A 72,089-nucleotide genomic window follows, 5' to 3' on the forward strand; every position below is an offset into this window, starting at 1 on the left:
AGATCTCCCCCGACTAGCCCTTAAACCGATAGTGTCAGAGTGGCCTAGCCAGGTTGTCGCCTTCTCACATTAGCTCACCGCTAAACGGATGTTTAGCGGCTACCCAGAAGATACTTGGCCGCAAGCGACCGGCAGTAGTGAGCTGCTTGAACCGCATGCAAAAGAATCGCTCCGGCCATTCCCAGGTGAATGGCGGTCAGAAGCTTTCCCCACTTTCGTGGACTTCTACACACGGCTCCACTCTCCCCAGGACACCAGACACACGAGCAATATTGAAGTACCAAGGAAGTGTATAGGATCCTCGTGAGATAAGGATCGTTAAACTCTTTGGCCCAACGTTTAACAAAACCAAGTTTACCCGTTGCTTTATTTACAATGGATGAAATATATATTAAAATATAGTTTTAGGTCGAAAAGTACACCTAAAACATTAATGGCAGATAATCGCTCCAGAGGTGTAGAATTTAGAGTATAGTGTCAAAAATGGCTTTACTCGGTGAAAAGTCATAAGCTTGCATTTTTAGCAGTTTAAAAGGAGTAGGCTCGCTGTGCACCAGCTCTGAAATGAATCCAAATCAACTTGAAGGAGGTTCCGACTAAACAAGTCCGAGGACAAGTATGTATGGCAAAGTTTTACATCATCCGCATATATAAGAGCCTGGGAATGTTTAATTATTAGTGGTAAGTGATTTATGAAAAGGGTAAAAAGCAATGGGCCCAGATGGCTACCCTGAGGTACATTACATGAATTACGCAGCGCCACAGAAAAAATGGTGGGATGTTCAACGGAGCAGACAGGTCAATTCTTATGGATTTTTGGTCGCTGAACACGAAGTCATTTCGTTTCGTTTATTAACGTTAAGAACGTCAAATTAACGAAATGATTTTGTTTCGTTTTCTGCCCTATCAAAACGAAATCAAATCGTTTATGTTGATTATTAATTTCAAACTATGCTGGCAAAGCTGATTGATGGCGGAGTCATTAAGGGTGAAAGCATTAGCCAAGCTGATTGCAACTTTTCTCATGAATTTTGACAGTACGAACATTTCTGAGAGTATTTTTGACATTACCACCAACGAATTACACAAACAAATTACATGGAGTTTGTGTGTGTATGTCCGCTCGCTGTTACCACCTTACGGCTTCACCATGGCTATAGCATTGCCAGCACAATTCAAACATAAAGTATCACGTTTTTTTTTAACGTTTTTAACGTTAACGAAAGCTTTTCGTTTCGGTTAAAAACGAGATGCAATTTATCTTGATAATTTCTTTATCGATAATATTTCGAAGTGTTTCAACAGAAACGGTGGACATTTTTTGATAAACGATTAGCTTAACGTTAAGGTGCATCCCTGCCTTGGATATTGATCACTCAACACTCAACATATATCAAAACGTTATTTGTGACTCAATCTAACTGACCCTAACCTAAAAACGGTCAAATTCGATCAAAAATACCGTAGAATTTTGTTCTTAAATGGTGCAGGCTTAAAACTTTGACAAAAAACAAGAGCTAACTTTTGAATTCTGACAACGGATTCGTGTTCAGCGACCAAAAATCCATAAGAATTGACCTGTCTCCTCCGTTGAACATCCCACGTTTTTTTCTGTGGGTCTGTGTTATCTTAGATGCAATATTTTTATACAAAACATTTTAAGTCTTGTTTGTAAGGTAGCTTGCGAGCCATAATAATAATCGCTTCGGAAAACCTACTAGGTCACGGTTGTGAATCAGTAGCTTATGTTTGACAGAGTCGAAAGCTTTACTAAAATCGGTGTATATCATATCCGTTTGTTGTTTATACAGGAAGCCGTCCCTTACTATGGAAGTAAACTCCAGTAAGCTGGTGGTTGACCTTCCGCTCACAAAACCATGTTGGCAGGAAGAGAATAAAGATTTGCACGTATGTTGAAGATGGCATGTAACTATTAATACTTTTCAAAATATGCTGGAAATGTTTAAGGCATTACAAAGACGTGTCGATCAGATGTTGGTGGACTTTCTACGCATAGAACACGCATTAAGTATGTCACGGTCCAATACCACGCTACAGCATTATCTTCCACCAAGGATCCAGGTAAAGAAGTTCATGGTAGAGTATGTAGTAGAAGTTTAAGCTCGAGGTGGATATGCATATTGTAGCACAGTCAGTCAGCTTTGCAGACCTTGTAGTCTTACACGCCTACATCGAAGTTAATTGCTGTCTGTCTTACAATCTTTCCGATATGAAGGGATTGAACAGGTAGATCATTTTGGCAATAAATAAATGAATAAAATCAGCCTTTAACAGCCCTGAACCTCTTGTGCGTTCAGTAAAATATACATGAGACCATGAGCTTAACACTTTATATATTGTAACGAATTTTGGCGAATCCTGGTTATTTATGCACTTTTGCTAAGGTTCGAATCTCTAAACTGTTGAATAAATCACTCCAATATTCAGTATTGCCAACTGGTTCATATTTAGATTACTTTGGGAGTAGTACTTCACAATTATACTTGACAACCAATAACGTGCTTAAATCAAAACTGATTCGTTATTACTCAGCTTGCGCTGCTTTTATACTCTCGATTTATATAATATATATATCTGGTCAAACTGTTAAATTGCTTGTCTACCTGGTTATTAATCCAGCTCCATTTAAACAATTTCATTTAAGAAAACATAAAATTATCGAACCAAATAATCATTAGCATAAATTAACCTGAGCAAATAAAATGAGCCCCACTTCAAGTGACTTGAGCACAAAATTTAATGTATATACTCAAGCGAAGTGAAGCCTACAACAAATATTAACTTGTTTATACAAAAATCAGCTGAGTATCGAATTGCTGAGCCATTGAGCATACAAATGATCGCAATAAATTTCATTCATAATGAAGAACAAACAGAAACCTCGTGAGTATGTATGTACATGTGTATATGGATATATGTGGTTGGGACAACTACCCAAATAAAAGGTATCAAAACACTTGTATCAAGAAAGAGAGTTTACTCATACAGAATTGCTGACATAAAAAGTTTTGTTTACGGGATAGGGTGCAATAGAAGTGAAAAGGTGCATTTGAACTGGTCACGAACTAATGCTAAACGGATGCAAACAAAGTGATAAAATAAAACAAATAAAGCTGAATGCGTTTGTAACCATTTCAACTATCGTAGAAGTGCGGGTCAACTCCCACTCCCGGGAGAAAAGGCTTTGAAGAGATTTACAAGGTATAATCGAAACAGCTGTCGCCTTGTCCGTCCTGATGTCACGTTGTTTAAATTTTTCCCAAATTATTAAATAAATTATAAAAATTAAAAATCAAAAAAATAAATGTTTTCATACATTTAAAAAAGCAATACGGGCAATCCCCGATTAAATCATAAAACAAATAAATTTGAATTAGAATAAAATAAATAAAAACAAAATATATAAATCAAACTAAAAAAATAGAATAAAATAAAATGGAACGAATTGAAATGAAATGAAATAAATAATAAATATAAAAAAATACAAACAAAAAAACTAAAATAAAAATGGTATACAACAAAAAAAGGGGAAAAATAATTGAAAAAAAAAATAATTTAGATAAAATAAAATAAATAAAAAAAAAATAAAAAAAAAAATAAAATAAATAAATAAATAACGGAAAAATTAAATAAATGAAAAAAAAAATAATTAAAATAAAATAATATAAAAGAAATCAGAACAAAATGAAACAAAATCATGAAATAGAATAAAATAAAATAAGGTAAAATATCAAAAAATAAAACCAAATCAGATAATATAAAATAAAAGCATACATTGAGATTGAAGTCGAAATATTGACCAAATAAAAAATAAATGAATATTAACAGAAAACAAAAGTTTTATTATTCTTGCGAAGCCTTCCAGCTCAACAAATCTAGAAAAACAAAATTAAATGAAATAAAATTAAACAAAGTAAATAAAAAATAAAGTAAAATGTAATATAATAAAATAAAATACAATAAATAAATAAAAAATGAAAAAACAATATACGAAAAAAAAAATTTTTAATTAAATAAATTTGCATAGAATAAACAAAAATAATATAAAATAAGGTGAAATATCTAAAAGTTAAATAAAATAAAATCAAAAAATACAATCAAATTAAATAAATAAAAATAATATAAAATAAAATAAAGTAAAGTGATAAAATAAGGTGAAATATCTAAAAGTTAAATAAAATAAAATCAAAAAATACAATCAAATTAAATAAATAAAAATAATATAAAATAAAATAAAGTAAAGTGATAAGATAAAACAAAATAAAAAAAATGAAATGAAATAAAAAAAAGTTAAATTAAAGTAAAATAAAATCAAAAAAAATAAAATTAACTTAACTAAATTAAACTAAACTAAAATAACAATAAAAACAAAACAAAATAAAAAGAAATAGAAAAAATAGAATAAAATAAAATAAAAAGAAGTAAATTGAAATAGATAAAAGCAAAAAAATAAAAATAAAACTAAAAAAAATCTAACTAAAATTAATAAAAATTAAATAAAAAATGTGCGCCGTTGAAACAGCTGATCAGACGTCCTGATGCTATTGATTCCTCAGCTTATATCATCAATACTTTGACCGAGAAACAACTAGTCACACCTCAACCAGACATTACTACAAACTAAACAGCTTTGATACACCACATACTTAAATTCCCAACTGTTCTGCAGTACAACAAATTTGTTGCAAGTTATTTTGAAGCTTGGCTTGGAAGTGCATGATTTGTTAACGAGCTATGAAGTAGACATATGATGATTTCTGGTGGCATACGGTGATGGGGTGTAGTGAAGGGATCATAAAAGCAATACAGTAATCGAATTAAGTAAATAAATAATTTTGTATGAAAATGAAATCGAATGCTTGATTGTTAAAGTGATACTTGATGGCGTTTCAAATCTTCGCGTGTAGAGCATATTATGACGGTGCATTAACTGAAGAAGATCTTACTTACTTACCTCACTCACGGTCATGTAAATCCTTGCTTCAAACCGATCTCTTATAGACCTACGCACATTGACGCCTTCAATTGCTTTATTCGAGTGTCTGTTACTGGGTAAGATAGAGTGGCGCTAATGGATAGGGCTACGCTCATGGTGGCTGATTTTGTGTTTGTTTATTTAGTAAATTATTGAATGCATTATGATTTATATTAGGTGAAAGAGTTGACTTGTATATGTAGTAATAACGATGATTGCAAACGCCGTGGTGTGGTGGTATCGTCCTCCGAAGATCTTGGGTTCACGCCCGGGCAAAACAACATCAAAATTTTAGAAATCAGTTTTTTCAATTAGAAGAAAGTTTTTCTAAGCGGGGTCGCCCATCGGCAGTGAGTGTATTTCTGCCTTAAAAACCTTCTTGGGGAAAACTCATTTGCCTTGCAGATGCCGTTCGTAGTCGGCATAAAACCTGAAGGTCCCGTCCCATTATTTTGTAGGAATTAAAGGGATCACGACGCAAATTGGCGGGTAAGATCGGCCTAAAATCTCTTCGGAGCTATCGCGCTTTATATTTATTTTTATTTTACTAAACAACGATGAAAAAATAGATTTGAAGATGCTAGCTGAGCTGCATGTCAAAACGTTAAGTTAAAGCTCCGACGGAAAGATATTGGAAAAGTGCTTTTATGAGTTTGCATCACCTTGTACGAGTAGTACACACCGCATTTTTTTTCAAGCTGATGACATTGGGTGACTGCCGACAATATACATTTCATCACGCATAAATCACTTGGGTGCTTGGCATTTAAGACAAACATAGCATAGCTACACCCGCCAACAACAAATTGTTCTACCATTACAATACAGCCCTTTTATCGTTGGCATGCAAAATATTCAAGTGAAAAACTAAAAATGGAGTAGTAGCTTGATTTGATATTTTTAATGATTTTGTTTTGCTACTAACTGCAATATAATTGGCATACAGCTTGTATGTGTAAAAAATCTTAAGGAAATCCAAGAAACTTAACTCTGCACGTCATCATCATCAGTGTCAAGCGACTCGCAATGAGAGAGTGCGTGCAGCAAAACGAAACTGGTCGAGTGTACGCATGCGCAGCATCCTCACAATGCCTCTGAACGCTTGCAAATAAAACACGAGCAAGCAGATGCAATTACAAACAGTAGCAGCTATGCAAAATTTATATCAATTATGTGTGCTTGCATGTTTTGCCTTATAGCTCTAGAATAGCAAACAGGATTTGATAAACCACTCTCGGGTTCTTTTTAATTTAACTTTCCACAACGACTTTTGAATGAGATTTGATTATAATTATGCGTGTTTTTCATGGCACTAACAAAGGCAAATTAAAAAAAAAAAGGCATACAAATAAATAAAATATATACTGGCAGATGCATTCATGCTTTTTCGTCGTTATAAACATATATATCTTACATTGATAAATATAAATTTGTTTCGACTAATCTTATTTGGCATCAGCTCACTGATGAACGATCCTTGAAAGCTGATGCGACATAAGCATGAGCGAAGTTACGCAGCCGCAAGCTATTTTAAAATTACATACAGCGTCATCATTTATTGAGACTTAACCTCCTAGCCGTTGCCTGGCAACTCACGCCAGTCATCTCTACTTCGCGGAAATTGACGGCAATTGGAAGCACTAAGGGAGATAAAGTTTACCTTCAACTGTTTCCCCCAAATCAATGGAAGTCTGTAATTAATCCATTCGCATAGCATGACCTAGTCAGCGTAGTATTCCGCCTTTAATTTCTTACACTATGGTTATAAGTGCATAAAGCTCTACAGCTCATCTTTTAAGTTCCTGACCATAAATCTTCCGGAGAAATTTTCTCTTGAACACGTCAATGACCAACCCATGTTCTTTCTACAGCGTCCATAACTCCCAGACATATTTAGGCGAATGTTGACATCACTAGGCTGTTAGTAAATAATCACACAACAATAAAAACATGAAGCAGCCACTCGCATATATATGTACACATTAAAGCTATCAACACTTATGTAGAAGGAACGAAAAGATATCTCACACACATAGATATAGTCATCAGCCGAAATAGTTACTCACACATACACACGCATATAGTTATAAACTACAAATATACACGTATATGGCTTGTAACCAGGCATGAGCTGCAAGAGTTCTAGAATGTGAAACGTCTAGACCTTTGGAGAAATATGCGGAAGAATCAACAGAGAGTATAAAAGCAGCGCCAGCTGAGTAATAATAATCAGTTTGATTTAAACCCGCTATCAGTTGCGAAGTGAAGTATAATTGTGATGAATAGTTGTACTACTCCCAAAGAAGTCTAATAAAGACCATTTTGAAATACATAATATTGGACTGATTTATTCAACAGTTTAGCGATTCGAACGTTAGCAGAAGGTTTCAAATAAGCGGAATTTCCCTAAATTCGTTACAATATGTACATCACGGCAAGTTTGATGAAATACTTATATAGCGCGATTTTTGTTCGTTAAGAGAAGACTTTCTTCTTCTTCTTCTTGTAGCAATGCTACGCCCCATCCAGCAGTCATCGATATTCTCTAACGGAAGTCCTAGAAAACATGTAGTTAGAGGCGTTTGTTCCACATTACTGTTGAAAAGATGGTTGGTATCCTTGCATGCAGGACATACATACATATGTATGTATATTGCGTGTGTCAGGGTTGATTCTAGAAAAGTAAAACCTATTACAAAATCCTGATCGAAGTTGTGCTAGAGTGGCATGCGTCTCTTTCGCTGGGCATTTATCAGTATGATGGGATCAAGGGCTTTTTCATGCTATTTTGGTTCAAACGACTGAACTCTTGTATGCTGGGTATCTTCGTAGTGCTTACGGATGCCTCGGAAGGGCATCAATCACTTGTCTGTTCAGATGACCAGGTTTCTGGGAGTTTAACATAAACCGTTGCTTCGAAATTTCGCTTCTCGCTCTATGGGGAGTATGCCCGCCTCATTGTGAATATTGTGACGAATATTAGTGTCACTAAGTGATACTCACAACACTAATCTGATACTAAGTAAATAAAGCCAAAACAACAATAAAGCAAGCTGCCACACTTGTATGTACGTAAACAAATTAATCATTATGTCTACACATATGTCCATACAAGCAGCGGAGAGAAACGCACAAACACATGCATATATCTGAGATACTCCCAAAAGTTGGCAATCATCGGTGGAAGTATCACTCACATATACACGCGCATATGGCTATGCGAGAAGCTATAATCGTGCATCTGTAGTTATAGCTAATGAGTTTATAGCTGGTAAATAAGTAGTAAATTCTAGAAGATAGAAACGCCTAGAAGTATGCGAACGAGGCATCACAGAGTACAAAAGGAGTTAAAGCTGAGTAATCGGTTTCAGTTTGATTTAAGCAAGCTATTGGTTGCGAAGTATCAGTGTTATTGTCAAGTACTTTAATTAAGGCCATTTTACATTATTGAATATTAGAGTTATGTATTCAACAGTTTAGCGATACGAACGTTAGTAGAAGGTGCAAAATAAGCGAAGTTTCACTAAATTCGTTACAATATAATGTTTTATCGTCATAAGACAACGTCCTGTATCGGTTCTGATCGCGGTGTTTTACCCGTCTCTAACTCACGTCAGTTTGCTTCACTTAAGCTCGGCAACCATATGGGAGACGTGTAGCAACCAAGCAGCTGTCCAATTGATTTATAACTTAATATCAGTGCTTTTGTCCCAAGTGCTGCCAGCGGTAGACTTAAGGATACGGCTCTGAACTTACGGAAATCGCACGAAAGGGCCATGTCTAAATTCTTGTTTGCCTTCGATGTGGTTGTTTTATCTGTTTAAACACTCCTCGAGGGCCTATGATATGTTACGAAAAGAGAAATTTCTTTCCTGGATTTAATCCGGTATGCTTTGGTACTATCATCTTCTGGTACTAGCTCGAAGGGCTCGGGAACGAATTTTTCTAACCCCTCGAACCTTTGGGTATCCCAATATTCTAAGTTCCTGAACTTAAATGAAGACATAGCAGCATGAATGCAACTAGGTTTCGCGCTGATACAAATAGCTGTGGAGTCGACAAGTAGATGGTGTGTGTCAAGTCTCTTATCGTGAGTTTCCTTCAGGATTTGGCATATCATGGAAATCTTGTAGGTAATGGATTTACTAGGTTTGAAGTCGCAATAATAAGGTCCAACTAGTAGTATGCTTTTAATGCCTTAACTCTCAGCGTTGTCCTGCTCCCTGCAGTACAGTTTTTATTGGTCGTGATAGGGACGCGCAAGCAATGCACGTGCCGGCATTGCTCTCTTTCGAGTTATCACCACTCAGGAGTGGACAGCCTTATAATTTTTTATTTTATTTTACTGACAATTAGCTTAGAATATGAAAACAATTAACATGGTTCGTTGAGTTGGCCTTAACTCTTTCGTAGTTTGATTCTCCCGTATTTAGCGCAATTGCCTTCGGGTCTGAACAGACCGGCCAGTAATCCGAGCAGAGCATATACATATGACGCCGTAAGTGATTGAGGTAGGCAGTAGCTTGGTGTACATCAACCCATTGGGAGCTGTTATATTATGGAGGATGACTATTACGAGTGGAGGACCAGAGATCCCTTCCTTTTACACACTGCTCGTAGATTTCCTTATATACATCAGCAGCTTTATTCAGGATTTATAGAGAGCGAGCGATGTTCCCTCTCTTTTTTTTAGGATAAGCCTCCGTAACGCTGTGTTGTGTTGCTTTGTCCTCGGTATAACATTTGCTGCATAAAAGCAGTAGAGTGGCTAAGGGATACGTATGTCATTTAGAACTTTATAATATAAGCACTTTGATTTTGACAACTAGGAGCAGTAAAGCTTAGACGGAAATATGTCTATTAGGGTGTGCGTTACTTATTAAACCAAAGTTATTAATCATGACGAATATGACTTTCTATACAAAGTTGAAGATTTTAGAACTTTTTAAGCAAGAAATGTATCTTTAAAAATTTTCATCTCCAAAAACTAGACATTAATATATTTTTGGGGCATTACAAAGCAGGTGTTTAAAAAATTTTAATCCACTCACTCACTCAAAAGTTATTCGAGGTTAAAGCCAAACATTTAATGCAAGCGGATCGATTAGCTAGAAATCCATTTATTATCTTTTTTATGACCAAATATTTCCACGGAGAGTTGATCAACAAAAATTAATATAAATATCCGACACCCTAATGTACATAGGTATATACGAATGTTAACGCAGCAATGAACACAAAAATAACAGATATAATTATTCTATGGGTTATTCCCATCTGAATGATGTTTTTCAGATTATCCTCCATAAAAAGGTCCATAATTTTATTTTTTATCTGGGAGAAAACCTGAAACACCCTTTAAAAAAAATTCCCAGTTTTCAGAGATTTCTAACTCATACTTTGTACGAGACAAATCGATAGGACTACAAAACTTCATTTTTAAAACATTTCTAAAAATTCTAAGTAAATTTTTCAAAATTTTCATAAAGATTTTTAAACAGTTCTCGAATTTACGCAAGTTTTTGAAAACGTCTTTGAAATTAGTTCGCAAACCATTAACGTTTTGTCAATAATTAATATATCCAAAAGAAAGTGATACAATTTGTTAATCATTTTTCTTGCATCTGTTGTGCTCACATACATATGCACATAAGTATATTAGGGTGGACAAAAAATGTTTTCTTTTGGTATAATGAAAATATTGTTCAAGACATACAAAAAGGTTGTCTGTATAACTTCAGCTGTTTAATTTAATGTTTAGAGGTGCTTCATCGTGACCTTACTTTTTTTTCATAAAAATCGTATGTGAAGTACCTATGCAAGTTTTAATAAAAAGTGTGCCAGAGCTCTTACTTTTAGTACCCAAATCACTAGCTATACATATTCTTATAAGAAATTGCAAGGTGTACAAAAAAGACCAAACAAGAGTTTTGGTTGAGCTAACTAGTTTAGTAGTTATTCGAGGTTGAAGTTCAACATTATTTAGTATGTGATTTCCATCTAAACATTAAAATAAAGAGATGACATTTTTACAGGCTATCTTTTTATACCTATGTCCTGTTCAACATTTTTCCCATACCAAAAGGAAAACAAGTAAGGACGGGACTGTCTTCGGCTATGCCGAAGACTTCATACCTTTCATGAATGGGGCTGAACAATAATCTTATCCCGTTCGTAATCTCCAAATAATCGGATGTATAAGATAAGAAATTTATAGATGTACATACCTAAACGATTTTTAAGATAAATATAAAATAAAAAATGGCAAAAAACCCCCTTATCTGAACGATCGGTTGTATGGGATATATTTTATATATAGCTCCGATCGAAATGATTTTTACAGGAAATCTTCTATGATATATTAGAACATATATCACCAAGTTTCACGTTTTTATATTGGAAACTGAGGGAGAAATGGCCAAAAATCTTTATCTGAACGATCGGTTGTATGGGATATATACTATATATGGCTCCGATCAAATAAATATCACAAATTTTAACGTTTTTATATTGGAGAAATAAAAAGGGAGAAATGGGTAAAAATCTTTCTATCTGAACGATCGGTTGTATCGGATATACATATATTATATATAGCTCCGATCGAAATGATTTTTTCATGAAATCTTCTATGATATATTAGAATAAATATCACAAAGTTTAATGTTTTTATATTGGAAACTAAGGGAGAAATTGCCAAAAATCTTTCTATCTGATCGGTTATGGGATATATATTATATATAGCTGCGATCGAAATGTTTTTTACAGGAGATCTTCTATGATATATTAGAATATATGTGACCAAGTTTCACGTTTTTATATTGGAAACTAAGGGAGAAATGGCCAAAAATCTTTCTATCTGAACGATTGGTTGTATGGGATATATACTATATATAGCTCCGATCAAAGTGATTTTTTCAGGATATCTTCTATGATATATTAGAATATATATCACCGAGTTTCACGTTTATACGTTTTAAATTGCGGCAGGAATGACCAAAATAATCTTATTTGAACGATCGGTTGTATGGGAGATATATGTTATAGTGGTCCGATCCTACCGGATCCGACAAATGTCTAATATAATACAAAAATACATCCTTGTGCCAAATTTCGTTAAGATATCTCAAAATTTGAGGGACTAGTTTGCGTTCAAACAGACAGACGGACGGACGGACAGACGGACATGGCTATATCAACTCAGTTCGTCGCCTTGATCAATTCGGTATACTTAATTGTGAGTCTATCTTCTATATTTCTCAACGTTACAAACATCGGACCAAAGTTAATATACCATTTCATGTTCATGAAAGGTATAAACAGTTTTTTTGGCGCTCTCTAATGTATATATTCCTAGTTTGCTCCTTATTAAAGCCGGAGTCATTGGTGCCGTATGTCGTATCGCTGTATCCGTATCCCTAACGTAATCAGCTGTTTATCGTTACGACGGTAAACCAAAAACCAATTGGTTGGCTACGATACGGTTACGACCTTAGCGGCACTAATAATCGATTGCATTGATTCTCATAAGTTTGGTCGAATCAGCTGTTATAAGGTTACCGATACGGTTACCGATAAAGCACCAATGTCTCCAGCTTTAAGTTTAGCCGAGCTTTTCTTGCATCTATGTTGTCCTCTTCTTTCTCTTATCACTTAACCAGCATCTTTGCTCGTTTTTCCATTGTTGTTGTTGTTAGCTCATTATATGCACAGATTGTTGCGGCATTGTAAACTTTGCGCTTATATTTTTATATATTTTATTTAAATTTGTTTGTATTGATATTGCGTGTTCGCTTCCATTTACTGCACTGCGTGTGTAGCTTTAACCGTGTTGTGTTGTTCTTGTTGTTATTGCTGTTGTATGCCACGTTAAACTTGACATATTAATAGCTGAATTCCTTTGAGCGCCTGATGAAATTAAGCTTCTGTGTAAGCAGCAATGTTACACTTGCACTTCTCGTTTTTATTTTTTCCTTTTGTAACAATAATAATTTTTTTTGTTTTTGTTTTTTGTTTTAGCAATTCTGCTATGCCATTCACACTTAAATTTGCATTTGTATGAGTGATTGTTGGTTATAGATACCAAAATAGAGATAGATATATGTGTTTGTGTTTGTGTGTTGTTGTACAACCGCCTTAACTCGATCTGTGCACATCAATCATTCCCACATTACATGCATGAGCTGAAAGACAACATTTAATCGGCTCGTTTACGTCTTTCAAAGTTGCCACTGTAGTTTGCTTTTGGACTTCAACATTGATTTGATTATTTCGAGCTAATTTGTGTTTTGAGTTGTCGTTTTTGTTTAAGTGCAAAGGATAAGATCAATTTCACTCATAAAAGACTTGAAACCAGTTTTTTTATGATCTGATAGGCTTAAGGAAACGTAGATCTTCTAGTTAACTTGCTCATATCTAAACCCACTGAGACCTAAGATGTTGTTTTTGTGGTTGTAGCAATAACGACACTCCCCGAAGACCATACCATGGGGAGTATTATCGATGCTGATGGTCCTTTGCCGGGTGCAGATACGGTACGTTCCGGTAACAAGCACCATTAAGATACTATCCCGACAATCTCGGGAATGATTTGGTATGACCACATGAAATCTTCTAAGTTTTAAAGAACTTGGGATCGCCAGGGTCGCTACTGTTAAAGAAACCGGACTCGCCACGGGTAGGTGATGTTGGAGAAGATGTAGGTGGGTTGGAGAAGCTATATATTGCTGTGGCAAACCCTTGGATCAATTTGGTGTTTTTGTCGCCTCTTCAGACAGGTATACCTACCGCGGGTATATTCTAAGCCACCTAACCCGCTGGGGTGAGACCTAACATCGACATTGTAGTTTGCTACGCATAAATTATTCGCTCTGCATGTTGATTGAAAGCGGTTCTGAAGATTATAAGCTGTCAGAAAGTCTACATAAATTTCATAAACCATATCAGTGTCGTCAGAAGTTTCTCTCTTCTATTTTAGCGATAACTGACGATTATTGGGAGCTCCAATGCTATCTGGTAAGTTTTGCCTCCACAGGTTTCTGCCAAGTAAGTGGGGGTCTCCCCTTCGTAGACGGATCGTCCTCATCTATTCAGCTTTCTCTGTTAGCACGACCGTAGAGACCCTAAATATTCTGGAAAGTTTTCCGTTCAAATATTTCAAGAGGATAGGCACATAGAGTGGAATCTTTGTACGTCGATAGAAGACTTTACTTTTCAACGAATCTTATTTTTGATGGCCTCGTCTTGTACTCGTTCACTTCAACGCCCACCCGCGAATTTGTCATCATAACAATATTATTAGCACAACTCAGCATTCCCTAGTTCCCGTAATAGATTGCCCCTGAACGGTTTAGAGCTCGCACGATAGGGAATGATCTTGTTTGAAGTTCTTATAGGACGTATATTGGAACGTATTTCCGTCATCCCATGTCAAATTTGGTTTCGAGACATAGGAACTTTGATTAATTATATCGAAAAAAAAAATATCATAAGAAACTTTTCAAATGTAGGTATCTTTTATAAGTTTCTGATAATTTTAGAGCTCCAAAAGTCATATAAAGAAAGATCGCAAATCTTTTAAGCTCGATTTGTAGATGCAATAGATGTCATCAGGCCTCCATTGCTGCAACTATAACCGACTTTCCATACATAACGAGCCTTAGTTTGTATTGATAGTTATTTTCATACGGTTATGATGTGTGGAACTCTAGCTACGACTGCCACAGTTATTATTGTATAAGCGGAAAAGAGACACGAAGCTCAACTAATTCTTGATACGTTCAAAAGAGTAGATAGAATCGTTCGGTATCCAACTGGAAGCATAAACATAAAGCAGGTTTCGATACCTAATCTCAGTATACTGGCTTAAAGCGTAAACTTACGCCTCGGCTACGTACCCAGAGGCATCATCAATATTTGGGCTCTTTTCCAGCGATCTATGGATATATCAGACGATTTTGACGGTGCGGTAAATACTATTTAGGTACTCTGGTGGTAATTCATGTGCGAAAAGAAAAATGTGAACTACTCGGCGAATAACTGTCTCCAAGAGTAATAATGAGGATTCTCCACTAGCGGAACAATGATCCGACATGTCGCCAATAGGTCAAGGACTCCAGCCAATCAAGCACGAAAAAAGCATCGATCCGAGATCTTCAAACTCAAATAGAAATTTTCCGTGAATGCGGGGCACTTGATCTATGCCAACAACATCTTCACAATCCTTGTAGAACAAAATCATCTAACGAATTTTAAAATCACCACTGGGACTCTCGATCCACTAATAATATCTAATCCGTTCAATTTCTATTTGAGAAACTCACATGGACTAACGTCATTGAGTTCGGAGAAGCTCTCGTGCAAGAGTTTTCTCAAAATTTTCATTCTACTTTGACACCACGCTGGACATTCGCATCGTCGGTGCTCAACCATTTCATCCGCCCCTGAAATATTTTGGCTGCGATATAAGGCATTGTGTTTCAATCACATTCGTGTCGCATGATCCCCAATTATCTAGTATTCATTGTGTACCAAAATTAATGTGAATATATTCTTTATATTTATCTCAATAGTGGCAGAAAATCGTTTTGGTTGTAAGATGGCCACATGTACTTAGAAACTCGGTTAGCCTAACTAAGCCGGTGCTGAGTGACGCGACCCTTTATGAGTTACAGGGGTGTAAGGGTCTCCTTCGCAATTGCGATGTCAAGAAGCGAACCTTGCCGTGCTAACTAATTGGCCGTCTCGTTTTCCTGCATGTTATGATGCTCCGGAACACAAATCACAAATCTATCGTAGGCGCTGGCTACTGCACTTACCATTCCAGCACTAAACTTCCTCATAGATCCCTGCACGGTTCCGCTGATCACGATACTTCGTAGATAACCATTGTATCTCCATTTCTACTCAGTCGACGGACTATGCCGCTTATAACGCAAAGCCAGAGCAATGGTGACCGGACACCTCCCTGCGGAGTCGCTCTCCACGGATTGACTTTGAATTCAGTAGCCCCCAGATCAGCGCTGAATTTTTTGGATCACGGACCCTACTGTTTACAGCCCATCTTCAGCGGAATGGGAGAAACTCTCTTCCTCTGCTTCCATAGGCGGGTTCCGATAAAATATTTTTCATCCTTCATTCGTATAGCTTAGCCGTTGCGTTTTAATTCGCTGCACTATGTTGATGTGTGCGTAAAGCTCGTACAACTCATCGTTAAATCTTCCTCGGTACTCGCCATCGCCAACGCGTAGAAGTCCATAAATCTTTCGAAGAACTTTTATCTCGAACACTTCCAGAGCCGCTTCATCTGATATTGTCATGTCCAAAATAACATTTATTGGCAAGAGTGATTCTTCGCTGGATTTCAGAGCTGATGTTGTTATTTGTGTTTATGCTGGTTCCCAAATAAACGATGTCTTTTACTAATTTTTAAATTATGGCTGCCTCTTTGCTCGATGACAGCAGGCACTTCGTCTTGTCCTCATTCACCATCAAACTTATCTTTTCCGCTTCGTTTCCAGTTTAGTGTAAGCAATACGGCGCGGGTGTTCAGACCGATAATATCAATGTCATCAGCATACGCCAGTCATTGCACGCTTTTATAGAATATTATTTCAGCTAGTATAATTTTCTCCAGCATTAAATTAAAGAAATCTCGCGATAGGGGGTCACCCTGACGGGGAAACCAAATTCAGACGTAGCGGCATATAGGCAGCTCCTTTTCGTGCTGTCGAAGGCGGCTTTAAAATCGACGAAGAGGTGATGTGTGTCAATTCGCGGGTTTTTTCCAAGACTTGGCGCATTGTGAAAATCTGGTCGATGGTAGGTTTACCAGGTCTGAAGTCTCACTGATAAGGTCCAATCAGCAGATTCACGGTATGCTTCAATCTTAGCACAATCCACTTGACAGGATCTTATATGCGATATTAAAAAGGCTGATATCGCAATAGTTGGCGCAGTTTGCATGATCCTCTTTCTTGTGGACGCGCAAAGAACTCTCAGATTCCCCCAACCCCAACAGGTTAGGGGGCTTAGAATATACCCGCGGTAGGTATATGCCTGTCGTAAGAGACGACTAAAATACCAAATTGATTCAAGGGGTTGTGTAGCGCAACCCTCTAAAGGGGTTGCCAGCGCAATATATAGCTTCTCCAACCCAATTGTCGACCTCACCTTCCCGTGGCGAATACTGTTTCATAAACAGCCGAGGCTCTGGGGACCCAGGCATCCTGATGGATCTAGGAAGTGGGAGGGCAGGATGGCGAAGAAGGTTTCCTGTGGTCATACCAAATCGTTCGCGAGATGGTCGGGCTAGTTTATCTTTATGGTACTTGTTACCGGAACGTACCGGATCTGCATACGGCAAAGGACCATCAACATCGATAACACTTCCCAAAGCCTTCGGGGAGTGTACTTATCGCTATAACAACAACAACAACAACATTCCAGTCGTCGTGCATTCACTCGTCCGACCATATCGTCATAATCGGGTGAGGGGACATTAATTGCATCATCATCTGCGGTATCGGGTTCATCATCCTTGTGCGGTAGATCGCTGCCTCCATTAAGGAGAGCAGATAAGTGCTCCCTCCATAATATAAGTACTCTCGGGCGTTATTCCTGGTGGCCCAAGCTCATCGCACACATGACTTTCTGCCTATGCTTCTTTCGTCCCTTTTCAACTCGCGATACCGTTCACACACTCTCTTGTTGCGCTCGCTTTTAACGTAGCCCTGTAGGCAGCGTCTCTTCTTTCGGTTGCAGCGCGGCATTCTTCATCGCAGCAGTTGTTTTTCAGTGGTTGCCGGTAAGCAATTTTTTCTTCGACGCGGTATGAAGTGCTTTAGAGATATGCTCCTTAGAATATAACCCTCTCCGGAAATATACAAATTGGCTTCAACATTTCTCTCATATAAAATGCTAAACAAAGCATTTATCACAAGCAAAAACCGCATTTACCTACTACCAGGCCCGGATTAACAGGTAGGCAGAATAGGCAGTTGTCTGGGGCCCTACATTTTAAAGGGATCCCGAAAATTGAAAAAGACTTCTAAAATTTTCTTACAAACATAAAATTCTAGAGGGTGAAAGAAAAATATAATCAGAACTGAAAATAAATTTTACTCAAATAAATAAAACTCAATTGACCGCATTCAAAAGGCGACGACCGACAAACTAGACAAGGTTCCTAACATTTCCCATTCATTTGAAAATTGTATTAGCGTGCAAAGAAGTGTATCGAATTGAAAGGAGAGTATATTGAATAATAAAAAAGAATTATCTTAAAATGTACACTGGTTGTTCTTATTTTGGAAAATTTCGGTTGTTTTTGGAAGAGAGGGTGTAGAAGCCTTCAACTCTACATTGACTGCTATGCGTTCAGTGAGTAAGTCATTGCAAAGTGATAAAGCAGATTTGAAAGCGTGTGCTTTTTTGTACGGAGCGTTAGAAGAGAGCTTAGTTTCATTCCGTGAAAAGTTTAATGATTTCGAGGAAAAAACAAAACAATTATTACCTGGTTTAAGTTATACAGAAATCGCAAAACGTACTCGTCGTAGAAAAAAAAAACAACCTAATGACGGAAATGCTCCAGAAGTAGAATTTTCGCCTCGCCATGATTTTAGAGCAAAAGGTTTCCTCGAAATCATCGACAATATTCACAGTAAAAGTATACGAAAGTTTCAGAGAAATTTGCATTTCTCATCAACTTTTCTCTAAATGATGGAGACCTCCGCGAAACTATAAATAATTTAGTTATTTTTTATTCTAGAGACTTGGAAGAATTTTTGGTTAAAATGAAACAATCCCAAAGTTACGTGAACTCCAGATACACTGATGCACAAAAAACTCGTAGTCATTTGCAAGGGCGTATTCAGCCTTTCACAAGGGGGGGGGGGACAATTTTTTGTTTAATTTCAGATTCATACATAGCGTATTTATAGGTATAAAGAGTAATGACGTCTAGGTAAAAGCGGAGCCTGCTTTATAGAACCAGCTGTGGGCTCTAGCAGTCCGTTAAAATTATTATTTATTTATAAAGAGCACGCTAAAATATCTACCATGTCTTGGATTTGGTAATTCAAAATTGTGTTGAATTAGATATATTAATTTAATGGTCAGTACAAGGTGTAATTACTTTAGAAATGTGATACCCCAAGTGAGTTTCAGATTCAACAAAATTGGCTTTTTCCACATACTTTGTTTAGTTACAGAGATGTATTTTAAATTGCATTACCCACTCTCTGAGTATCAGAAAACCTGCTAAGTAAGTATAATTCTTCGAGGATTTATTGTAAATTCATCTAAAATTAGATCTTTTAACTCCGTATCATTTTCCGCTACCAATTTCCTGTGAGCACTCAGCATACATAAACCTTTGAAAAAAAAAAAAAATTACAATAAATATATTAAAAAAAAAACTTTATTTACCATTAAGGTGAGATTCTGCCATTGTTATTCTTCAACCACGTTTTTACCCTCCTTAGAGTGCTGAAGGAGCGTTCCACAGTTGCGGTTGTGCAGGGCATTGCAAGCAGAATTTCAAGTGCTTCTCTTATTTTTGGATGGAATGCTGTCTTCTCAAAGGCACATACAAGATCTGTTGATCCCTGATCTTGGCAAGCCTTGTACCATAATTCGAGTTCATTATCAATACCATATAAATTATAAAAAAACCTTGGCATCGGCAAGTTTGCTTTCAATGTCTTTAAGACTCATCTTCATCTTATTCAAAGTTATTTATCATTTTAGTTACTTTATTAGTAAGAATAGGTAAGTATTATGTATGTGTATGTAGTTATTAATAAATTTATGTTAATAAATATTATTATGCTCATAATTTGAAGAAAAAAAAGGTGAGGAACTAAAAACCTTTTATGTTGTTGATGTTTACCTTTCAGTTCGCGAAGGCTGGGGCAACGTGGCGCCCCCCTGCCTACGCCCTTGGTCATTTGTATAAGATTCTAATGGAAGATCAATTAGCCGATGTATTTCTTAACACAGAAATAGCTCTTCCATTTTTTTGTAAAATTAATGATCACAAATTGTTCTGCCGAACGATCCTTCTGGCAATTAAAAAGAATCAAAGCTGCTGAAAGGGCTACAACGCAACAAAAGCGATTCGAGATGTTAGGTATACTTTGCATTGAATCAGATTTATTGGAGAAAATCGATATTGATGATATAATTGATGAATTTGCCGAAAACAAATGTAGAAAACGACATGTTTAAAATGTAGATAGTAATTTTATTGATATTATTACATTGTGACAATGAAAAAGAAAAAAGAAGGGAACGAACGTGAAAAAGGGCCCCAAATTGATGGTCGCCTAGGGCGCCGTTGAGGCTCAATTCGGCCCTGCTCTCCGGAAATATACAAATTTGCTTCAATATTTCTCTCTCATAAAATGCTTTAATTGCAAATCTCTTTAATTCTACAAACTAAGCATTTATCACTAGCGAAAATCGCATTTAATAAGTACATATGTACATTTGTATGCACTAACTAATATGCAGCTATAAGGGCAATTATTCATTGTAGTCATTCACAAAAAAGGGGCAACACTCAAAGGCGTTTTTAGTGGTGCTAGCTCAAGTTCAACGATAAAAAAGATAAATATTTACGAAACTAGAACTACGATTTCCATATCGAATGGGCGAGTTACGCTTTGTATGCGCGCCCAATTCTCACAAGACCAAATGATGATTATTTTAATGACCAATATGAGCGGAGGAAATACTAAAAAGTAGATAGGTATGAAGGTACATAAAACCGATAAGGTTGGAATGTTGATAATAGGTAGTGTGACAGCCAGTGCGCAGCGCAGGGAATGGGTACGCAAAGTGCAACAAAAAATATATGCAGTCAATAATTGTTTTTGTTTTTGCTTATTTCCATCAAACCAACTGGAAGGGAACACAAATTCTTCACAACTTCAACAAGTGCAAGTGAGAAAGCTGCTGCAACGCACCTCAATATGCTCAGCGACATTATTGTTTGTATTGAGAAACGTAAGCATGAGCGCACGGCACAGCCTACTATAGTTAAATACAACAACAAACAACGACCAGTAAACGGCCGGCAATTAATGCATGGAATGTGATTTAGGTAAGCAAGTGTGGCCACAGAATCAACGCACAATACAATAATAACAACGAAAAACGAAATGGTGGAAAAACTCTACTTTTCCCTGCACACAAAGCGAACATTTTTGTGTACATGTGAGAACGAGTAAGCACAAGTCTTTATGCATGTATTAGCTAGCGCACTTACACTAATGTTAAGCAGGCGCTAGGCGGTAGCCGCCATTATGCTTGTGCATTGAGGTCGAAAAACCGGTGGTTAACTGTTTGTGATGGTGGTGTTCGTAATGAAAACATAAAAAAAGTTACAAAAAAACAATAAAAAAGGCGGACGCTTTATTATAACAACAATAGCTTAAAAGAGTGTATGCGTGTGTGTAAGTAGGACGTAATGACTGCGCATTTCTGGTGTTTTTTTCTTATTGCGTTTGCTCATTTGAGCGCGTGAGCATAGAAAATCACTCACACTCAACGAACAAAACAAATTGGCTCGAACAGGTTAAGTTGGGCGCGTGTGTATGTGTGTTTGTGTAGAGCTGTGTGAAAGAGTATAACTGAGTTGTTGGTTGATTAAAGAAGTTAGCTGGGGCAGCGCGGTGTACAACTGAATCGTATGAAGCACATTGTTGAGCCGCTACAACTGGTTGATGAGGAATTTTGGAATTTAGTGCGCCGAGTTCGGCTTTCATGTGTAGATTGTGTTGTCGTTGTATTACAAATATGTATATTGAATATTATTATTGAGTGCGGACGTCAGTTAATAGTAAATAAAAAAAAAGTTTTGTATGCAATTATAAAAAACAAAAACAAGTTTTTTTTTTAGTAAAAAAGGAAGTTTGTGAAAAACTAGTAAAAAGAAAAATTAATGAAAAGAAAGAGCAGTGTGCTAATATAAAAAAAATCTAGCTAAAAAAACTACTAAAATCAAAAATAAACAAATATGCGAAATGAAACACTTTTTAAAAATTAAAAAAAAAAAAAAAAACGACTAAGCTAGACATGAAAAGAACACAAAAAGTATAAAAGATAAAAACGAAAAACAAAAAATTAAAAACAAAATATTGCGCGCACAAGCAAAGTGCTAATTCAAAGCACAAAAAAAAAAACTGAAGCTAACAATCACAGCAAGCAAAACTTTAACAAACTAGCCCATATTCCCTGCTTTCGCTTAATTCGCTCGTATTTGAGTGTGTAACGCCTCGGTGCGACCCACTTTTGTGTACTTTGTGCTTCCCTATTTGCTCGCAACTGAAATGTGCAACTCTGTAGCACATTTAAAAAAAAGATACATATATAAATTATAATTAAAATAAAACATCAAAATTATATCATCAAAATTAATTCCAAAAAAGCAAACGCTCCCTTACTCGCTTGGTCATGTTGATTGAACCGGGTATTAATCATAAATTTGGACAATTGGCCGCCGCAAATACGAATATACCTACGCATTGGAAAATGGAACCACCAAGAATACCAGCTTTGGCGGGTACAGGTGGTGCGCCCACAATACCACCACAGTGCAATAGTAAGTTTTTTGAATAAAAAAAAAACTAGTATTTGTTTATTACTTACATATACATAATACTATTTTTTCAAGAAATTGTTATAGATTAAACAAAAATATGCACATTAGGGCAGTCCTAAAACAAATTAAATGAACGAATTTTGCAGTCTCTTCCTTTCAAACGGTAATACCCTGGTGAAAAATATACATACATACATAAAATACACATTTTTGATCCCTTTTGAGCATAAGGGGAAGGTTCTCTTCTAATCATTTGAAACTAAATGAGTTTTCAGACAGGTGACCCTCTATCATGCGATTTATATAATTTGATGCTGGAGAACATAAAACAAGCTGCAGAACTTAACCGATCTGGAACATTATCCTGTAAAAGCGTGCAATTACTTGCGCAGGCTCATGACATTGATATTATCGACCTGAACACCAGCGTCGTAAATACTGTTTGCTTCAAACTGGAAAAAGAAGCGAAAAGGATGGGTATGATGCTAAATGAATACAAAACGAAGAACCAAGCAAAGGGTCAGCGCGTTTAGTTGCTAGTTCGAAATAGTGAAATACTTCGTTTATTTGGGAATCAGCAGTCACTTATCGTACCCGTTCTGCTTTATGGTTCAGAAGCATGAACCATGACAACATCAGATAAAGCGCCGCTGGGAGTGTTCAAGAGAAAAGCTCTCCGGCATACTTACAGAACTGTGCGCGTTGGCGACGGCGATTACTGAAGAAGATTTAATTATGAATAAATACAAGATCGAGCTTCACTTCAAATTTGCGTCGTGCTCCTTTCCATTTTCCAACAAATTGGCGGGAAGGGATCTACATTTTTACGCCGACTCCCAACGGCATCTGTAATGCAGATGAATTTCCTTTGAGAACCTTTTCGTGACAGAAATACACTCGGAGTTTTCTAATGAAAAAAATTGTCTTTGAATTTTTGATGTTCCTTTACCCGGAACTTCAACCCAGCATATTCGGTGTGGTAGGCGGAGCACGCTACCACTACACCACGGCGGCCGCGTGGACATCAACATGGTCCAGCGAATTAAAACACAGCGGCTATGCTGGGTAGGCCATGTTATGCGAATGAAAAATGATGATCCGGCTAAGAAAGTATTTTTATCGGAAACTGCCTATGAAAGCAGATGAAGAGGGTGGCTTACAAATTTTCAAAGAACAATACCCAAAACTTGCGAAAGAGGAACGCCCCAGGGAAAAGCGAATCACTCTAGCTCAACTTCGATCTGGATACTGTAACAGGTTAAACTCTTACCTATCAAGAATCAACCCCGACATACAAAATGTATGCCCTGCTTGCAATGTGTCCCCACATGACACCAACCATCTCTTTAATTGTAATGTGGAACCAACGCCTCTAACACCCCTCTCATTATGGTCCACCGCTGTCGGAACAACAAGTTTCCTTGGACTCCCGTTAGAGGATATTGATGATAATTTGTGATCGGTTGCACCTATTGGATGGGGCGAAGCACTGCTATAACAACAACAACAACAGGGTGGCTTACACTCCGCTGGAACGGCCAGGTATAAAACGATTTCAATTCTCTTAGTGTGACCAACTAGCGTCAGTTAGCCCAACGAAAAAGCGACTCGCGCGCCGCGCTCTGTTGAAGGGCCATAACCGTTTAAACGATTAAGCGCCCAAAAAGTAAGCAACAAACTGTTTCAGTCTCTCTTTCAAACGGTAATACCATGATCGCAGATGTACCTACCATATACATTTTGATCACGATTGGCAGTGGCGGATCTAGCCCCCAAATACGTTAAGTAAGCAGAAATTACTTTGTTCCGCCAAATATAAGAAAAAACTTAACGCCGGCACATATGGCTCGTCTTGTCATCGATACGACTTTCATTACTTTCATCGCTTTCTTTATGTTCGAAGTTTTCTGCTGTTGCTGGCACTTGCTTTTTTTATTAAATATCTGATAAAAAAATTCTTTAGTGGCGTTTTATGCAAAATATTTCCTTACCTTTTCATTTCTACGTTGTGTAAGTGATGACACTTGATAATCGATTAATGTTTTATTATCAGCTGATTACCAAGCTGCCACATCATCATAACGAAAAAAATAAAATAAAATTTCGATGTCATTTGATACACACATTACAAATTTCACAATCCGAGATGCCCAAATAGATTTGGAGCCAAAAAAGGGCAAACATTTTAAAGAGGGCCAAAAAAAGGGCCAGGGGCTAAACCCGAATTACAGAGCTACAATTTATTACCCTTTCCTGGACTACATGATTTCTTCATTGACGTCAAGGTTCAAAGGCGAATTTTTGAAGATACTGCCTCTGGAGGGACTGATTCCATCATACTCTGCAGGAGTGACGATTGAAGAAATTGTACTTGCTGCTAAAGTTTATAAAGAAGATCTCACCAGTCACAATGAGACAGTGCTGAAAAATGAGATTTTATTGTGGCATAACCATTGCAAAAGTGATTCATTCAGGAGTGCTCAAACAGCTACTGTTGCCCCGAAAATCATTAAATCAGCACACTTTTCTTCATTTTTTCCAAACGTGACGACACTGTTGCAAATATTTGCGACTATCCCCGTGACATTAGCGAACGCAGAGCGTTCTTTTTCTGTTCTAAAACGCTTGAAGACTTATTTGAGAGTCAACATGTTTGAAAATCGACTGACTGGTCTGGCACTAGGGAACGTCCACAAAGAAATAGAAACGGACATTGAAGAAATAACCGATCTTTGCTGTAAATCGAAGCCCCGACGACTCGAATCTTTGGATTGGTCGATAGAAGATTGAACCAGCAATAAGTGGGTTTGAAAGAAAGGTTTTTATAACTATTTTTATATGGTTTTTATATCATTATCTCGAGTGTGCTGAATAAAAGAAGAACTTCATTTCAGAAAATATTGCTGGTACTTTATTAGTAAGTTATTTAATTTTTTAAATTTTGAAAATCCTCGTTTTGTCATGTCATTTTATATTCTGTATACATTTATTTAACACAAAATTTGAAAGTGAAAAAATTTCAAGCCCCCCCAGTACCAAATCCTAGATCCGCCACTGACGATTGGCGATTGTTTAGGCGTGTTCGCCTGGTATTAAAGTGCGGGCTATCCTAATAAGACGCATCGTAGCCGCTTTAAATATAGACCAAAATTTACATGTTATATCGGAAAATTGGGTATTATTGAGTTTGGCTATTAGATAAAAATAACTTAAAGTGAGCCCCATAGACAAATCTGAATTTTGTCCTCTTAACCGTCTGACTGAAAATAATCGTTCACTTGTTTTTAAGGACCACCCTTTTATATATCGCTTTTGTTTTGTTTTGCCCTGAAGAATAGGCACACATGCAAATTCACACTTTGGATATAAAAAAAAAATTTCATAGGACCCCCATATGCCCTCACATATAAATTTCATTCATATGAAAGTGCCTGAATTTCATATGAAAGTGCAAAGGAAAAGCACTTCCATATGAAGCCAACGCACTTCGGTATGATACTCAAATTTACACTAGCAAATTGACACCAAAAAATGTTTAAAAAATATTTTAGCCCTGAGAAAAATTTTAATTCAAAATGTATTCATTAAGGAGACCATCAAAATTCTTTAAAACTTTTAAATAATTTTTTTTTTTCAATTTAAAAAAGTTTCAGTGTACATATGTATAATTTTGTATATGTATTGTGATTTGCACTTTAATATAAAAATATTTGAGTAGCCCAGCACAAGAGTCTCGTATTCGTAGTAGAGTCTTAAGTTCAGGGCCGGATTAACAAGTAGGTAGAATAGTAGTTGCCTGGGTCCCCGATTTTAGGGGGCCCCCGAAAAATGAAAAAGACTTCTAAAATGACTTCTAAAATTTTCTTACAAATATAAAATTCTAGAGAGTGAAAGAAAAATATAATCAGAACTGAAAATAAATTTTACTCAAATAAATAAAACTCAATTGACTGCATTCAAAAAGCGACGACCGACGAATTAGACAAGGTTCCTAAAAAGGACATAGACGCCTTGAACTCTATTTTGAGTGCTATGCGTTCACTGAGTAAGTCATTGCAAAGTGAAAAAGCAGATGTTCAAACGTGTGCTTTTTTGTACGGATCGTTAGAAAGGAGTTTAGTTTCATTCCGTGAAAAGGTCAATGATTTCTAGGAAAAAACAAAACAATTATTACCTGGTGTAAGTTATACAGAAATCGTAAAACGTACTCGTTGTAGAAAAAAACAACCTAATGACGGAAATGCTCCAGAAGTAGAATTTTCGCCTCTCGATGATTTTAGGACAAATGGTTTCCTCGAAATCATCGACAAAAGGTTTCCTCGAAATCATCGACAATATATGGGAGTTTCAGAGAGATTTGCATTTCTCATCAATTTTTCTCTAAGTGATGGAGACCTCCACGAAGCTATAAATAACTTAGTTACTTTTATTCTAAAGATTTGGAAAATTTTTTCATTGAATTTAAACAATTCCAAAGTTACGTGAACTCCAGATACACTGATGCACAAAAAACTCATAGCCATTTGTATAAGATTCTAATCGAACATAAATTAGCCGATGTATTTCCTAACACAGAAATAGCTCTTCGAATTTTTTTTTTAAATTAACGATCACAAATTGTCCTGCCGAACGATCGTTCTCGCAATTAAAAAGAATCAAAGCTGCTGAAAGGGCTACCACGCGACAAGAGCGACTCGAGGTGTTAGGTATACTTTGCACGATATAATTGATGAATTTGCCGAAAAAAAATGTTGAAAAACGACATAAAACTCAATTGACCGCATTCAAAAGGCAACGGCCGACGAATTAGACAAGGTTCCTAAAAAGGATATAGAAGTCTTGAACTCTATTTTGACTGCTATGCGTTCACTGAGTAAGTCATTGCAAAGTGAAAATTTAAAATGTAGATAGTAATTTTATTGATATTATTACATTGTGACAATAAATATATAAGTTTGTATTTTTTTAATCGAAAAAATAAGGGAACGGACATGAAAAAAGGGCCCCCAAATTGATGATTGCCTAGGGCCCCGTTGATGGTTAATCCGGTCCTGCTTAAGTTCTTAGTTGTTTTATGGGTTTCAATATAAAATTAAAAAAAAAAAACATAGCACCTATACGACTAATCGGAGATTTTGTGAATAGCCCAATTGTTTCAAGGAAGAATTTCCAATTATTCTAATTTTAGAAAACAATTTCTTGAGTATAGGTCTTTGGTAGCATAATGGCGTAGAGTGCTGCGAGTGAGGACCAAAAACCCCGATTAGACGAAAGTAAAATTTTTAAATATTTCTAAGCATAGAGTGCTGTAGAGCTATTTATTTGTCCTCTCTTTCGATTTGAGTTTCGTGTACAGAGTTTTTCAAAAGGCGACAGGAGTCTCCAAGAAACACGGGAAAAAGAAGCGCGGGGCAGCAAAATTGATATTGAATGTTAGACTTCAAAAGTCGCTCACATCTCTATAGAGAGATGATTCATCATAGGCGTATAACTGAACATTGCCTTATGGCGTCACACGGTTGAGCACGTCCTGTCTTCGTTTCCTGGGTTCGCAAGGTCAAATAAATAATATAAATACTTGGCGCGATTTACCTTTGAGGAGATTTGCACCGAACTTCTCTTCTAATTCGCGTCGTGCAACTTTTTAATTTTCTCTACAAATTGGCCCGGACCTACATATTTTATGGATGGTCCAAAAAAAAGAAAGAAAAAATTTCGGAAGATTTTTAAGTCTCTTGTTTGTATATTGCGTACCGCGGGTACAAGGCAAAGTTTTTTTTAGCTATAAATCAATGGATGAGAGGTATGGTGCTTTTAAGCATTTCTCAGCTCTCAGACCTCACATGAATGTGTCTATAATGTTACCGGAATTTGTTTGATGATACAAAATCCAATTAGGTATGTATCCGAACTTATGTTATAAAATAACTCTGTCGTCCTGGTAATTAGTAGAAGTTTTCTAGGACATAGTGTAATTGCTGCCTCGAGTTCCGGCCACGCTGCAGCAGCGGCGGATTTAAGTTTAGTGGGCCCCTGGGCACCAATGATGTGGAGGCCCCCTTGTAAGCGATTTAAAAGAGAAATGAATAAAAAAGACGTGTAGGTAGTTAGGTTTATTATATTATTTATTACCTGTAATCATAGGAAGCGTTTCGGTGCCTTTTTTAGCGAAACATATTATTATATCGTCAATATTAATATCACGTACAATGTCACGCTCTATGCTTATAATAGTTAAATGATTCAATCTTTTTTGAGTCACCGATACTCTCAAGGAATCATTGACTAGATTTAATTTGGAAAAAGATCTCTCCCTAGTACAGCTACTTATAAATAAAGTTAAAGAAATTCTTAAAACCATTTCAGTATTCGGGAAAGTTTCTCAGACTCCCTTTACAATTATCAAGGAGTACATCGCTGGTTCTATGCTGATCCCAGCTTCAGGTTCGAATTCAAGCAATTCAGAACAAAATTTTTGGAGTAAAAGAAATTCCATTTCTAAATTAGAGTCAAGATCATTCTTGTAAATATTAAGTAACTTTTTAGCACTCTCTGCTATTTCACATGGAGTCAATTTATCGAATTTCGATAAAAAGCCAAATCTCGATTCAACCATCTTGTATGCCACAATTCTCTCATTCAAAGCGCTGATAAAATTATCGACTAACGGTATAAATTCTAATATTCTAAATTAATCACTGGGAGTAAAATCAGCATTTTCTTCATAGCCATAATCGAGTGGATTCAATCTTATATTTCTTCGACGAACACGATCTTTCTTGTAATCAAAAAGGTTTGCCAACTTTTTACATAAATCTTAATAATGTAAAAATAAATCTCTTTTATTGGCTATAAATTCGTTTGATGCTCGCATGCTCTGCAAGGCTGTATTTAATAATACATTCGGACTTTGAATTGTTTTACTGGTATTATTGAGATTATCAAGAACGTCATTCCAAAATGTTGCCATAATAGCAGTTTCCAGAGTACACATTTTTTTATAAATTCCTTCAGCTTGACATCGTATTTTTGCTTCATATTCTTCTCTGTTATTCATTATGGATAATAGAGTTTCTAATATTTATGGGTAATTTTTCATAAAAGCATTACTAGCTCCAGCTTGACTTGACCACCTAGTGCACTCAGCTCGTTTAGGTACCATTATTCTCTCATTATCAATTTTATTCGATTTTAAAATATCGACTAGCAAAGATCAACGTTTTTCTGATGCTGAAAAAATACATACAATTCTTGTAAAGACATAAAATAATCTGAATAATAAGGCGATACACTTGACGCTTTCTCTCCGGCAAGATTAAGTGAATGTCCACAGCACGGAACCAAAAGTATACGAGAATTAATGAAATTAATTATTGAAATTGAATAATTAAGTTTTTGAAATATTTAATTATGTATGACATATTTAATTTAATTAGATTCATAGGATGGAAAAAAAGGGCCTTGATTTGTGATTTCATACTGGCAGTGGCAGATTGTTAGGGGGCTACATGATGGTGCTATAGGTTGGAGACCCACCGTCTGCAGGGGGCCTCCTGTGACTTGGCACTCTCTAAATTATACTTTGTTAAATCACGAACAGACGGCGGAGAAATACTATACAATTATAAAAAAATACTTTGTTAAACCACGAAAGAGTGAGAGAGAAATATTATGTTTTGTTTTTTTAATAATTTTAAAATATTTCTCCATCTTTTGTTTGTTGAAGTATTGTTTTTTTATTATAATTTCATAGTATTTCAGATTTCTCCCCTGCCTGTTACAGGTTTAATGGTTAAAAGTTAGGGTTTATTTATTAAAATTTATTAGTATTTATTAGTATTTATTACGAGCGCAGCTAGCATTTACTACATTCGCTAGCATTTACTACAGCTGATACTGACGAAGCCTAACTTGTGAAGACAGAAGGCAGTGCCTAGTTAGTATTTCCATCATGAGCCTTAACCCTATGGGGACGGAGTTTTATCTCCACTCTCTGTATAGTTATTTGAATTTTTTTCCAAATTGTGAGAATAATACCATATGTATTTAATTAGCGAGACATGCTCATATTACTTTATACAATTGTTTTGTTATTTATATTAGAGAAAAATTGCAAAGTTCAGCGGCGGATTTAAGTTTAGTGTGGCCCCTGGGCACCAATGATGTGGAGGCACCCCTGTAAGCGATTTGAAAGAGAAATGAATAAAAAAGACGTGTAGGTAGTTAGGTTTATTATATTATTTATTACCTGTAATCATAGGAAGCGTTTCGGTGCCTTTTTTTAGCGAAACATTTTATTATATCGTCAATATTAATATCACGTACAATGTCACGCTCTATGCTTATAATAGTTAAATGATTCAATCTTTTTTGAGTCACCGATACTCTCAAGGAATCATTGACTAGATTTAATTTGGAAAAAGATCTCTCCCCAGTACAGCTACTTATAAATAAAGTTAAAGAAATTCTTAAAACCATTTCAGTATTCGGGAAAGTTTCTCAGACTCCCTTTACAATTATCAAGGAGTACATCGCTTGGTCTATGCTGATCCCAGCTGCAGGTTCGAATGCAAGCAATTTAGAACACAATTTTTGGAATAAAAGAAATTCCATTTCTAAATTAGAGTCAAGATCATTCTTGTAAATATTAAGTAACTTTTTAGCACTCTCTGCTATTTCACATGGAGTCAATTTATCCAATTTCGATAAAAAGCCAAATCTCGATTCAACCATCTTGTATGCCGCAATTCACTCATTCAAAGCGCTGATACAATTATCGACTAACGGTATAAATTTTAATATTCTAAATTTATCACTGGGAGTAAAATCAGCATTTTTAAATACTAAGTTTTGTTTTTTAATAATTTTAAATTATTTCTCCATTTTTAAATTATTTCTCTATTTGTTGAAGTATTGTTTTTTTTATTATAATTTCATAGTATTTCAGATTTCCTGCCTTTTACAGGTTTAAGGGTTAAGAGTTAGGGTTTATTTATTATAATTTAATAGCATTTCTCCCCCGCCTGTCTGAGCCCGGCAGGGCCCATTCTGAATTTCAGTCTTGGACCTCACGCAGTTTTAATCCGCCACTGTTCTGTGGGGCCTCTACCTTGTGGGGGCACCTGGGCACGTGCCCCAAGTGCTCTTATGTACATCCGCCGCTGGCAAAGTTTACAAACGGTGGTGGGTACTAGGACATGTTTCTGAATTTTAGCAATTGCAAAGCGAGCAGCGGGGCATTCATATGGCTGAGTGGTTAAATGCATCAGGCTTTACACTAGTATGAATGTTGGAGATTCGAGTTCAATACTCAGCTCCCGAGAAGCTAGCTGATGAAGAAGTGAAATTCAGAAACATGTCCTAGTAACCATCGCCGTTTGTAAACTTTGCAATTTTTCTCTAATATCAATAGTGAGAATAATACTTAAAAAAATATATTCTGAATACTTTAAAAGTCAGAGTCCCAGGAGAATGCAAATATTTTCGCAGTTATACATATGTTTAACATTAAAAAATATGGTCATTTTATTCTTTTATTATTTATTAGATAAACCTAGGCATAACAGAGCAAATGTGGTTCGTTGAGTTAATGAAACAAAGAAGTGGTACTGGGCAGTTCTGATAGAAGTTTTCATAAATAAAAAAAAAAAAACGGTGGGGAATATTATCCCAGTAGGCGTGAAAGGGTTAAATTTTCTCCCTTTAGAGATATGAGCAACTTTGCAAGTCTATAATCGAATTTCTTTGAATTCTCCTAAACGGACTGAGACTTCTTTTGTCGATTCATGGAGTGCTGCGCCCTCTTTGCTTAACTTAGCTGCCTTTTCGTTATCTGCTATCCCTTTATGACCGTTAGTTCTATATATATACATATATGCGGAGTTCCAAACCAAAACGCAATAAGTGCAGCCTTAACTTTTTTTGAGATATGTAGGTTATTCAACTCCACTTTCGAAAATCTATGTAATAATCTCCATGCGAAGAAACCAGAAAATTTAGCCATTGCGGAACATTCCCAAAAATACCTTTTATAGCAAAACGCAATAATTTCATACAAATTTTGCATTACTTTAGTTGAAAATTGTGTTATGTTGATATGAATAGGGATAAGTTGTGGAGTATTGGTTTAGATCCTTAAGGGCGATTCAAGGAGCACTTTAAGCGTATTTCAGGAGTATACGAGGAACTCCTTAAGTGATCCTCATACGTATACAAAATATGGTCCAATTTACATTGCGATTTCCTGGGCGAGGATCACTTGCTTCAGCTCCGAATACTCTTTCAGGGTACTCCATGGAACACCTACGGGCGAGAATTTTCTAAAAAATTAAAAAAAATACTTAATGAGCTACTGACAAACAATGCTAGAGCTGGACCATGCACTTCATAAAGAATGTTTGTAAATATGCCTGCATTTAAGTCTGGGCACTTTTTCTCACTTATCTTGAAATTCGTTTTTTTTTTTTTGTTGGAACTCCTCATATGATCCATTTTGAGCGAAGTCTCTCCAAAGCTTGTTTGCATTCCAGGACACTACCCTGCAAAAAATAGTGCGAGTAAACTCTAAAGACCAGGCTCGGTAGCTCGGGGCAGCTTGAGCGCCGACCATACGGCCATAGTAGTATAACGTCATCTCTTGCAAGACAAACAGACTACCTGATTCCCTATCTGCGCTTCGAGGAAGATTATATGGTCACAATAGAGGTGGACGGTTGGCGCAAGTGTGCTAAAATGGAGGACGAGGCGATACATGTGTACAAAGATGGTTCCAAAGTAGTGGAGGGAAAAGGGTCTGCGGTATACTGTGCTGATCCGGAAATCAACAGATCCTACCAGCTGCTGGATTACTGTAGCGTTTTACAAGCGGAAATATTCGCCGTAACCAAAGCAATAGAAACCCTGGAAGAGAATAGCTTAAGCTGCAACCGTGTTAACTTTTATATTGAAAGTCAAGCAGCAATTAAGGCAATAATCTCGCATAACACTGCATCTAAATGCGTGTTAGAGTGTAAGCAGTTTCTGGAGAGAATCGGGACAGGGAGGGGCATACATCTATATTGGGTCTCAGGGTATATGGGAAAAGATGGGAATGAAAAAGTCGATTAACTAGCTAAATAGCGCGCATCCCATGAAGCTTGCTCCGTAGATGTCCCAATTAGACTGGGCGAGATTAAGCGAAGGCGAGAGGTGCACATGATCGACCAAGCGGGAAAGGCGTGGGTTCAAGCGCGTGGCTGTAAAGTGTCGAAGATTATGTGTAGGTCTTACAACCTTAGACTAACTAAGTTGCTTCTATCCTTAAAAAGAGAGGACTGTAGACTCATGACGGGTATTTTGACTGGACATTGCCTTCTGGCGTCACATAGGCCGTGTCTCTTCATAGGCCGTGTTCAAACAAAAGGGAACAGCTCAATGCATACAAAGAGATCAAAACTGGCATTAGTCGCATACTCCTTTCCGATTCATGCTAGACTGATCGCATTTTTTACAGGGTCTTCATGAAGTACTGCCTGACTTTCAATATACTTATATGTATGTATGTATATTGACTCATTCCGAACTCATTCTAGACTAATCGCATTTTTTGCAGAGTACTTTATGAATATATATGTAGGTATGTATATTGACGCGACTGCAGCTTAAGCACGCTAGTTCCAGAATTTCTATGTGATCTAGTTACTTCCGCATCGACACAGTTAATAGCAGGCCCGATAACTTCTGCTAATTTAGAAAAATCAGTATACACGTGTCCTTCCTGTCATTCCCGTACCCTTGCGCCAAATCTGCGACTCTAGTATCACCTAATATTATTAAGTGTTTTCATACAATACTCATTTATATATTTTTTTTTCTTTTTAAGTGAACCTAAATTAGGCATTTGTGCGCAATTGGGAAAAATAAATAAAAATATGGAATTTACTTATTTGGCCTTTATTATTGGTAATTACCTTAACAAAAATTGTTGCTTGTCTTTATAAAAAACATATGTATGTATATTATTAAATCAATATTTAGTTTCAAAATATTTAAATAGCTCAACGTGCCCTTTGTTGCTCAAACTTAATTGTTTTTTCTTATGAAACCATGTGACACTGTTTGTATTCAAACACACGGATCATAAGTAATTATTAAAATGTTTGATAATATCTACAGAGGAGAAATTTATTTGTTTTGTATTTTTATTTTATTTTTTAAAGCAATTGATAAAAGTGCGCGTGCAGAAGAACAAAAGCGTACACCTGTACAAATTGCCTAATTTAATTTTGTTTTATGTTCTAGACACGGGCAGGTGGGAGATTTGAAATCAGCTTATGGGGGAACAAGGTTCTCATATGCCAACCTTGAAGTTTAGCATGACGAATGAGTGTGACTCGTGTTGCACTCATGAATAACTTCTGTTGCCAATCTGCGCTCACCTACGAAGTAGTGAAATGAGTTTTCTAAACTTTAGTGTTGTTTTTTGTTATTTACTTAAATAATTTCTTTCAGCCACCCACAAAAGTTAACGCTATTTGCATTTAATTTATTTCTTTAGTATGTTAAACCTTATTAGGCACATGCATAAGGCGTAAACTTTTTAACTTCGCATTTATTGACGTTGCAAATTGAAGTTAATTTTCATAACCGTTGCCAATTTTTATTTTATTTTTTCAAGTTTCTTTGCAAACCGAAAAATATTTAATTTAAAATTAGCAGTCAATGGGTGAGCACATAAGACCGCATTGGCTACCGAGAGGTGAATATTAAATTAAAACGGAGAAAAAATTTATATAAATCAGTTTTTTGTAGATACATACATCAATATTTTGTTATATAAAAAAAAACAAAAAAAAAAAAAAAAAACAAGTTAAATATAATAGTCAACCCAACAAAATGTGTAAAAGAATAGGAAACAATTTTGGTCAGAAAAGTGTAATACTAGCGGTGTTTTTTACATGTATATACATCTACATTTGCGGGCAACAAAAACGCTTATTATTACTTATATAATGTTTAAGAGAGCCATCTCGCGACAATTATTGGAGACTCGCGGCATTGCTTAAATACCTTGCTTCAAAACGGGTTATGCTTAATAGCGGAGACACAACCTCTGCTGGTTAGAATGCATAACCTATAGCTGAATCGGTTGCGACGAATCATGTATACACTCACATTTCTGTCATAGAAGTGAATAAAAGCGGAGTCATTGGTGCCGTTTGTCGTATCGCTGAAGTAGTATCCCTAACGTAACCCTATACGATACATTGTCATCGATTAATGGTGCCTTAACCTAAAAATCGTGAAAATTTCATAAATATGAAGAAAACGCAAAAAATTACAAACATATTCCACAAAAAATAAGTCTCTTAGTCATAACGTATCCAAAACAATGAATAAAATCTACAAAAAGTTATTAAATTCACCAACTCAAATATTTTTAGGTTATGGATATGGCGAAAAACCAAAAATCAATTAGTTGGCTACGATACGGTTACGACCTTAGCGTTACGATATGGCACCAATAATCGATTACATTGATTCCCATAAGGTTGGTCGAATCAGCTGTTATAAGGTTACCGATACGGTTACCGATAACGCACCAATATCTGCAGCTTAATAGTGTAGAGATAAAATGTAGAGACACATTTCAGTTGCAACTGCGTACAATGCGTGCTTAAATTTAGCAGTACTAGCTTTCTACGCAACAATTTCTTAAGTGTACATAAAGTTATGCACTTGGCAGTCCATATAAAATTTAAGTGCATATGTATATACATTTAAAAAAGTACAGGTGCTGTTAAATTACTGCATACTTCTTCACATTGCACTATTTTGGTGCTAAATTTGAATAGTTTTGATATTAGCTCTAAAAATTTTAATATAGCACTTTATTTATTGTGTGAAGTAGTGCGCAATGATTTTAGTTGCAACCGTTTTGGCACCGTGCACCGATTTAACTTAACTATGTAACTATGGATTAGAGGAACATTTATTTAAATTTTTGCAAAGTGATGGGAGACGAAAGCATAGCTGAAATCAGAACGGGAACCGCAACCGAAACCGAATGGTTGCTATCAATTTGTTATCGACGATTTAAAGTTTTGTTATCGATTTTTTTATTGTTGTTGTGGCAATAATGACACTCCCCGAAGGTTATCGATGTTGATGGTCCTTTTCCGGATGCAGATCCGGTACGTTCTAGTACCAAGCCCGACCATCCGGGAACGATTTGTTATGACCACATGCGACCTTCTTGGCCTTACCGCCCTCCCGCCCCCTAGATCCATGAAGAGTTCGTGGTCGCCAGAGCCTCGGATGTTAATGAAAGAGGATTCACCACGGATAGGTGAGGTTGACAATTGGGTTTGGAGAAGCTATATATTGCGCTGGCAAAACTGAAAGGATTGCGCGACACAACCCCTTGAATCTGGTATTTTAGTCGCCTCTTACGACAGGCATACCCTAACCCGCTGGTTATCGAATTGTTATTGTTTTGTAATCGGCGTATTATCGATTTGTTACCGCAGTGTAATCAATTTGTTATTTTCATCAGGATCATCTGTTTGTATTTGGTGTGTTACCGATTTGTTATCGACGCGTTATCGGTTTGTTATCAGCGGACAGATACCGAAGAAAGTGCATCAAGTCGATATAATATCGGTGACCTGTCGGCTAGAAGAAACCAATGAATTGCCGATGACACAACAATAAAAAGGCGATGGCCGTGAGTCAATAACAATCGGATAACACGTCAATATCGGCTGTTAGTGAGAATAAGCTACTTAATCTCTTCTCAACAGATACCGAAATAATACCCAAAGGGCCACAAAATATTCCCGACATTATACCAAAATAAAAATTTAAATGCATCTCTATCATTAATACATAAACTTTGTATACAATCTCAAAAAAAAAAAAAAAAAAAAAAAATTATATTTAAAAATACTCTAAATGACTACTCATCCATGAAAAACTGTTTTAATCCTCGATATTAAGTAAAAAAAAAAACACCAAATAACTACATATAAAAAATTTAACTTAGAGGTAAAAAGTTGTTTAAAATTGCTTAATTTTTTTTATATGATTCCTATAGCAAAAAAGGGAAAAGGAATAACAAATTTAACAAAATTTTAGGAAAAAAATGTTTAGTAAAAAAAACTAAGAGTACTTCCATCTTTTGTACTATGTATGAGGTACAGAATTCAAACTTCATAACGAAAACAAAAAAAAAAGCAAAATAAAATATTTGTCCGACATTTTTTTGTATTATCCTCCAAATCAGCAAAACAGAAGTAGTGGCTAAAAACTTATAATTCAAGAATGAAAAGAAAATTTAAAAGTTCTGTATTTCAAATATTTGACTTTATAAATAAGGAATCATGTTGTTTTATTGAAAACCAACCAACGCAAACGTATCCGTACCACATGAAAAGACGGGTACCGATGCCGTATACGTAACATCGTTTTTTATTGCTTGTTATAAAAGAGTTGAAAACATACAAGCGTGTCAAAAATGATAAAAAGTGGAATAAATAAAAATTTTAAATTTTATAAAAATAATGAGAGACTCTTGAAAAATGAAGATCGAGCAGTCTAAATTTACTATTGTTCATTAAAAATATATATTTTATAGTTCAAACATTTAATTACAAGGTCCTAATAGTAATTTGGATATTAAATAATAAAATTACTTCCATCATTAGTATATAAAATATTTATTTGAAAACTAGCTTTACCATGCGCACGTTGTAACGCCCGGGATCGAATGGATGTTGCGTTATTTTTTCTGTTTTGTTTGTTGATAATTTAATTTATTGTTCTGTAAATTGAATTGAATTTTGTACGCATATTTGGTGAAATTTTCTGTTATTATATTTTATTCTTGTATCTTATTGTATCCTATTTTATATTATTGTATTGCTTTTACCGCTGATGATTGTTGCTTTGATTACATTCCGAAGAAGCATGACTGGTGAGCCAATTTTCAAAGTTGATATATGCGCAGGCATTCCTTTTGGTTCTAAGGAGTATAGAAATTCATTTGGATAATTCACAATTTTATCTTCATCTGTAACTGTGTCCTTACTGAATTTCAAGTTTCTGGCATGTATACCTTCAAAGTTATGCATTACTAAAGATTCCATTTGTATGGGAGGTGCCACGCCCCCTTTCTCCAAATTCCGCATTTTCTTGGTGGTATTAGGGATTGACCTCATATAACTCCTCATTGAATTTCAATGTTCTGGCATGTATATCTTCAAAGGTATGCAGTACCAAAAATTCCATTTTTATGGGAGGTGCCACGCCCCTTTTATATATCGAAATTATTTTTAGCCTAAAACCTTCCCGTTGATCGAAGGAACCCATAACCAAAATTTGGAGATTATTGATGTGTGGGAAATACGTTTCCATAGCGAACACACACACACACAGAATTTGATTTATATATATATATGGCAAAACCGATTTGGGATTTCAAAATCAACTAACCATCATCTCTCCTTCCTGTATCTTTCCTAAAATCAATCTGTCGAACCGTTCTCGAGTTATGGAGTGACAATCAAAATGTATACTTCTTTTTATATATATAGACTAGCAGACCTGTCAGACGTTGTTCTGCCCTAAATTTGGTATACCTGCATACATTTTAATACGCTTTTCTCTCTAACTCTGCCCTCCCCTCTTCACTTCTTCTTAATCATTTTATTCTCTCCTCCCTCCGTCTTTTCCGCTTCATCTATCTCTATTTTCGTCTCACTATATCTCTTTCTCAGTCTCCTTATCCTTCCCTCTTTTCTCTTCTCTCAAGTTTTTCCCATTCTTTTCATCCCTTATTGCCAGTCCCAGAGGGTGGTATGTATTTTGTTCCAGTCCCATTCCGAGTTCCATTCCCACTCCGAGTCTCAGTCCCAATCCTAGTCCTAATCGCATTCCCAGCCCGTCTCTGGTCTACTTCCCCGAAAAAAGGATCGTAAATACTAATATAGGCAAATTTGTATATCAAATTTCAAACAAATTGAATAGGACGTATGTAAATAGGTATGTGGGTATTATCAATTCATGCTTTTTTTCGGCTTCGCATGCATATTTATCAGTTTTGCCAGGTTTCATTTGATATCCATATTACACACACATTCTAGGGGTATCCGGGTCCACGTATTGGCCTATATCTCGAGACCCTAGTCACGCAGCGGTATAAATTACTCTGTACTAAAGCACACATCAAAAGCTTCAATTTGATACCCATAATGTAAAAACACATCCTAGTGTTACCCTGGTCCACGTTTTGGCCTATATCTCAAGACCCTAGTCACAAACAGATATGAAAATTACCCTGTACTAAAGCACTCATCAACAGCTTTCATTTGTTATCCTTCTTGTATAAACAATTTCTAGGGTATCTCGTACTAAAGCACTCATCAACAGCTTTCATTTGTTATCCATATTCTATAAACACATTCTAGGGGTACCCGGGTCCACATTTTGGCCTACATCTCGAGACCCTATTCACCCACGGGTACGAAAAATACCCCGTCTCAAAGTACCCATAAACAGCTTCCATTTGATGCCCACATTTTACAAACATATCCCAGGATTACCCAGGTCCACGTTGTGATCTCAAGACCCTATCCAGAACAGGATAAATGTCTGTCTCCTGGTTCTAAGCTACCCCTCCACCAATTTTCAGCCAAATCTGTTCATCCGTTCTTGAGTTATAAATAGTGTAACTAGCACCACTTTCTCTTATATATGTACATATATACATCACATTAGAAACTTCAAAAATAACAGTATTCCTCCACTATTTAATGGATGTTTTATACAATCTACAAACTTCAATCACTCTATCTATTAAAAAAAAGCGCATGAAAATCCGTTGCGTAGTTTTAAAGGTTTGAGCATTCAAAGGGACATGGGACAGAAAAAGCGACATTGTTTTCTAATATGTAGTGATAGTGATACATGCAAAAATACCAAAAAATAAAACTTTTTTGAAGAATTTTAAGGAATTGTTTAATATTTTTAACGAAAGATTATTTTTCAAGAGATGTATGCATTCTTAACCATTTATGTTGCATTAACTTGGCAACAACGTATAAATATGTCAAGCTGATATGATATGAAAATACATACATACTGCGAAGTTAAATAACGCAGCGAATTCTATGTATGTACGTATGTGTCGCATCACGCCTCACTCAAAAGCAATTTGCTCGCACAGTTGACACCGAACAATCACACACATGAATTTTTTGGTAAAAATGTTACTTTTGTTTAAACAATTTGGCTGATATAAGAAAGGAATCAGGTATTTTTTTTTTTTGATGCAGATCGAAGGTAAATATTTCAAAGTTTTACTGAAAAGTAGAATTTTTTAAATCCATCCATCCGTTTATGAGTTATAGCTGTGTAAACAAAAATGTTATGATTTTTTACTACATTTTGGCAATTTGCCACGCCCCTGTAATATATATCTTCAAATGATATTAACTGTACCATCTCACGTAGCTAAGCTTTCAAATGCAAAAAACCGTTTTAAAATCGGAGCATTCTGTGTGAAGTTATGTGCATACATGGCATTTAGCGACTTTATTTTATAAGATTTATAGATTTCATTGGAATCAGATCTCAAAACAAGTCCAAATCCCCATATATTCTAAAGTAGTCGGGAGTTTGGCTTGGCTAGATATTTTGTTATTTTTATCTTATTGTCTTGATTATAAGGTGCTCCTCTGAAAAAAATAAAAGTAAGCACGCCGTTTTATTAAAAACCAATCAATTGCACGCAAACATATCCGCAACAACCGAAAAGATGGGTACTGTTGCGTATACGTAACATTTTTTTTTTGCAAAAAAAGTTTCATTTCTCTTGGAAAAAGTTTCATTTCATTTGAAAAAAGTTTCAAGTATTATTATTTGCGCTTAAAATCAGTAGATAAATATTTAAAAAAACATTTCATTAATGAATGGGCCCTAAATCAGAAGCTGAAACAATATTTTTCATGTATAACAAAAATTTTATTACTTAAGTAGTAAAAGGATTTTAGGATATAATTTTTTTCTTCTTACTAATGAATTACCTAATTATTTATAGTTGGCCTACCACCATCCGTGCAAATACCAGGTACTGGAATTTTTGGTCCCGGTGGTGCACCTTCACCGAACACTTTGAATGCGTTAATGTCTCAACAACGCTTATTGGAACTATCCCGATTTGGCGGTCTGCGTGGCTATGATATCGCACAGCATATGCTGTCACACCAAGGAGCTGTATCGAAGCTATTAGGTGAGTACTACAGCTGCTATAACACAGTGTTACAGAAAGAAAACAAAAATTCAAATACTTCGTAAGTGATACCAATTTTTAGTAGATATTGAAGATCTAACACCCCTAAAAAAATAGTGAGTTATGGGTAAAAAACCGGGTTCCGCACCTCTGGAATCGTAGAAGTCTATAACTTAGTTGGCCCCCGACCGATTTTCAGTTTCTCTGCATATTATATAAGAAGAGATTCAGAAGTTTAGAATCACCCTTTACAAGCTAATATGACTGTAACTAGAAGAACACATATTCGATTTTTACAAGTTCATTTAGCTGTTAGAAATATCGAAACTTATTCGCACTTCGTAGCCGTAAGATTTTGTAATCTTATAAAGCCACCACCAGTTTCTTCTTAATTCTTCATGGGACAGACGTCCAACTTGACAGTATTTGCGATCGGAACGCAATGTATGGATGCGCGTAACAAATCGTACACACAATAGAGAGGTTCAGAGAAATATTTTTCTCATATAAAGGTATCAGATCTTAAGTTCAAAAAGCGACAATTTTTTACTTTCATCACTACACTACACTCTAATTTTATAACATTCCAAGTCACACTAACGCTAGGCTTTTAGACTGTCCGCTATAGTTGTTGTAATAACTAATGTCGTTACACCTAATGCAGTCTGTGCACACGCCATTAGATCACAGAGATAATTGGTATCTCCTTATCCAGCCCACCTTCCTGACCAAGCGAATGTACTAGGTATAGGGGCAGCCTGCACGCGCTTACAAAATGCAATCACCCCGTACATTTAAGATCATATACGATTTTGGTCGAATGGGAGGGAGGGTTGACGGAAAAGTGAGGGAGAGTGGGAGTAGGTGTAAAAGTGGAAGCGTGTGCGACGAGAACAAGACAGAAGGACAGTGGAATGGAGATGGACAGGAATAGGAAGCAGAATCGGAAGCGCGAGGAAAACCTTTGGCGGATATGCTAGTCTGATAAAAAAAAATCAATGGTTGTAGGTTTGCCTGGATGGTAGACACGAGGGAAATGATGAATGATATTAACTTCTGGAGTTTCTGCTGAAATAATATTTATAAGGCAGAGTTCGGAGAGTATAGACTCTGGACGGAACGCTAGTATATCTGAACGGTCGGCAGTAACAATGTGATTTATGTTAGGAGTGAATAAAAGCGAAACTTATAAACATATCCGTGCGGCTAGACAAAAGAGGGCAGTAAAAACGGGACTTATCGTTTTTTTTTTCATTGAAATAAAGACACAGCGGTTAATATAATAAAACGGGGACTCAACTTTTTTTCTCCATAATAGGAAAGCATGCCCTATCGTTCAACTAAAGCGGGGCGCATCATGTTATTCGGTAAAGGGGGGATATGCAGGCATATCAACTAAAATGGAGCTAAGTGCCACCTCTCTCCATGTCTAGCAGAGTGTATCGTACACTCATGGACCATTTTGAGACTACTTCGGGACTGTTCTGTGAATTTCGGGATGATGTTAGGAAGACTCCGGAACGATTTTGAAGATTATTTCGAAACTAATTCGCCACAATTTTCATTTCGAGACTATTTCGTGACCCTTTTAATAGAATAAGGAATGGATAGGAAAGAGAAATTGAAGATAAAGTAGAAATGAATGGGATAGGAAGTGAAAAGGGTGAGCAATGTACACTTTTTAAATGCAAAAACACCAATTTTGGAGCCAGGTCTGCTAACGGTAACAAAAACAATATTTACATATTCGATTGGCTGGTGGACAGTGCCGTAGCTACCAAGTGGCAACCGGAGCAATGGTTCAAAGTCAAATATCGATGATTCAGATAAGGGCAATTTTCTTTCCATCATAGCGCTTCTAGCCAAATATGACCCGATCTTGAGCGAATTACTAGCACGACCTACAGGTTCTGTTAAATATTACAGCCCTCAAATACAGAATGAATTCATTTGTCTCTTGGGGCAAGAAGTTCATAAGAATATTATTCGCGACCTGAAGAGTGCCCCTTTTTCTCGTTAATTTTGGATACCACTCAAGATGCCAGCAAGATTGATCAATTGAGCGAAGTTTTCCGGTATGTTAACATCATTTACGGCGGTAAAGGAGAGCCTCTCGATTTGCAGATTAACGAGGTATTCAAAGGGAGAAAAAGGATCTTGATCTCGGGGTCAAGCATATGATGGTGCGGCGGTTATGAGCGATGCCTATACAACAAAGAATCAAAAATATAGTTCCTCACGCGCATTTCGTTCATTGTGCTAATCATAACTTGAACTTCGTCTTGAAAGATGCGGTGTCGTACAATAGAAATTTTGAAGAATTCTTCGAAACTGTTCAATCGGTGTATGAGTTTTTTGATCATAGCATAAGTCGATGGGGACAACTGCAAAGCATTTACGAGAAAGGTGCACCATCTTTAAAAACCTTTAATCCAACTCGCTTTTCTGGGAGGTGCTGTTCTTAAATGCTTGAGCCAGATTATACTGAAAACCAAAAAGTCTAAAGAAATAAACGCCGCGTTGGGAATTGCAAAAAAAAAAACGAAAACTTTAATTTCGTATTCTTTCTCGTTCTTTAAGAAGAAATATTGAGAATCATAAATTTGCCTTCCAAGCATTTGCAGTCGGAAAAACTTGATCTTTTCAATGCGCACGATCTGCTGCAAAATGCATTACGAAACATCCAGAAGTTGGGAAATGAATTTGATTCGCTATTTCGCAATGCTTCAGATATATGCGATTTATGGAAAATAGAAAAAAAGTTTTCCAACAAAAGATCACGCAGGGTCAAGACTCATTTCGATGAAATATGTCAGGATGAAAGATTCAATGATCCAGCATAATATAATGCTTCCGAGTGACTATTTTCTATCCCATGATTGATACTATATCATCCCAACTGGAAAATATGATTCGACGGAATGAAACAAGTTCTAGGTGATTATCAAGTCTTGCAGCCACAGTTCCTAGCAAATGCTTCGATAAAGAGCGTGGAACAAAAAGCTGACGAGTTTTCCAAAAATTTTCTGAGGACGTATCGGCATCATTTTCCTATCAATTACTGTCTGTCAGGTCTACATTTCAGAAAGAACTTGCCCTTATGAAAGATGTGAAAGAGTTGGCACATTTTTTGATTATTCAAAATTCCTCGTTGTCTTCGAGCTACGCAGATGTTTGCACCGCTCTTCTGATGTTTCTTACCATTCCCGTAATCACTGCAAAAGCCGAGCGAACTTTTTCAAAATTGAAATTGATTAAAAACTACCTGCGAAGCACGATGGCACAAGAAAGGCTGAGTAATTTGTCGCTCTTGTACATCGAAAATCAAAGAGCATGCAGAGTGGATTATGATGTGGTGATAGACAAATTTGCTGCTGTGCAATCGAGAAAAAAGCTTTTATAGTTCATCTAAAATGTCGTCCAAAAACTAATGATATTGTAATAAAACTAGTAAGACTGATGTTAAGTTTAAGTGAGATGTTCAAAATTTATTATAGAAAAATTTCTGTATCATATTGCAATGAATAAATATTAATAGGAAAATGCTTGGCGCGATATCCTTCCACCCATATCGAGCTTCTTTTTAAATTTGCGTCGTGCTCCTTTATAGTTTATCCTACAAACAGATGAATTTTCACTGAGAAGCTTTTCATGGCCAAAATACACGGATAAAATTTTGATAAAGGGGCCCCAATTATTGTTCTGCCCCGGGGCCCTGCGACTCACGCTACGGCCCTGCTGGTGGATGTTGGAAACACGGAGGTTCGGGAATCTTTCGCAAATTTTCTACCATCTTTATAGCGAACGAATACAAAGACTGAGGCTGCTTAGTTGTAGACACGGTTATGTGCGTTTAAAATAAAATTATAGTCATAATTTGTACGATTGCAATAGTAAGTGCAGCGTAACCACTACTTATTTACTGCATGCAATGCAACAACGTCAACAATTACAATAACAAGTGTACAACGCCAATAGGTGCACAATGCATGCCAACAACAACAATAACGAACACGTCAACATTTGAACAATACATAGTTGGCACGCTTGATGCTTGGCTTCCGCCACTTTTTGACAGTAGCGTTTTACAAAACACACAAACAAAGATGTTTACACATATTAGTCTTGCCGCCGATTGCAAATTGCTGATAAAGCTATTATATTTACAAGAGTACATAATTTGTATGCAAGTTTATTTAAGTATGTATGTATATAAGTAAGTACATATGTATGTACTGCTGTATTTACCAACAAATATATTAATGCGCATGATAGCAATCGTTGCGACGGCAAATCGGTAGCCAAAGTAACTCATACGCCGCGCGCCAACCAGCCGCGAAGCTGAGTTGAGTTAAGCAAGTAAACAGTTCAGGAAGACGCGCTGCTGTAGCAGTGGGGGGGGGGGGGGGGGGGGGTGCGGCGCGTAGTGTAATGCACTTTTTTGCAAACTGAAAGATGATTGATAATGTTGCAAGCGTAGTATTTGGTAAGGGTTAACAGTTGGTGAGATGATTGCTTTGGCTTTATGGCCTTTGTACATTTTTGTTGTTTGAACATTTTTTTATAACAACAAATACATTCGGCACTTGAAGGTGATAAATATTTATCACTTAACAGCGTAGTTACTAATTGCATTTAATTTCTTTTTATGTTAGCAAATTGTCAATTTAGCCAATGAGGTAATGTTGTGTAGAAAGGTGCTGAGTTTCGTCGACTTACGAAGGTAGTGGTTGCTATCCTGAAGTTTTTGCTAAGCATTTTTTTGTATGTAATATCAATGATGTAATGAAGGCGCCAACTTAGTAGATTTATACTGAAGTCGCAATGTTCTCGGGAGAAGAATTCGGTGTTGCAACCACCAGCGGGCGGCCACCGTGGTGTGATGGTAGCGTGCTCCGCCTACCACACCGTATGCCCTGGCTTCACACCCCGGGCAAATCAACATCAAAAATTTTAGAAATAAGATTTTTTAATTAGAAGAAAATTTTTCTAAGCGGGGTCGCCCCTCGGCACTGTTTGGCAAGCGCTCCGGGTGTATTTATGCCATGAAAAGCTCTCAGTGAAAACTCATTTGCCTTGCAGATGCCGTTCAGAGTCGGCATAAAACATGTAGGTCCCGTCCGGCCAATTTGTAGGGAAAAGCAAGGGAGCACGACGCAAATTGGAAGAGAAGCTCGGCCTTAGATCTCTTCGGAGGTTATCGCGCCTTACATTTATTTTTTTATTTTAACCACCAGCGGGTTAGGGGGCTTGGAATATACCCGCGGTAGGTATGCCTGTAGTAAGAGGCGACTAAAAACCAAATTGATTCAAGGGGTTGTGTAGCGCAACCTTCTCAAGGGGTTACCAGCGCAAAATATAGCTTCTTTAACCCAATTGTGAACCTCACCTATCCGTGGCGAATCCTGTTTCATTAACAGCCGAGGCTCTGGCGACCCCAAGTTCGTCATGAAACTAGTGGGTGGGGAGGGCGGTATGGCCTATAAGGTTTAATGTAGTCATATAAATCGTTCCCGAGATGGTCGGCCTCGTATCTTAATGATGCTTTGTTACCGGAACGTACCGGATCTAGAGCCGGCAAACGACCATCAACACCGATAACACTCTCCAAAGCCTTCGGGGATGTCTTTATCGTTAATACAACAACAACAACAACCTAGGGGACTTCCTAAACTAGTCACTTCATCATCATTAGTTCCCACTTAACCACAAGCCTCAGTCCTTCCTGCTTCGCTGAGGTGCATTGGGGAAAAAAGACAGTTCGTGGAGGTTTTTACCTTCTTCTGTTATCAAATACGGTTATTAAGCATAACATGTCCTAGCCAGCGAGCCTTTGGACTTAACAACTGCGCAAAGCTTATCATTGAACTTATTTCGGCACAATTCAAGCGGGTGTAAAAATTAACTTTACTATCGAGACGAACTATGTTATCTCAGTCGTTCACTTGCATGAACAGAACATAACTTTACGTCCGAGTGATGAGTGGATGAAAAACTTAGGCAGTGGAAATCACGGACTACCATTTAAGGAAATTCGAGCAAAACGCTATTAGAGCAACGTACTTATTGTGGAAAGACTGGGATAATTGTGAGGTCTCAAGGTTCTATGATAATGCTTGAATATGAAAGGAATTCGACTGAGAGTACTTACAGGAGTCTATCGCACGTCACCAATACCATTTGTACAAGCTGTCAGCATAAGGGAAGAGGAGTCGATTCATCACTTTCTTTGCCGATATTCAGGTGTGCTGACGAGACGAATAAGATTTCTGTGTGCAAAGTTTTTCTGCAGTTTAGCCGAAGAAAGGCATGTGTATCTTTCCCCCGACTTAAGTTTATGTGAAGAATAATTAGGCAGTATCTGGTTGGACGCATGTGCCCTCACCCGGCACTCACCGCAGGCATTTACAATGGACATAAATGTTTACCAGTGGTAGTGTGAGAAGCTTCAGTGCACGCCCACTCAATCTAACTTAATCTTACTTTTTACATAATCATTCGATTCATGATTCCGAGTGTATAACTCAGGACAGTTATGACGAGACTCACGTAGAGCGTGAGTTTTATTCCTAGTCGGTGTCCATCGCTAAAGAAATGGTGTTTGTGTAGAATTGTAGGCCATTTTTCCAGTCAGCGAGCACCTCAAGCCAGTCGCAATCACGCCGTTAGATTTCACGTAGCTTTCTGCTAATTTGGCGGTTATTTACGGGATTGAATTGGATAGGATCCGCTACTAGTACCTTCTGGTACGAACCCCACTGTCTTGAGAAATATTACAGGCATGCCTACCGGTATATTCTAAATCCGTTTATTCGTTGGGGGTCCTAATAAGGTACATATATCTTTTCGCCCTTCTCATGCATGACACTGTAGGCAGCGCCACTATTTTCTGAGGCAACGTGGTATTCCATGTTGTAGGAGCTATTTTTCTGAACTCGATGGAACCCTATACTGTCCTCAACGGTGGTATGTGTTGAGAGAGAAATATGCTCCTACTTATTGTCAGGCTATAGCATATACTTATAACTATATACATATATATACTTTATATACTTTATTAAGATGGTGTGATAGCCGAGTGGAATTATTTATCTATTTCGTAAGTACCTTGATGGTAGCAAACTTTCTATACGTTCACTTTTCCCACTGCGACTTGTGCGTATCTTGGCTGCTTTGGCCCGATCGGGTACTTGGAATGCCGACCTCCAGGTGACTGGTATAATCGATTATTTTGTAATCAATTTGGTTTCGTGTTTTACGAAAACCAGACGACCAGGAGCTTGGTGTATATTTTTATGCTAAAAGCTGGTAGTACAAATGACTTGAGTCGAGGTGACGTCGGTCCACCTCGACCAGTTTGAAGAGGTTATAATGTGGTGTCTTCATTTTCGGCCTGTGGGAACAAAGACCACTTTCCAATTAATAAAGGCGTAAATAAATGATATTCTAAAAACCGATCCGTATCAATCGCAGCCAGACACTCGTTCACGGCTGTGCTCGACAGTACTTGCGGCGGAGTGTCTTTCTACCACAAAACCGACAAAAACAACAGATTGCCAATCGGTCTCCTCAATCGATTTTTTTATATCCATTACTGATTTAAGTTCATTGAAAAAAAAAAAAAAATTGTGAGTAAAGCTTATCCATCCATTCTGCCATCCGTCCGCCTAACCGTACCAATTTTCATCCTCATATGTCCTCTTCTACACAGTTTCAGTACCGAATGATGCACTTACCTAAAATTTTAGGGAGTAGACTGTAATATAGCTAACACCACTAAAATCTTTTGAAAAATGGGCGTGGGAACGCCTACTTATTACAAGAGATTTTTATTAGCTTTGGATAGCGATATTTCCAGAATAGTGGCAAATATCTTCATAGGGCAGTAACTAAATTCGGTGCGCATTTTCCCTATTCAAGGAGGAACCGGTCCAGCAAAAACAAAAAAACCAAATTCGGTACATAATCACTCCCACTTTCTATATAAAAATAGGAAATACGTTTTGGTGTCACATTGACTTCTATAATTTTGCAATATTGATATTTTGTTCGTGTGTATGTGGTCGTGTTAATAGGTATCAACAGTTGTGAAATGAAAAAGGTTGAAATTTTTAGCCAATTTCATCATTTAACTGAAACTATGCGAACCAATCTCAAAAACGTTTTCCAAAAATTTCGAAAATTGGAGAAGTTTACATAAAAATTTTGAACATTTTTTTGAATTTACATTTTTGAGTCTGCAGCTTTGTAGCCCAATCAATTCTAGTTTTAAAATTACCAATTATAAGTCCCATATCATCGGCCTAAACACCCGTGCTGTTAGTTCTGCTTACTCCAAACTGGAAAAAGAAGCGGTAAAGATGGGTTTGATGGTGAATGAGGACAAAACGAAGTACCTGCTGTCATTCAGCAAAGAGTCAGCGCATACGCGCCTTGGCAACCACGCTACTGTTGGCAGCCATAATTTCGAAATATTAAAGACTTCGTTTATTTGGGAACCAGCATCAACACTAGCAACAACATCAGCACTGAAATCCAGCGAAGAATCAATCTTGCCAATAAATGCTACTTTGGATTAGGTAGGCAATTGAAAAGTAAAGTCCTCTCTCGGCGAACGAAAATCATACTGTACAAGTCACTTATCGTACCCGTCCTGCTATATGGGGCAGAAGCATGGATCATGACAACAGCAGATGAAGCGGCTTTGGGAGTGTTCGAGAGAAAAGTTCTTCGAAAGATTTATGGACCTCTACGCGTTGGCGATGGCGAGCACCGAAGAAGATTTAATGATGAGCTGTACGAGCTATACGCAAAAATCAACATAGTCCAGCCAATTAAAATGCAGCGGCTGCGCTGGCTAGGCCATGTTATGCGAATGAATGATGATGCTCCGGCCAAGAAAGTGTTTCTATCGGAACCCGCCTATGGAAGCAGAGGTAGAAGGCGGCCCCCACTCCGTTGGAAGGACCAGCTGGAAAACGATTTAAACTCCCTTGGTGTGACCAATTGGCACCGGTTGGCGGAGCGAAGGAGCGACTGGCGCGCCTTGTTGGACGACCATAACCGTTTCGACGGTTAAGCGCCAATTAAGTAAGTAAGTAAGTTATAAGTGTCCCAAAATTCGTATTGATTTTTAAACATTTTTCTACGGAAGGTGTTTTCCATTTTCTCTCATATAAAAAATCACCCTTCGTAAACTAAAACACCCTTTGGAAAAAAAATTTTTTCAAATTATTGCTAATTTTGAGAGACTTATAACATCTGTTTTGTTAAAATAAGATTGATTGATCTACAAAACTGCATACTCGAAAAAATTCTGAAAATTTTTGAAAACGTTTTTGAGGTTGGTTTGTATAGTTACAGTTAGAAAATTCTTGATTTCTTCTTCCTTCAGTTGAGAAAATAAAAAAATAATATAATGAATGAAATCTGTTTAAAATTGCCACAACTATTTTCGTGTTCACAGCTGCACTCACTTCTCTTACATAACATTGTTGTAATCATATAATTACAATTTTGCTGTACACCTTTTATTTAATTTATTTATTTATCTATATTTACTGATACAATAATAATTTATTTCAATTCATTTCACCGCGATTTTTTTGTTTAGCAATTAAACTTTTTTCTTCTTACATTTGCAGGTTCGTTGCGTCCACCTGGTCTAATTGGTGGCTCCAAGCCAAAAGTCGCTACGCCAACCGTTGTCTCAAAGATCGAGCAATACAAGCGAGAGAATCCTACAATATTCGCATGGGAAATACGCGAACGATTAATATCGGAAGGTAGATAAGCTATAGTAATATATTATATATGTACATATGTGATATTTATGTATGTATGTGTTTGTATAAGTGCCAGAAACGTAAACACCAATTAGAATGCAGCGCTGATTAAATTCATATAAGACCGATAGATGGGCATATCGCCTATATAAGGCAGCATACTGATTGCATAACGAAGATCCCATCTATGTATCCGTACTATTGAGTTCAATTCATGCTTCTGGCTTTGTGCTTAACTTCTTCGCTTACTTTCTTGCCTGTTGCTTCCCTTAAGTCATTTGATTTTAATCCGATACTGTTTGTTTGCGCGCTGCTCGCTACTTGATTGATTGCCCATCTGGGTTAATGATGGCTTAAGCCGGTTCGTGGCGTGTCTATATATGAAGAAGCGTTTGAGCGCGGTTGAGGCGGTTTGATATAAAACAGTTTAATAACTCATAAAATGGCTTTAAGAATGCTTTAATTCATTTGATATTGATATAGGTTTGAATGTGTGTATGTATGTGCGCAAACTACTACTGTATATCTCCGAAGACTCAAAGACTTAAAGTAAAGCTTAAGCAAGTGAAGCACTTAAGTAATGTCTTTTTTTCAAACTCTTTGTATTTTTTCCGTAAGTTTTTATTGTGCAATAAGTGGATTGAGCTATGATTCGGCTGCTGTGTAAGACCACAATGGTGGGGTTAAAATGGGGTTACACTGAAATGACAGTCCTTGGTCGGGGAAAAACACGAGTCGTTCCGGTACATAGAACCCACTGCCTTGGGAAGCAGTCCCCTTGTCCCTCACGTCTTAAAAGGCGGACCGCAAATTATCTGGGTGGCCGGCAGGCATCGGTGCAATTTAGAAACGCAACATCAAAACCAAGAAGAATTAAACAAGGGGTGCGCCAGGGTGGTGTCCTATCCCCACTTTTGTTTAACTTCTACATATTAAAGCTACCTTCGCCACCTGAAGGAGTTATTATCGTTTCCTATGGTGATGACTGCACAATAATGGCCACAGGCCCAGGCCCACAGATCGACGACTAAATCATCGGCGACCTTATTTACAACATGGACGTCACAAATGTCGACCATTTTGACCATCCACGTCAATGGCAAAACGCTACCGACTGTCTTACACCTCAAAATCTTGGGTGTGACGTTCGATCAGGATCTACAATTTGGTGAGCATGCAGCCGCAATTGTACCGAAACTCAGGAGCCGCAATAAAATCCTCAAATATCTTGCTGGCAGAACTTGGGAAAGAGATAAAGAAACGTTCATTACCACTTACAAAGCAATTGGTCAGCCGATTGCATGCAACGCGTCCCCGATATGGTTCACGCCTAAAGACTACTCACTGGAAGAAGCTACAGACCTGCCAAAATACTGCCCTCAGAACCATCTACATAATGAGGCGAGAATACTCCCCATCAGGGAGAGAAATGGGATGCTAACCAAACAGTTCCTGTTAAATACCCAGAAACCTGGGCATCCCAACAGACATCTGATCGATGAGTCAAAACCGCCCAGTGGCTTAAGGAGTAATATCCGTAAGCATTATAAGGAAATACGGCACCGGAGAACACAGCCGTATGAAGCCAAAAAACACAAGCAGGTCCTCAGTGAAGTTCACAAACAGGCGTCGGACCTCTATGTCGGGAATTACCCGGTGAATCCTGTACTCAAAGAACAATACCCGAAACTTGCAGAAGAGGAACGCACACTTCTAAGGGAAACGCGAGTCACTCTACCTCAACTTCAATCTGGATACTGTAACAGGTTAAACTCTTACCTATCCAGAATCAACCCCGACATACAAAATGTATGCCATGCTTGCAATGTGTCCCCACATGACACCAACCATATCTTCAATTGTAATGTGGAACCAACGACTCTAACACCCCTCTCATTATGGTCCACCCCTGTTGAAACAGCAAGTTTCCTTGGACTCCCGTTAGAGGATATTGATGGCAGTTTGTAATCGGTCACACCTATTGGATGGGGCGAAGCACTGCTATAACAACAACGACAACATCCACAATGGTGCAGCCCTGAGTAGCCTTGGTGCAAAATACGGCACTCAACCGGTGCTGATTACTTTGCCGTACAAGTTTTGAGATAGTTAGGGGCTTGTCAGATTCACCAAACCACAGATGAATAGCTCATAATTGGCCTGGCCATAGCGGTGTCAATCCATAAATTCGTTCTAGGAGACAGACCCCACGTAAGAATAAACACTTTTCTGCAAACTAAGTTAATGCTTTTGAAATTTATTATTCGCCATGCAACTTCCGTAGTAGTTTGCTATTCAGGATTAACCATAGATATTCGACTTATTTTGTTCACATTCAGACCCTTTTGTTTTCGAAGCCTTAATCGCCACTTTTCAAGGTTGGACCCTCTTGACTGCTACAGTTCTACGTTGATAATTTGAGATTATAAATGCCAATAGAAGGAGGAATTTCGTGTTAAATTGGGAATTGCATTGTCCGAGATTTTAATATTGGTCGTGTTTGAGCCGAGGAACCAGATTGTGGTAGGCTTGCTCTAGCGCATCTCAGTATTTCCGATACCAAGTTCAACAAGACATAATCGCGTGGCATAGAGATTGGAGATATATCTACAATAAATGCGCTATCCACTAGCTAAGGATGCTAAAGAGCTGAATGCACCATAGTTCTGCCTGCCACGGCAGCCGGTTCTAAGTAACGGAACGATTCGGAACTTTTTTTTCTCGACCAAGGACTGCCATTTCAGTGTAACCCCATTTAATTTGTTGCGTCCCTCCCACAAATTGTCATCGTCGGAGTAACTCCTTGCAGCTGTACCACTCCATACCCTCCTGCTTCGGCAAGGCATTGAACCTAAACCTGGCTCCAGGCTGTGGTTCTGCTGCATATGTCGAAAAAGGATTTACCTCAGGGCATACTACTGCCAGTGTGTCAGTGTAAAATATGGTTACACCGCTTGGGTTGCTCTGAGTTAGAACCCAACGTTCGTCGCCCCGAAATTTCTTTCTACAAGACATAGTTAATAAAGATCTAAGCGAATTAAGCATTCTTTATAAGCAAACATAGGCTCCCATAACAAAATATTTCCTTAAACTTAAACCTTATAAGCTCTTTTCATATTCTTCTTTCAGCTGTTTGCACCAATACCACGGCTCCATCTGTGTCTTCCATTAATCGTATATTGCGTAATCGCGCCGCCGAACGTGTGGCCAGTGAATTCGCTCGCACCGCTGCCTACAGCCTTTATCCACCACATCCATATGGCGGTTTTACGTGGCATCCCTCTGCTGCCGCAGCTGCGCCGAGTGCAGCACATTTTTGGCCACCACATGCAGCAGGTCCAACGCTTACGACATTACCACCATCAAGCGGGGTTAGTGGTGGCGTCGGAAGTGGCTGCGGAGTTGGTGGTGGTAGCGCCACATCAGGCGGTGTAATTTCGATAAACAATCGTGCATTATCGCCCGGTTCGGGTAGTCATGATACACTTGAATCACCCGATGATAGTCGGCATGTAGATTCAGATTATTTGGATGATGATGATGAGCCGAAATTTCGCCGAAATCGTACCACATTCAGCCCTGAGCAGTTGGAGGAGTTGGAAAAAGAGTTCGATAAGAGTCATTATCCATGCGTGAGCACTAGGGAACGCTTGTCAAGTCGAACGTCGTTGAGTGAGGCGCGAGTACAAGTAAGTAGAGATGGTTTTTGTCTAGAGTTTTTCGATATTTTTATGTATGTAATGTAAGAAGGTGGCATTAATCAATGTCCTTAATATTATGGTTATACTTATCCTTTTTCTTATCCTTATATTTATCTTTATCTTTATCCTTATCCTCATCCTTATACTTATTCTTATTCTTATACTTATCCTTATTCATATATTCATCCTGTTCCTCATCTTTTTCCGTATCCCTGGCCATCTCCTTATCCTTGTTCATTCCATCAACCGTACCAACTGCAGCCGAATTTTTCCTCATTCTCATTTGGCTTCGATATATTTAACAGTTATTAAATTTTTATTTGCTCCAATCATTTAAAGCACAATTTTTTGGTTCTTTTATCCGCTGCTCTCGCATTTATAGTCGCGTTTATTTTTAAACTAACCACATCATCCTTTCCGCATTGATCAATTCAGGTTTGGTTTTCCAACAGAAGAGCGAAGTGGCGCCGTCATCAGCGTATGAATCTACTGAAGCAACGCTGCAGCCCCTCCGGCCCTCAACACATTCCGCATTCACAGCCGTCACCCGAAAGCAATCACAACAACAACAACAACTCCAATCACAGCCACAGTCATGTGCCACCAACAGCGATAGGCGTGGCCCCTTCACCGACTTCCAGTTGTCACAGCAACAGCAATGCCTCTACATGCGGAGTAGCAGACCAAACGTCTCATCATCATCAATACACATTTGGCGCTCAGGCATCGGGAACGACAGCAAATACGCAAGGCAAAGACTTGGAGCTGCGTCCGCTCGGGCACCATTTGACATCACATCATCACACTGCTACGCTTCACCCGCATCTCACATCCAACAGTACTGCTGCGACAATGCTGTTGAATCATTACAATCAACAACAACAGCAGCAGCAGCAACAACAACATCACCACCAACAGCACCTGGCAGCGAAAGCACACTATGCGGCGAGCGCCGCTCATACAGCAGCAGAGATGAGCACAGAAACAGCGAGAGCGCACCCACAGCACTTGGCAGCGACGCTGGCAGCAACGCTGGCCACATCGCAACAACAACAACAGCAACTCAGCGCATCCCCCACAGCATCAGCGCCATTATCAATGGGCGGTGAGCATAGCGCTTTTCGTTCTTTAGTTAGTTCACCATCAGCGGCGGCATTCGCGCATTTGGTGCGTCAATATGCTGTGGCCGCAACACTTTCAGCCAACGCGGCCAACATTGGTGGAGGTGGTGCAACAGACGAGCTTAAACAACAGCAACAACTAGTGACAGTTAATGATTCATCGGAGGATTCAGAGGAGGAGATCAATGTAAATGATGATTCAGACGATGAAGTAGAAGTAGTAAGGCGACCAACGCGCAATAACACAATTGATCTAAATAATGGTATGAGCTCCGCTAACATCACGAACAACAACAATGCTAATACAAATGCTACCAACAACAATCAAGGCTGTGAAATGCCGTCGTCATCAACGCTAAGCGCCAAAGCGCCACTACAACTTACCAAGCATGACCGTTGATAGCGTCTCGGCTGTTGCGCTGGCGGTGCGCTTATGAGCGTGCGGCATAATGAAATCGCGTGAAGCAGGGCGTTAAGCGCACGTATTGCATTTCACATAAATTTGACAAACCTGACTTGGAGGCGCGCATATGATTGACGTTAATCAGGTAACGGAATGCCGTGCGGAATGCGCGGCAGCAGTATGTGAACGTATTGTCGCACCGCTTTGAAACAACTTGCCGCTTGATTCATGCGCGCTGGCCGTTAAATTATGAAAGAAATCGGAAACTTGGCGGACACAAAGATTTGTATATTTTACACTTTACGCTAAGCTTCGAAACGAAAAAATTTTAATATTAAATAAATAACATGTTTGCATTCAAATGTGCTGGTTCGCTTTGCATAATTACAACAAAAATAATATTAAACCAAAGTATTTAACAGAAGGTACAACAGCGCCATAGAGCGCGAGCGTGCTAGATATTTCATAGTAACTAAAACGTTTTAGCTAACGCTAGTTGTTGTTTATTGTGGAAACTTATGTACATATGTGTATCGTATATAAATAATTGAAAAAAAAAAAAAAAAAAATGAGATGGGGTGGTGAAGACAAAAAAGAAAAATAAATAAATTTTATTGAAAAAAATAAAATTAAATAAAGAAAAAAGAGTAATCTGGAATAAGAAAAAAAAATTCAATTAAAATAAAATAAAGTTTAATAAAAAAAAAAATAAATAAAATGAAATAAAATAAAATAGTATTAATTAAAATAAGATAAAATAGCAAAATAAAATAAATTTAATAAGATAAAATAAAATTGAGTAAAAGAAAAATAAAATAAAATAGAATATAAGAAAAATAAAACAAAAAAATAAATAAATGAAAATAAAATAAAACGAGCAATAAAAAATATAATGTGTTTCGATGTGTGTCGATGTAAAACAATCAACTCTAAATTAAAAAAAAAAAATGAATAAGCAACAAAAAATTGAAATAAAATTAAAAGAAGGGGCTTGAGGTATTAAAAATTCTAAAATTAAAAAAAAAACATAAAAAAAGATTTTAATAATAAATAAAATTACATAAAATAAGATTAACAAAAATATCTCAAGAAAACAAAAGAAGAAAAAGTAATCTGGAATAAGAAAAAAATTCAATTAAAATAAAATAAAGCTTAATAAAATAAAAAAAAAAAAAATGAAATAAAATAAAATAAATTAAGTTAAATTAAAATAAAATAAAACAAAATAAAATAAAATAGTATTAATTAAAATAAGATAAAATAGCAAAATAAAATAAAGAAAAATTAAATAAAGAAAAAAAATAAAATAAAATAAAATAAAATAAATTTAATAAGATAAAATAAAATTGAGTAAAAGAAAAATAAAATAAAATAGAATATACGAAAAATAAAAAAAAAAATAAATAAATGAAAATAAAATAAAACGAGCAATAAAAAATATAATGTTTTAAAATACAAATACAAGCCGTAGTAGGATGATATTTCACTCTGCAGTCGATGTAAAACAATCAACTCTAAATTAAAAAAAAATGAATAAGCAACTAAAAATTGAAATAAAATTAAAAGAAGGGACTTGAGTTATTAAAAATTCTAAAATTAAAAAAAAAACATAAAAAAAGATTTTAATAATAAATAAAATTACATAAAATAAGCTTAACAAAAATATCTCAACAAAACAAAAGAAAAAATAAAACTAATAAAGGTAATGAAATAAATCTAACAAAATTAAAAAAAAATCTAAACTTCAACAGAATACAAATAATAATTTTAAATAATATTATGTTTTGTTTTAAACAATTTAATTAAATGTAAAAAAATTGCGAAAAGTAGATATAAAACATTTAAGAGAGTTAAAGGGAAACAAAGTGTATTACAAAATAATACAAAATCAAATAATAAGGCCAAGAAAATAAAGTAGACCAAATAAAAATTGTAAAGTAAAAAAAATAAAACAAAAATTATAAAAAAAAGTGGCATAATCATAGAAAGGAAAATAAGCTTTAATAAAAGACTTTAAATAACACAAAGTTATAATAAAAAATGAAATAAAATATGAAATAGCATAAAAATATATATAGTTATAAGAAAAAACTGCACTTAAGAAAAATAATATAAACCTAAAAAATTAAAAAAATAGGGGAAAATAAACTAAAAAATAAAAAAAACAACCAATTAACACCAAACAAATCTATTTGAATTTACGTAAAATAAAATGAAATACACATTAAAAGAAAATAAAAATATATGTAAAATTTTTATAAACTAAATGAATTGAAGAAAAAACTAAAAAAAAACAAGCACAAAGAAAAAAACGAAAAAATGCATATAATAGTAAAATAAAATTTAGTTACATAAATTATGACAAAATCAAAGAAAAACTGGCAAAGTAAATAAAAACACTTTCCTCTACATAAAAATAAAAATAACCAAAATAACTTAATAATAATGCATAAAATCTTTTCTTACATTCTTGTCAGCCACAGTTCCACACTAATGCCCACACTCATATAAAAATGATGACGATGTATAATTATTGGTAAATTACATTTTCTATAGCATTTTGGATTTCAATGTTTTGTTTTACCCGCTACTGTTTATGTATTGGGGTGTGCCATTTCTGGGCGACATTTATACTCTCAGCTCCTAAGAATATTTGGCTTTATGTTGCCTTTATATAAAATCATTTTTTTTACCAAAATATTGTTTCATTGAAAAAAAACGCTCTCAAAAGATATATGCAATCAAAAAAAAATAAAAATTCTCCCAAATATGGCACAGCCTAATACTCATATTAGGTCACAAATTCTAAGCTTGAATGTATAAAAATATAATAACAATATAAAAAAAATTAATTAGAATAAATAGAACGCTAAAATATTCAAATATTTATAAATGTAGGCGTATAATAAACTCATTTGCAATAAAATCTTACTTTTTAAAATAATTTCTTGTTATATATGGTATATAATTGTATTGCACTGTAAATTAATTGCAATTGCGCATTTGATAATAAATCATAGTTACTAAATAAAGCTATTTATATATTTACTAAATAAGTATCGAAAAAGTATTGCAATTATAGTTTTATTCTCATTCGATTGAAATATACTTACTTAAATTTATAAGTAGAAATAGATTACAAACAGCCCTCAAATGGCTTATTTAATGTGTTATAAAAGAGAAATGTGAAATAAATATATATTTACCAATATGGAAATTAATATAAAAATAATAAAAATTTCATTAAAAACGAGTTGGAATCAACTTGACTGCTCATCTGCTTCGCCTATGCCCAAGTCACAGCGACTGAGAGATCACATTAGATCGCAGCTGTAACTTCGAAGAAGTCACTGTGCCTGACTGGCTATGATAGCATCTGTAGTTCGTTATCACTCTTACATATAATCGCTGCCATACCTCTCATCACAGAAACAATTAGTTGCAAAAATAAAAGGCTGTACCTGTGATTTGAGCTGCGACAAAGTAGCAGTGGATATCACATTTCCTCCTCACTGCATTATCTACTGCTATTGCATCAAAAATCACGGATTTTGACGAGTCAGATTGTCGCTGTTAGCTTTTCTTTCTTTGACACGACTTTTCATTGAGTCAGTGATTGCGATTATTGGTACACGTTATTGTGATTTGCAGTTTGAAACATATTAGATTTTTAACTTCTGTCACTGCTCAGTTAGAGTCAAGATTAAAAATCGCTTCGGGTGAAAGTCACAGTCACAAATTGTTCCCATAAAAAGGAAAAACTTGGGCGAACCCAAAAATTTGTCTACATTAGCGCTACTAGCTTTAGAAGACGACAACTGCATGCAAAGATGGAGCGGTAAAAGGTAAGGTTGGAAGAAGATATTTTATTTCATCGGTAAGTGAAGCTCACAAGAAGGATAATATAAGCGACCAGCTGTTGCATGCCCGGCTCTTAGCTGTATCGCTATGTAGCAGGCGAAGCGTATGGTTTTTAACTTTTCCAATTCCCAATAATAGGTGTTTACAGTTTTTTTGCGATATCGTTCCTTGCAATTTCAGATCCTACATACAATTCTAAAAGATCCCTTGAAGGATATCTTTAGTTGATTTCGAGCTCGCAGTATATTGAAGGATGAAATCGTTCGATGAACTGTCAAATTAACTCCCGGTTACCGTTAACCGGACATTGAGAAAACCTGCCCTTAAACTATTTAATCGCTCTTCCTGAAATTTTGCTTTCATATATAGGCTTAGGGACCAAAGGCAGGAGATATGGAATAACCTGTAACATAGGAAGCCCAAAAATGTGCTTTGTACCAAAGTCGCGCCTACAAAAGGAAGTTTTTTAGGCTGGAAATAGTAGGGAAGAATAATTATTACGTGCTTTCATATTTTGAGACAGTTTCGAGACCAATTTAAAGACCCAAGTGGTTAGCTTCATTTTATTTTTCATAGCTGCGCAGACTTTAAAGTAACTCATGAGATAAGGGAGTTTTTAAGCATTTATTGTACATAGAATTCAAATCTGCTAGGCACGATATCTTGAAAAAAAAAAAATGCTGTGTTCCAATGGCCTAATAGCCGTCATATTACCTATCCGAATTCGACAATAATGATTTAAATTTTGGTATTAAATGTAAACCGATGTTGTGTAAGCTCTTTGGTCAGCTTGATCGATATAGATGGAGCTCCCATTAAGATTTTCTAACACAATTGCTTTTTAAACAAGGTTTGACCACTAGGAATTAAATGGGAGTTGGTGCATAATGAAAGGAGACTTCCTCCGTATTCTACTTCTTTCGTGCCTTTTCTATTCTCCGTGCGGGAGTTGCTAAATTAATTTACCGAACTTTATGAATCATGTGCCGCCGGTACAGCTCCAAATCAAACAGTCGCGTTATGTATTGCCGAATATCATCGTAATGCAAATTTTTTAACTAAGTGCCTTGTTGCTACCAGAGAGGCAAGTTTAGGTTTTATAGACCTTGTTACCATGGAAAATATATCCAGAGATATTTCTGAGCTATGAAAAAAATGCTTTTGCAAAGGTTTTGATAGTTAACATTGCAGAACCTAGTCTGAAAATTTTCATTCCGCTTTTTTATAACTCATTATACGCAATGTGCCAGCTTTATAGTCGTCCAGAAAAACTGTTGAATTGGATGTAAGCACGATTGCCAATTTTGTGAAATTTGGTAGTGACATAGATTATATGACGATAACTGTTTTCTGTGAAAATGGGCGAAATCGGTTGAAGCCACGCCCAGTTTTTATACACAGTCGACCGTCTGTCCTTCCGCTCGGCCGTTAACACGATAACTTGCGCAAAAAACGATATATCTTAACGAAACTTAGTTCACGTACTTATCTGAAGTCACTTTATCTTGGTATAAAATATGGCCGAAATCTGACTATGACCACGCCCACTTTTCCGATATCGAAAATTAGGAAAATTGAAAAAAATGCCATAATTCTGTACAAATATGAAAAAAGGGATGAAACATGGTAATTGGATTAGTTTTTTGACGCAAAATATAACTTTAGAAAAAAACTTTGTAAAATGGGTGTAACACCTACCATATTAAGTAGAAGAAAATGAAAAAGTTCTGCAGGGCGAAATCAAAAGCCCTTGGAATCTTGGCAGGAATACTGTTCGTGGTATGACATATATAAATAAATTAGCGGTACCCGACAGAAGATGTTCTGGGTCACCCTGGTCCACATTTTGGTCGATATCTCGAAAACGCCTTCACATATACAACTAAGGGCTACTCCCTTTTAAAACCCTCATTAATGCTTTTAATTTGATACCCGTATCGTACAAACATATTCTAGAGTCACCCCTGGTCCACCCTTATTGCGATATCTCGAAAAGGCGTCCACCTATAGAACTAAGGCCCACTACGTTTTAAATAATCATTAACACCTTCCATTTGATACACATGTCATACAAACACATTCCAGGGTTACCCTAGGTTCATATTGCTAAATGGTGATTTTCCCTTATTTTGTCTCCAAAGCTCTCAGCTGAGTATGTAATGTTCGGTTACACCCGAACTTAGCTTTTCTTTACTTGTTTTCTTCTGCAATACTTTCCAATTCAATTCTGGTAACCGGGTATACCCAGCTCAGTAATTCTTATCAAAGTTCGGATTCATGTCTGAAAAACTTGGATTAATGTCTGTTACAGTATTATAGTTCAGCAGTATTCCCAAACATTTGGCTTTACAGTAGCAACTACAACAACAACAACACACCCAGCTGTAAGCCCTATAACTTTTTACCCGCATATGCAAGAATTTTGTCCCCCTCTCTTAATACATAAAAAAATAACTCATTTCGAATTTAACAACCTAAAATATTCAATGGCAATAAACTTTAGCCAAGTTGTAAGTAATTGGCAAAAACATTTCGCAAATCGCAAATGAAATTGATATTTTGTTCAAAGCGACAAGATCACAGATTGCCGAGCCTTAAACTTAATTCAAGTTAAACAAAGTTTCATACGGCTTCCTTTTCCATGTTTTCGGTTGTTTAGAATACGTACATATTTTACCGTTTCTTTTTGTTTTTGGTGGTATGCATGTTAATTTAGTTCGTCAATTCGACGTTTACCATTCACCCTCTCTCATCCACCAACTCAACCATAGTCTTCGACTCTTACAGTTTTATTCCAATCAATCAAAGAACGCATAAAAAACGTGAAACGACCATTGCTGCTAATCGTCGCTGCCTCCTACCTCAACACACCAAGTCACACATTCGCACACACAAACATATTCTCTGAAATTGAAAGAAAAAGATTTTAATTTGCATTTTCAGGCGAGATGCGATCATTAAAATGATTTTTACTAACCATTATATACGAGAGTGGCGAATGAGTGGAACCGCCTCTTCCTCAGTGTCCAAATAAAACAAACAAACAAACCAACGAACGAGCCAACGAACATGAAATATACAAAATTCGAGAGTTGTGAATTAGTACAAGTATGTAGATGGGCATGGGCGTATACAAGTGGGAGCAAGTGGGGGACGATGTTCACGATGCGCCTTCATAGCCAAGCTAGTTGCGCTGATGAGTACAGAATAGAGCGGCGTCGTATGGATGGGGAGTTAAGAGCGGCACAATTTAGGGTGAGGTCGGTGCTCATCTGTTGTTAATAGCGGTCTACTCTTGGACAAAGCAGCATTTCTGATAAATTTGTTTACTTTCTGGTAATGCAATACGTCTGCGCCTGGAGACCTATATCACCTCCTGTTTGCATTTACTGACCTTACCGGTAGAAGTTTTTATTTGCCTGAAGCGATTTGCTCGCACCTCAATTTAGAGTATACCCTGATGGTGGCAGAAGTCTGTTAGCTCATCCTGGTATAAGTCTTCGCCCTGTCATACATTTTTTAGGTGAGTTAAAATAGCAGCGAAGTCTAGATTTAGTTAGCTGTCTTTCTTTATCTCAGGGGTTAGGTTTGAGTTTGCCGATTCTATATTAATTTCAAAGTATTTACTCAACCATATCCCTGTAGATAATTTTTGTGCGAATATAAGAGTTATTTATATTTTTGTAGGTTCGGAATTTGGTGCTCTTCCCAAATAGAGTTGGGTTCAGCAAGGTGGCACCACAACTGACTTGGGCAAGAGAGCAGGTTCTCACCTACATTATTCCCTTTACGATGTTTTAGGATTTTTTTAGGATAAATTATGTATATTGGAACGATTTTCCGTCATTCCTTGTCAAATTTGGTTTCGAGGCAAATCGGTTTCGGCGCTGTTCCATCATCAGTGTCTCGAAATGAAAATCAGCACTGATGATGGCACAACGCCGAAACCGGTTTTTCTCGAAACCAAATTTGACAAGGGCTGACGGAAAATCGTTCGAATATATGTACATTATTTATCCACCCTGTCGGAAAATCAACAAAACAAAATAAGTTTTTTAGGATACAAATTAGCGACGCGGAGGGCCTCATTAACATTCCTGATAATTGTCCGATGATTGTCCGATCGATTTCAATTCTTCCTTTTTGTTTATCCAACAGTGACCTTACATCCTCTTTAAAGGTTCATATCAACTTGCCACTTCCCCAGGAATTACACAGCTCTTGCTTGAGCTGATTGCGCACCTCCAATGTCTTCAACGCTCCGATGCATGTATATCTAATCTAACCTACACCCCTGTTCATGCGAATGTTGATGCGTTTTGCAACATTGTTGTCACATTAACCAAAGAGTTGTGTTGGCTGTCTGTTCGTTCATTGTCCGTTGTATTTAAGGCGATTTTTCGCATTTATGGTCTATTTAATCTTCTAAATGGAAAATGCGCGTCTACACTTGACTTTGGCTCGCGCGACAACGAGATGCAGTGACGGGGACGTTGCAACGGTGATGCAGCAGCAGAAGCAGCGCAACTATGCAAGCGATGCTCGTGTGATGTGGAATATTTGGTGGAGTGTGGCAAAGGGATGGTTACATGGAGTGGAATCCAGTAGAGTTGCAGATGAATTGGAATTGCAGTATATGTATGTTATGAGGGTTTTTTTGGTGTTGTTTGCACGCTCCTTTGGCCAAAAGATCATTGATTTTGTGTGGATGCGTACACAATAAACTCACATATTTTTTCGCTGATGGATACTAAATCAACAATGTTGCGAATTTTATGCACACCGATGGCTATTGAAAACCGCATCGCCAATCTGGACATGCATCAAATTTTTGTTGTTGTTATTCATTTACACATAGTATGGAGCCATATACAACAAATATGCGATAAAATTATACAGGGTGTGACAGAAAGTGAATGGATTTGACGTCACCTAAAATGAACTAAAGCTAAGGATAGAGTTTTTGCCTCACACCGTCTCCGAATAATAATGGTAGTAAATGCCTGCCTATTGCGCTTAGTGGTAAAATAAAAACATTTTGTGGTGGATTGCGGCCTAGGTCATGGTTGTACTCAATCAATCCATAATCGAGTAGAGATTTCGCTTAATAGGAAATACAGGTAAAATACTCAAAAACAACCACCAAAAAGAATGAAGTAAATGTCGGATAGGGAGAAATGGAAATTACGGGTGGTTGTTTCCTTTTTCGGAATGTCTGACATCCTACTGTGAAAAGGTAAACTGATTTCATTCAAACCTAAGACGCCTGCGATGCTGGATGACTTTGTTCCTACGCAACTTCAAAGCTCACTCTTGCCTCTAGTTGAACACTACATACTCATACTGCCTTATACATCTCGGAGTCTTGGAAAGACGAAAGATAGCTTCTGATGGATTTGGAAGCAAGTGATTACCCAAATGGCGTACGCATATAACCCTTGAACCTGAAAACCTCAGCCTGCAGAGTTAACTGGATATGCTGTATGCTTTTACTGAAAGAGGAAAGCTCCGAACATTGCAATTGTGTGGAGCAGCCAGGCAAGCTTGTGGCGCCAAATGGACACTTCCTAAGTTAGCTGGTTCAATATTCCGGAATGCCTCAGCGTGGTTTTTTCTCAAATATGAGCGGCCGTTTAAGTATAATCAGGCGCAGCTACTCCGCTTAACGGACTGGACCCGCTGCGCTAGACAGAAAACTATTTTTTTTTAAATCATGCCAAATGGCGCATTCCGGGATCTTTAAAACGTTTGTGGATCTTTGCTATTCACATTCAATGAAATATGCGGTCCGCGTTGCAGCGCATCTTCGCCTCTTACCTTTCCTGGTACAATTTCAATCTTACTGACTTGTTAAAAACCCAACACTGCATATATAGAATGTTCGAATATTAGGACGACCTATCAGCGGAAACTGCAGAGCGAAGCACCCTACGATTCGACGCTTAATTCAGGATAAAGGAGACAAAACATTCGAGAACTGAGGATACTTCAAAGAGAAAAGCTGACACATCATTCCCAAAGAGGGCTTAACATAGGTGTAACCAAGAGGTGGTCGTAATGTCACACCCTATATATAAAGGCATACAAACTTACGCTAACATGCTAGCAAATGTATTACAAAGCTGCAATCTGAGGAAGATGAGATGGGATGAGTTAAGATGAGTTGTCGTACGGATTTGTTGTAGTAAAGGTAAGCTATGATACGTTGTTTTTAATGTGATTTACTGCTGTTTTTGTTATTGTTGCTACATTCGCACTCATAAAGCGTTCAAAGCGTTCAAAACGGCACAAAATTCTTAACTCATAAAAATGTTTTCAGTTATATGGCGCTTGTCAGCGCCATTGGTAACTCCGTAAAAATACATGCAATTATATATCGTTGTATATGTGCAAATATATATCCGCATACTTTCTTACATATCTAATTTGCACTACACCGCTGGCTACAAAAAAATAAAAAAAATAAAAAAAAACAATGGTAATAAAAAACCCTAAAAAAAGGTATGAAGAATGTGACTGGATTGGAAACCCGCAACTCATTTGGTTACAGGTGTGATGAGCTTTACACTGAGCCTTAAGTGCTTATTGCATGCAATTTATTATTGGACTCATAAAATTTTATACCGTGCATGATATGGGTCATGAACGGAATGGCATTTCGGAGCGCGGTGTAAAGCTTATTTTGCTAAAAAGTTCACTTCGAAAGCGCTCACGAAAGCTTTGATAGTAATTTAAAATTTTAAGCCTTTTTGTGCAAAATCAAATAAGTATTTTTTTAAATGTCTTCTTTCATAGACCTTGAAACGCTTTGAAATTCTCCATAGGTTTTTAGATGAGCTTTATTACCTTAAAGAAGCTTTATTGAAACTCTATTATTTTTATGCTATTGTACAGCGGCGGATCGTGAGCTTGGTTGTAGGGGGAGGAGGGGGGGGGGGAGAATGGTATCAAAATGTTTCATAAATTTTGTTTTATTTTTATAAAAGCGGTATTCATGTATAAATTGCCGTGCATCGTGAAATGCCAAAATTAAGTATTGAACATTTGAATATTTGTTTTCTTTGGATATATGATTTTTGTTGTGTAAAGTATTTGAAAAATAAAATTTCTCGACCTCGGGGGGGAGGGCCATGTCCTCTACCCCTCCCCCCGTAGATCCGCGCCTGATAATGTGTGAAAAAAAGAGCCATTGTAAGCGAAAGAAAGCCTTTACAACGTTTTGTTTGAGCTTTCGAAGATAGATCTATGGTTTCACTAAGCAGCTAGCTTATATGGGAGACATTTGTAACACTAACTAAAAGGTAAAGGTTACTGGTTTCAGAGTTGAGCCCGAGTCATATAACATGGAGCTTCAGTATTTCAGAGATAAGTAATCTGGAAGATTAATGATTCTACTCGTAATGTCAATGGCAGGACGTGATCTTTCTTGGTGCTCCCAATTGCCGACTAATATCGATAAGCTGGGGTGACTGACGTAACTTACTGTGGAGCTAACAAAATCGACTGGGCTACTAACCGTCAATTAATAATCATGACGTTGATGATAGTCGGCAAAATCTGGTTAGTTCATGTTAAATGGTTGCAGAGTCTCTTATCGAAAACTGTATTTGGTACCACAGTAAGAGCAGGGGAGAATTCTAACAAGTTGGTAGAGGAAGGTACAGGTAGACGTGATCTTCCTTGGGCCGGCTGTTATTGCTAAGCTGGGGTAACTGACGTATCTTGCTGTGGAGCTAACAAAATTGACTAGACTGATTAGCGTTAATTAAAAATTATGACGTTGATTATAGTCGGAAAAATCTAGGAAAACATTTTCTAATTTCTTTCAGTAAATATCTTAGAAAAAGGCTCTACAGTCTAAGTGCCTAAAGTTTTATTCAGAGATACGTTCTATTTATCCTCAAATGAGTAAGAAGTATTGTAAGATATTTTTGTTTAGTAAGGAAAGTCAAGCCTTATATCTCGAAGTGTTGACTCAGAAATGCAATAGTGTGAGCGGAACTGGTAAAGGTTACGTGTGCCAAGATGTAGGAAGCCAGTGTCTCTGGTGTGACACGGCAAATAAATTGTTTAGTAGGAAAATTTCATTTGCACAATACAAGGAAGGGACTGTTTTGATATCACATAAAATCGAAATATATGATTAGAGTCACACCAGTTTCAGAAATGCGGAGAAAACGAGACCGTGCTTGATACTTTGGATAGTTCTACCAAAAGCTTAACCACCAGTAATGAAATTACTCGACTGTTCTACCACATCATTCAAAAGCACCCAAAAGGCTGCGCAACGTCTTTAGTCGCACCTTCTGAAATTGCATAAGCTCAAACACAGGCGAGTAGTGGGGAACTCAATTTAGGACGGCGCTATCTCATAATAAGTTGTGACTCATCTGGTCAGCAACAGACTACAAGTACGGTTTCCAAAATTCCTTTGGAACCAGCCATCCGAGTGATAGGTTCAAGTCAAGGTATTATCTCCAGAAAGCCAAAGTCAAGGTATTATTACTTTTCACTTCTATAGGCGATACTAGTTATATTTAATGCTCTAGGTAGCATTCTATTCACTGCGAGATGCTAGCACTAAGACATGTAGGGCATAACGTTTTTAAGCCTTTCACATTTTTGTTGCATTATGGTGTCACAAATTAGCGTACTTCTATTTCGTTTTTTTTTTATTGAACTTGCCCATAGTTGCCATAGTTTTTCGTACACTATGGCTACAATTTAAGCCACAAAATGACTTAGAGCCATACTATTTTGACTACAAAGTAACTTTTATCATTCAAGTGTATGTTTCCTCTCTGTTATGTCTAAATGTAGATTTACAATCCTAAATCTAAGCGTTGTGTTCAAGTGCATACAGAGGACTCTAAATTTTACAATTATTGTAAAAATCTTCAGCAAGCATTTTACAATTCAAGCAATAATTAAGAATGTGTCGGTTTCGGCAAGTGAGGTTAGAACAAACTTACATACATACTTACATATAAGCCATAAAAACAGTTGCCAAAAGCTATGTGCCTATGTGAGATTGTATTGTTCTTTGTTTTTGATTTTCACGGGAAAAATCTGTATTGTGAAACTCGTAAGCTACCAACCAACATTCCTTTACTAATTGAGGGTAGGTAATGACTGGTCCGACTATCATGGTATGAATCGATATTAATGGGGACAAACCGTAGGATTTAGCAAGGGGCCATCATCAGCGACAAACCTCTCCAAAAACCTGGGTAAGACTAGAATTGTTTACTCACAGCGACAGCCCCTTGCTTTCATCTACTGACAATACAAAATCTGAGAGAGATATCGATTGTCTCCTTTCCTCTTCAAACAAAAACGACTTAAATACAAACCCACTGTAAACTTCTTATGTTACACGCCTCCAATACTTGTAGAAAGGTAAACTTGGCAACCCTCTAAGCAATGCACGTCAGTTTCCGCAATGCAGTATCATTGCGAATACCCCAATGAACACTTTTTTGAATAGCTGTTGTTGTTGTTGTAGCAATAAGGAAAGGTCTTGGGAAGTGTTATCGATGTTGATGGTCCTTCGCCGGATGCAGATTCGGTACGTTCCGGTACCAAGCCCGACCATCTCAGGAACGAGCTGTTATGACCACATGCCACCTTCTAGGCATTACCGCCCTCACACCCTCTAGATTCATGAGGAGTTTGGGGTCACCAGCGCCTCGGTTGTTAATGCAACAGGATTCGCCACAGATAGGTGAGGTTGACAGTTGGGTTTGGAGAAGCTATATATTGCGGTTTTAACCTGAAAGGGTTGCGCTACACAACCTATCTATTTGGTAGTTTAATCTGCTCTTACGACAGGCATACCTACCGCGGGTATATTCTAACCCCCCGACCTGCTGGGGGTCTAACCCCCTAACCCGCTGGAATTGGCTATTCAGCCGGCGATTTTTTTGTATCGTTTAGAATGAAATATAATAAAAAAAAAAAATTTTTTTGAAATCTTTTTACTGAGTTTTCCGAACGAAACAACTTTCCTTATTGCTACCTCATACAGAAGAAGAATTCATCTGCCTCAATGGACTCTCGATACGCTGGCATAACTTAGATGACAGTTTACGAATGGATGTTCTTACTGTGCAAGAACTGTTAAAAAAATGGCAGCCAAATCTAGCTCTTAAATGTATTTTGGCCATACCAGAGCATTCTTGCAACTGCGATAGAAGTAGGCATTCATGTAGGCACGTATTCCCACCCGTCACCGTCGCAGAGTATTACAAACAGTAGGCCAAAGGTGAGGCGATCAAGGGTTAAGTATTATTGTGTCAGAGTGCTAGAAACTTTTGAAGTTGTAAAATATATGAAAATTAAAACTGCTTCTTGCCAGGTCGCCTCCCAACAGTTTTCTTACTTCAATATTACCTACCTATTCGACGCCTCGGTTTTGCCCTTCAATGTACTAGCGTACATATGTACATAAAAGTTGCTCGTACTCCACAGTCCCGCTGTTAACATTAATTTGTTTCGAATAAGCTGGTTGCCACTGTCAGATTTTTGTTAACACAATAATTTACATTGATTTATGTGAATTCATTTTGCCCACTTTAAAATGGTAATCGGCCGACGCCGCTGTCACCAACGGCCACATTGTCATCTTTTCCATTCGATTGGAAACGTAAATCGATTGAATTTAGATGAGCTTTTGCTTTTAAGCATCTTGTCTAGACTTCTCTACTGTCATTGGTATTGTGGTTACAATAGAGATGTCGGCATTGTAGATCATTGAAACATTAAGACATTTAGTTGTTAGTTTTGCTCATGTAACTATTCCATATAAAGGCCTACTTATAAATATTTAAAGCATAAACTTTTAAAATTATGTAACTGATTCATTTGCTTTTAAATGGACGTGAATTTAAATTGGTATTAATATTTTTTAAAGTTACCGTTCTATGGTTTTAATTTTTCAAAAAGCCTCTATCGGCTTTGGAAAACCACGAATACAGACCTGACTAATATACCAATTCTACATAAACCTTAGATAAGCTTAATCAAAGCCCGCAGGTAACGGGAACACTCCGATAAAAAATTTATAACTTTTAGTGAACAAAGCGATAACTTTTTGATAACATAATTTAAATAAATTTTTGATAAAGAATCAATACAACGGTGATACAAAATTGGTGACACTCCAATAAGAAATGGATAACACTTCGATAAGTTTTTAATTATAGTTCGACAAATTTTCGATACATAATCGATAACTGTTCGTTAATAAATTGGCAACCTTTTGATAGCAAACCGATAACTCGTCAAAAAAATATCGGTTTCATGTATGTAAATTCTTTTTCCGTTCTCAAAAGCTGCTTGGAACTCGACACTG

General features: G+C 36.9%; 1 protein-coding gene across 2 annotated transcripts; it reads left to right on the plus strand.

Moving 5' to 3' along the window:
* Positions 1-21,761: 21,761 nt before the first annotated feature.
* Positions 21,762-60,015, plus strand: LOC137233907 (paired box protein Pax-6-like). 2 transcript variants are annotated; one of them, XM_067757446.1, is made up of 5 exons: positions 21,762-22,598; positions 41,674-41,865; positions 51,510-51,650; positions 54,780-55,339; positions 55,787-60,015. In XM_067757446.1, exons 1-5 carry the CDS (start codon positions 22,451-22,453, stop codon positions 56,870-56,872), a joined length of 2,127 nt encoding a protein of 708 aa, XP_067613547.1. In that variant the 5' UTR covers positions 21,762-22,450; the 3' UTR covers positions 56,873-60,015. The 2 variants fall into 2 exon arrangements, with proteins under 2 accessions (XP_067613547.1, XP_067613549.1); XM_067757448.1 differs by lacking the exon at positions 21,762-22,598 and adding an exon at positions 35,241-35,334.
* Positions 60,016-72,089: the final 12,074 nt, after the last annotated feature.

Source organism: Eurosta solidaginis, chromosome 5 (genome assembly GCF_040869045.1).
Source record: "Eurosta solidaginis isolate ZX-2024a chromosome 5, ASM4086904v1, whole genome shotgun sequence".
Classification (NCBI taxonomy): Eukaryota; Metazoa; Arthropoda; class Insecta; order Diptera; family Tephritidae; genus Eurosta; species Eurosta solidaginis.

Coding starts and splice junctions, on each gene's coding strand:
- LOC137233907 (XM_067757446.1), top strand. CDS start 22,451: ATGTTGATTGAACCGGGTATTAATCATAAATTTGGACAATTGGCCGCC. Junction 51,651..54,779: donor CGAACGATTAATATCGGAAG/GTAGATAAGCTA, acceptor TTCTTCTTTCAG/CTGTTTGCACCAATACCACG. Junction 55,340..55,786: donor TGAGTGAGGCGCGAGTACAA/GTAAGTAGAGAT, acceptor TGATCAATTCAG/GTTTGGTTTTCCAACAGAAG.